The sequence below is a fragment of the Abramis brama genome (genome assembly GCF_963993115.1).
Source record: "Abramis brama genome assembly, chromosome: 7".
NCBI classification, from domain to species: domain Eukaryota; kingdom Metazoa; phylum Chordata; class Actinopteri; order Cypriniformes; family Leuciscidae; genus Abramis; species Abramis brama.
Window position 1 is genome coordinate 39139574 of NC_139969.1, and position 72089 is coordinate 39211662.

The following is a 72089-nucleotide window of genomic DNA, read 5'->3' on the forward strand; positions in this document are numbered from 1 at the left end:
TTGCGGGGCGGGTTGGGGCGGGTCATTAAAAACAAAATAAAATAAAAATCCATATATGTTGCATGCAATGTCCAGCCTATATTAAATATTTGGGAATATCAATCTAATCACATTTTATTAGGTTCTTTGATAAGGCCGTAGGAATGCAACTTGCGTGATTTCCCCAAACCTTTGGCGTCACGTGACACAGCTCGCGCAAAGCAGCTCCCGCCGCCAGCCACAACAACAAAGACGGAGAAATAAAAGTGAAGATGGAAGATGAGGTACGGGAGAAATTGAGGTCGGGATTTTACATAATTAAAAGAAAAAAAGGTGAATGATGAATTAGATGAATACAAACACTGCTTTGTAAATATTGAAAATGTTTAAATCATTATCTTATTAATATGACCTGATTTATGGTTCATATTCAGAATCGTCTGTTATTGCCAGTTTACATGGCGATGTTTCCAAGCACTTTCAGGCTGAAATAAAGGCTGTTTTCATTTACATTACAATGCCTAGTATGTCTATTTAATGGTCGCGGGTGCGGTGCGGGGCGGGTTGTAAAAATAGATACAGTGGTGCGGGGCGGGCTGGGGCAGGCTGGGGTGGGCTGGGGTGGGCTGGGGCGGGCCAAATAATTTCATAAAAGAAAATGAAATTATTCTTTTATGAAATTATTCTTTTTCCGACCCGCGGGTTGGAAAAAAAGCCGACCCGCGCATCACTACTGGGGACATCAGAGACTTATTTTACATCTTGTGAAAAGGGGCATAATACGGGACCTTTAACTACTGTACGTGCGTGGACCTTGGTGTAAGGAAGATTTCTGCCACCTTTGGGAATCTGTCAACAATCGTTAACATATATTTACAATTTCCTACTGTAGGCATATGCGTGAAGTCAATTTGCAAATGTTGGAATTGGGCCTCAGGAAATAGAAGTGCGGGAGTTGCCTATTTCCCATAGCCATTTCATCATCCCCAGTCATGTGACCTTTGACTTTCACTATGGCCACTATGGCAGGCTGTTGTACCACTTCAATAAGGTCTGCTATTAACACTGAGTGGGATATTGATCCCCCCCCCCCCCTTCCACAAAAAAAAAAGTTTTAAAAATGTCTTTGTACACATGTTTTGGCAAAGTGGTGTACTACAGAGTGTATGCTTCTATGATAGTGCCATCGAGTTTTACGATTGAATACCCACAGAGGAAAACACCATCAGAAGGTTTTGAGCAAGACCCATCTACATACATACTCTCCCCCCACATTCCAGGGGCGTATCCTACAGATCGTCCCTGGAGGAGCAGGATTGTTGGATTTCTTCCAAACAGTCATGTGTTTCCTGTGTCATGTCATCCAGTAAGTCATTCAGTCCCTGCATATCCAATAATGCTGAGTTCGCTACTGACTTCAGTTGTATTGTCAAGTTAGCCGTCGCGCACAAAGTTGCTTCATACCCTAACATTGCAGCTTTCTTTATAACCTTAAAGTGCTGCGTGGTTTCTTCTGTCCACTGATTAATTGGTGTGTTATAGGGTGAGTGTGTTGGCACTACTACACCCTGTGCTACAAAACTGTCCAACAGTGTGTGGATACCCTTTTCTTTTTCAAGTGACAATGGGTACTGTTTGACATACACAGGAGTTTTTAGCTTGGCTCTGTATGGTTCAAAATTCACAAAGCCTATGTCATCTTTAAATTTAGAGCAAAGAATTGGGTTTACTACCTCAACTGAGGGCCACTTCTGTGGTTGCGCCTCTGTGGTGTCTGTTTCCTGTTGCAGCTGCAATTCAACAGCATCACATAAATTTGGCAATGGTTCAATAGAGAGCTGCAGGCTTGACATAAATGACAGACAGACTATATTCTCATCAAACGTAATTTCCATTCCCAGTTTGTGCATAATATCTCTACATATCAAACTCAACGGTGTGTCAGGAATAATTGTGAATTTATGAAAAAGGGTTGTCCCTCTGTAACATCCTCTAGAACCCTGAGCAGAATCGCCCAATAGTCTGGTCCTGAAAGCTGAGCATATCGAGTATGTGTTTTTAACACCTCTAACACCTCTTTTAAGCCCTGTACATGTACTTTGCAATTCTGCCATTTTTAACAGTCCTGGGTCCATTAGGTTACCTCTTTTTACCCACATCATGCCACACTAAGGTTCCACCTGTAAACGACCCATCTTGTGGGTAATTATCTATCTGTGACATCGAGTCGGACAAACCAGAAAGATTTGACACAAAAGGTTTTTGTCAGAAACCTTTACTGTTTCTATACATAAAATCCACTGGTCTTTCCCTAGGGAGTGGTCTCGAAAAATCTGACCCCATTGCCTCACTCCAGCAATTCATTCACAAATCAAATGACAATCAACAGATAAAACAATTACAGATCTGTTAATATTGTTGTCACACTCTGTAGTTCTTTGTTATATTGAAAGTCGCGTGGCTATGATTCCTCTTGGCCGTGTCCCAAATGGCACCCTAAGCACTCGCACACTTTTTTCTTTTGGGTTTTATGCCAAACAGACTTCAGTGTGGGTACTTCTCTTTAGTGGTCTACTTTTTTCCAAAGTGTCCTGGAATAAAGTCCAGCATTTTTTTCTTCTGGGTTTTACGCCAAAAAGACTTCAGTGAGAGTATTTCTCTTCACTGGTCCACCTTTTAACACTTACTAATAGTAATATTAAACATATAGGCTTAATATTTTTTTTTTTTTTCAAATTGCTTACATACAATTTCTGAAACTATGACTCCATTTCTTGAAACTCTTCACAGAAAACACTCACAACATGCAAAACATCAGACATCTCTTGCAAAAGCAAACACTTCAAAACTATTTTAACTCTTACAAAAATCATCAAAAACATCAAATGATTAGCCACATACACACCAAGCTACGCAAGGATGTGAAAAATGTAAAACACTAGTATCTTGTGTCTTTTGCTTGTTCAGTGTGCAGTGGAGTGTACAGGAGTTTGTCCCACGTACATGTGTGTGCACAAATACACTATACAGTATGTATGCACAGCAGATTAATTTTACACAGTTATGGAAATAAACTGAATCAATACTGATTTGACTGGAGCTGAATAATGACACCATTGCTTTGTTAGAACTGGTTTACAGCAGAATTTGAATTTGTTACAGTTTAATAAAAAATGGTTCTGTCTGTTAGTCCCTTGTTCACTTTAAGGGGTGGGGTTTTAGTGGGTTCAGGGGGCTAGAGAGAGTTGAGAGCTAGAAGTGTGAGTTACAAGTGAGTTCAAGAGCAAGAGCAGCGAGCTATATTTCTTCCTTCCTGCTATGTACGGCATGGGTTACGAGGTGGTAAACCAGCAGCTCTTAAATAAAGTCTCAGAAGAAGAAAGAACCTGCCTGGCTACTTAGCGAAACGCTATATATATATATATATATATATATATATAAAAGTGCTGCTGCTCATTGAGAGCGATTGAGAGATGGTAGCTGATCAATTCAAGTAAAACATTGTAGTTAAACGAATTCATAATCACAATACTGAAATTACAGTACAAATTTAAGTGAATTATTCACGGAATTGAGATGACTGACAGTGATACCCGGCCATAGCAATGAAAGAAAATTTTCAAAATAGATCCATACATTGAACAAATCAGAAAAAGACTGGTTTTGTTGACTTGGCTATAAAAAAAAAAACAGACTAACTAAATAGTATTGCTTTCAATATAAAAAAACAATGAAAATGTAAAGGAACACAAAAATTTTAATTCCACAAATAACAGGTCTCCTTATGAGTTTATACCTAACAGCCAACGACAAAATGTGGCCACAGCCCTGTCATCACTGGACTGGGATACAATCCTGTCTGGTGACAATCCTGAATTTTGTAGCAGTAAATGTATTAAATCTCTGAAGGATGTTATCTCAACCCATTCGAGCAGAGGGAGATATAAACGTAAAAAAAGGTGCCACTTGCCATGGCTGAATAAAGAATGTAAAAATCTGATGTAAGCTAGAGACCTGCTATTAAAGCAATTTTTGAAATCAGGTCTAACAATAGATCGTCAGAAGTTTACTCACATGCGAAACAAGGTAACACAGAGTTTGAGACGGGCCAAAGCTATTTTTTTCATTAAAGTAATAGAGAATGCAAACGGCAATGGAAAATTAGTATGGCAAAACCTAAATAAACTGCTTGGCCGACAATTAAACAAAAATAAGGAAATGGAGCTTCAAATTAATGATTCGATTATTAAAGATCCACTTTCCATAGCCACCAATCTCAACAGTTTCTTTATAAATTCTGTGAAAGAGATTACGCAGCATTTTGCTTCATCTCTGTGTTCTGACAATGTTACTGACCCACATCAGTCTGTATTCAAAATCACTGAAATTTCAGACTATGAAGTAACAAAAATTATTACTGGCATGAAAAATTCAAAAGCCCTTGATGCATTTGGCCTTAATACACATTTCTTGAAAGAGTACAAGGACCCTCTTGTACATCCAATCACCCATCTTCTTAATATGTCCTTTAACCATTCTATAGATTGGAAAGTGGCTGCAGTGACACCAATATTCAAATCAGGCGCTACAACAGACATGTCCAATTATAGACCTATCAGCATACTTCCCGTTATATCAAAGATAGCGGAGAAGTGGGTAGTCAGATTGTTGACGGCCCATCTGGAAAATGTCCAACCTTCATTACATCCACTACAATTCGGTTTTCGGACCCATCACTCCACCGATAGTGCCCTGTGTGTGTTAACAGAAAACATAAAAGGTTTGCTTGACAAGAGTCCTTGTGTCGGGGCTTTCTGAAAGCCTTTGACTCTGTAAACCATCAGATTTTAATATCCAGGATGACTCAGTTTAACATCTCTGATCAAGCACTTTTATGGTTTAAATCCTATCTGTCCCACAGGAAACAGTACGTGGTAGTAGATGGTGTCAAATCTCCTTGTTTAGATTCTGGAGTTGGTGTCCCACAGGGGTCTATCCTTGGACCGGTTCTGTTCTCTCTTTTTATTAATAACCTTCCAAATTCATGTCCAAACGTCTTCGCGCAGATATATGCGGATGACGCAGTAATTTACACTCAAGCAAAAACCATCCAACAAGCAGCTGCTGATCTCACAGCTGCTCTATTCTATGTGCAGGACTGGCTCAAGAATTCATGCCTCATGTTGAACACCAGAAAAACTGTGTGCATGTACTTCTCAAAACGTCATGTCGAAGTAACCAGATCAAATGTCTTTCTGAATGGAGTGGAACTTGACCTGGTCTCAGAATTTAAATACCTTGGGGTAGTCCTTGATCCAACACTTTGTTTCAAAAGTCATGTAAAAAAAAGTAGTACAGGTAGTCAAATTTAATCTTCAAAATTTCAGGCATATTCGAAATAATTTAACCATGGGTGCTGCTAAAACATATTATTCTTATTCAATGATTATTTCTCATTTTGACTATTGCTTGACTACCTGGTCACTAGCTTGCCCCACAACACTTGAAACCATAGAAAGTCTATATAAAAAGGCATTAAAAACATTTGATAAAAAAACGCTATCCCACCACTACTGTCATGTTCTAAAAAAACATAGACTATTGGATTTTCAAAATATGATGGTCATAAAACAGCTTTTCAAGATAGTATTTGGCAAGTACTTCACTCACGCAAGTTGCATTCATCAGTGTATGACTGCTGTGTGTATTGAAAAGAATCATCAGGTCATCTACTTTACACGTTATCTTGTTTTGCAGAGTTGTTACAGAGAAATGGGTTTCACAACCCAAGTAAACCAGTGTGTTGGGACAGATTGTCGTTGTATGAATTTACTTTAAAAAAGAGATGCTGACTCTAAAATGTTAAGTTTTCTGTGCATCTATTTTTTCCTCAGGCACAATGAATGATATTAAGGGCAGGTGGGCCACATTGGGGGAAGATGAAAAGCAGAAATACTTTAAAGAGGCAGCAGCACTGAGGGCCCATGGGCAGGCACAGGACCTTAGCCCCTGAGATGAGGGATGTCCGAATTAAAAGGCACCTTAAGAAGCTGAAGTTAGGTTTGGAAAGAGGCTTCATTTGCTAGGCATTAGTGGTATTATTATAGTATTAGATGGAAGGATTATCAACAGCAATTGTGATGTGAGCAGAACATTGTGACAGACAACTGGATTGTTTATCTGTAGATTTTCAGCATTTCAAATGAATTCATCCAAAATAAATATTCCAGCTGATTTTTGTTTACAAGGCTATCAATGTCAAATATTCTCACACTGAAGAAATTGTCAAAGGCTCATACCACCCTCTCAAACTAAATTCCTACTGGTTGGGCTAGTCTATTCAGATCAAGGTGGTCAATTGAAGCATTAGTAGTCACTAACGGCTATGAGTCAAATTATTAGTTGCATTTGGACTCTATGTAAACACAGCTAATGTATAGAGTTAATGTAACCCTGGTGGTCCCTGACCACTTATTTTCCACGTGTGACAACACTGTTTTCATATATTGTTTCTTCAGTGTGTGTTGGATTTTTAAAAGTAGGTTTTGTCTATTTTGTGTATAATTAATTATTTTCTATTTTTGTGCTTGTCTTCTTTATCTAAATATTGTAAAGGTGTCCAAGCTTGAGCATTTGGGTGTGGAAACATCCATTTTATCATTTGACCGCCAAAAGTCCACATTAGAGGTGTTTGAACTGAGCAGCAAAGGAGCCACTGATTTCCTTGATTCAACGGAGACAGTGAACAACTTTGCACTGCATTTCAAAGGTATTGGTTATATGAAAATCCACAGAAATGAACTCAGGCCTGTAATAGTGCAAATACTGTATACATAATACAGTTTTATGAAATGAATTGTTGTCTGTTGTTACATCTGTAGCCAACTCCTCAGCCGTAACACCCAGAGATCATTCAGTGCAGTGCAAGATCTATTCAACCAAAAATATAGTAAGCATACGTTCAAATACTTTTAAGACTGATGTAAAGAAACTGCTTATCTTGATAACCTAATATACCTTCATGAATCCATGGCATTATTATCAACTGAATAAATTGTCTAATGTGCCAATCAATCATTAGACTATGACTATATCAATTATAACGTGCATCAGAGCATTTGAACGGAGTGGAGCAGGAGCGAACGGATCTTGGACAGAGCGCAGAGCGGCATTTTTAAAAGGATGGAGCGTCGCCCTATTTCCCGCTCCAATTTCGCTCCGCTCACACCACGATTCTGAAGCATGCTCAGTCAAGCCTGACTCAGTCTACTGTTGATGACTGTGCAAGATGTATTCTATTTTCAGTCAAAACTCGGCTCAATAATGAAGTTCAAAAAGTAGGCTACTTCAAAAAGGAAAATAAGAAGTCATACAGGTGTACTATAATATAAAAAAACGAATGTGGAGACATCATTTCAGTCAGTAAAGATTCATTTTGGAATCTAAAAATACACATCTCTCGAAAACATGCAGTGTGCTACGTGAACCCGCTGGGAAGAAAGCAAAAGGTTAGCAAATTGAATACGGTAACTTGTAACAAAGTGTAAATTAAATATAGCGTAATATTCAAACAATTGATACAAGCCAATTTTAATTTTAATCCTGCGCGCTGCGCAAAAGTTCAGTTATAAGAATTTTGGCCTAATAGTTAATTTAGCCTACTTTTAAAACGTTTATGTATATTTTTGTTTATATAAATTTTATTTATATTATTAGGCCCATTTATTTATTGGTTTAATTTTACAGCAGTTTGTGTGTACAATGGATTTAAGCCAATTTAAATTTTAATCGTGTGCGTTGTACAAAAGTTCACTTATCAAAATTCTGGCCTAATAGTAAATTTACTTTTAAAACTTTTATGTATATTTTTGTTTATATAATTTTTATTTAGATTATTAGGCCCATTTATTCGTTTAATTTTACAGGACTTTTTGTGTAGGCTATATTCCTTCTTACATAGGCCTAATTTGTAATTTGAAATAAAACATTTCTATTTGAAAAATGTTGTTGTTGCTCATTAGTTCTTTAGGGGGTAAGGCTGTGGTCTAAGCTAAAAGTGATATACATGTAGATTTTTTTCCTTTTTTGGAGCGATTTGAGTGGAGCGTGAAGCAAACTGCGTTGAGCGCTGAGCGATAATGAGCGGAGCGGCCTGATGTAGCTTTGAGCGGGGGAGCAGAGGGGTGAACAGTTCCGTGAGCGATGAGCTGAGATTCTCACCGCTCATATGCTCTGATGTGCATGCGTGTGCCTGTGTCTTTCACAGGAGGCCGGAGGTACTGGAAGGCTCCCCTACCAGTCCCTGGTGAATCAGGGCATGACCATTAAAGTTGCGGGACTGCCCAACAGCCTGACCTTCAAGAAGCCTTCCTTTTATGGAAGAAACCAATTGGTAGACATTTTGAAAGCTGCAGAGTAGATTTCATTTGAAATAAATAAATGACATTACCAGTGGTTGTATTTCTCCTCTTGTGTTTTGGCAGACCATTTGGCTCTATGCAAAAATGGGGAAAATAAGTTAACTAAAGAATAATACAGGCCCACATGTAAGTCTTTGTATAGTGCTGGCCCATCACATCTCTCTCTGTCCCTTCATATAATCTTTATATTATATATTTTATATGGTATATTGTTGAAGTATAGCATTGATTAGCTACTGTGGAGGAGGGATTAAAATAATTCAGCAGAAGCAGGGATGTTTAGACCAGCAGGAAATCCCCGTCCCCAGGAGCATATCATTCACAAAAAGGTAACATAGTAGCCTATAGTGAATAGGGCACATCAATTAGAGAGCACGTAGCTCTAACAAAACAACAAAAAACAACAACACCATAACACTCTAGTCAGTGAACATTTAAAGGAATGTCATGTTAACTGAACGAAATTTCAGGCCCTGAACAAGAGGATGAGGTCAACGCCCACGTACATAACATAACGTTTAGCTTCATTAAAAAAGTAAAATTGCATACCAGTAGTCTATAGTGCACATTAAGCCTACTCCACAAGCTTGGGAGAAGTCACAATTTAACCCCCTGGAGTCGTCGGTCGCACCGGCGATACCAGCTCGTTTTTTTTCTTATTAGTGCAAAAGAGACTCAAAATACTCTGTTGATTTTGATCTTACATATAAGTGTCATACATCATTAAAAACTGTTAAATGTCTTTATATTTGTGTACACTCATAATAAAACAAAATTTTGTGTTTTTCGTAAAATAAAGAAAATAAACATGATGCGCGTTCTGCCGTAAACGCGACAGAAAATGACCTGTTAACTCAGCGAATGTTTGAGACGCATGTCTTTAAAAAGCTTGTCAAGCTTTGACAAGTCTCTGTTTTTAAATTATGTAAATTATATCAAAAATGTAAATTCTCTGTTTAAACATGCTTTTTAAATGGCACATGAGTTTCGGTAACAGGACTGAGAAAACATGCGTCTATCTTCTGCTTAGAAACCTTGTAAAAAATGTAACAAAATTGCCTGAGATTGACCAATACACATTTTGAATAGTTAAATATGGTTAGTATTAGATTCAGTGTTGAAAAAATTTTGCAAATTAATTTTGAAGAGTTACAACAAGCAAATATATATATATATAAAGGTAGGCTATCTTTCCTACAGCGTTTTTCTACTTTACCACAGTAAAGAATGCAAATATAATAGGCCAACTTAAAAGCGAACCAAAGGAAGACACGTTTATAGTCCCCTGCGAAAATGGGTGAGAGACGTGAGTGAAGATTTGGGAAAAGATTCCATGTCCAGTGTAATAATAACTAATGGAATATGTAGTGTTCATTGATTAAACACTCTGAACAAATTAATGTTTGAACTGGCTTGTAGCCTCTTTATTCTTAGAGCACTCAACTTCAACACGAGCTTAGCTCTTTCTGTCACTTCCTTGTGCCCGCTTTACACTCCTTGGGTATCTGCTAACTGTATGTTTGGTACTACTGCCATCTAGAGGACAATCATAAGAAACACCTAATCACCACATTCCTTTTCCTTTAGGAAGAAAATATTTAAACTGAAATGCATAAAACAATGGAAATAATATAACACAATTATCCATTTGACACTAAACATATTTCAACACAACACATTTGTTTAGCACATTTCAAATGTAACTGGGCAGAGTTATTTACAAATTAAGTCGATCAGGTGTCTTTATAATGCGTGATGATCTTATTATAGGAGAGTCATTTGTTTCTTGTCCAGGGAATGGAAGAAGATGAAGACGACTGCCTGCTTGGTTGAGTTACATCTTCAGGTGAGACCAGAACTTCTTCTCCTTTAATGTCAGTCAGTGTCTTGCATCTTAAGAAGACTTCTGCGATTTCTCCTAAGCACCTGCCCATTCTCTGTTGTGACAACATGATCTTAGATTCACTTCTTCCAAAACGACAGCTTTCTTGTCCCCGCAGTTGGGGACACTCTCACAATGTCATTTTTTGATAACACTTTCAGCATTTTAGTTTGTTTGTCATAGGTTGTTTTTTGTCTATTTTGAAGAGCCTTCTGTTTCTGCCTTATTGCTGCACTGCTCATCAAGTCTCGTTTTGTGTCAATCCAGCAGGGAAGTGTCGTTCTTATCTTGCGATTCATTAAGAGCTCTGCAGGAGATGCACCATGTTCCAGAGGCGTTGCTCGATAGCTCAGAAGAGCTAGATATGGATCTGACTTTCCTTCAGATGCTTTCTCATCATTAGACGCTGAATGCGTGGAGACATCTGATTCAGATTTTTTTCTGATGATCACAATTAAAGGCTTGTGGTCTGTCTCTGCTGTGAACGATGATAAGCCATAGACATAGTCATGAAATTTCTCAAATCCAAAGACGAGTCCGAGACATTCTTTTTCGATCTGAGCATATCAGCACTCAGATTGTGTCATTGTCCTAGAGCAGTGGTTCTCAACCTTGTTTGGGCCAGCGCCCCCTATCCAATATCCAATATCCCCCTATCCAATTATGTTAAAATTGTAGGCCTAAAATACCTTGGTATCAGCTTGTTTTTTTGTTTTGTTTTTTTTTCTTGAAAATATCAAGATTTACAAGCAAACATGGCTGCATAAAATCCGTTTCTTCAGAATAGGATACAGAGAAGATATATCAGCTTGTTTTCATCAATGGTATAATTAATACAATTACAACCCATTTAAGCCCACCGGCAACTATAGTTGCCGCAGTGCATAGTTGTCATTTTCCTTTTGTAAGTATTTTTCTAGAGGTTGTCCATGTTTTATTTCTCAATGACATGCAAGCAAACAACCAAATAAAGGATTTCAAGAAAAAAAAAAAGGTCTTCACTTCCTCCCTGTCACATGAGGCTGTCAACTTCCTACCCCTACTTCCAGGAAGCATAGCGAAGGCAAACCCTCCCAAAGAAAGGTCATTTTCATGTTACTAATAAGTATTTTTTGTTGACATATATATATCTACATAATCATGAAGGTCTCTAGAATCATCCAAACAAAACAAATCTTACAAGAGATATATAGTTTTTTGTATACTTAGTCAAAAGTCCAAGCGGCAACTATAGTTGCCGGTGGGCAAATGCCTTGTAAGCACATATATCATGGGGAAATGGGGTATACTGTGTTAATAGGTTAATAAATCAAGTTCATTGGTCATGTTTAGTGCATAAACATAACTTAACCCTTTAAATGACTTCTCTATATAGATATATTTCTTTCTTCATTCTATTTATTTGTATTTATTTATTTTCATTTAGCTTTTTGATACACAATGCCCTGTTATGGGCTATTTCAGGCTATTTGGGGTCTGAGAGACCCCAGGCAACAAAATGTAATTTTGTAACAATATATATATTTTAAACAAATGTAATTTTACTCAGTTTATTAATGGTTTTACTCTACATTTGGACATTTTTACTCCACAAAATGTTTAAAAAAAGAATAGAAAAATTCTCCAAAAAAAAAAAAAAAAAAAAAAAAAAAAATGCGCCTTATAAAATACCCACATTTCTAACTTTCATTCATGGGGATAACATGGATAATTTGACATGGTTTAGTGTAAGATTTTTGCCCAAATTTTGGAAAAAATTTAATAAATTCACTTTAACCAGTAGATGGCTGCAGAGCTCTAAACGTACTAAAAGTTTCAAACTAAAAGACATCTTTTCACAAGTTTTTCCAGTTAGATTCATATCTACATATAATGAAATCACAATTATAACAATAAAAGTTACTTTTTGTCAAAGTTTAGCAGTTTTTGTACTGAAAAAAAAAAAAATCAGTTTTTCAATAATGTTACATTATGATTAGAATCAAACCTCAGGATGTTACAAAGAGAAAAGTTGGGAGTTTTTAGAGTTTATCATTTATTTCAAACATCTGTTTTTCATATAATTCTACAAATTTAAAGTGTGCCACTTTATTTCTGTCTATGTGTGTTCTGTGTTGTTTCTGATTTTGAGGATGAATTTTGTCCATTGATCAAATTCATTTGATTCTAATCATAATATAACATTACTGAAAAACAGATTTTTTTTTTTCAGTACAAAAAGTGCCTAAACTTTGACAAAAAGTAACTTTTATTATTATAATTGTGATTTCATAATATGTAGTTCCCTTTCGTGGTCACTCCGAGTTACGTCGGATGACGACGATTGGGGTTTCGCTTAGAAAGCCTATCACCTTCGAGTATATAAAACGAGCCAATGGCAATGAAATGCCATGGGTCTGCGGAATTTGCATAGCGTATCTCCGCCCACCACAGGGGGTATAAAGGAAGTACGCTGGCAACATGCAGATATGTTTTCGCTTCGGAGCCAAGAGTTTTCTTCACTCCTACAAGCCATTCTGTATCATCTTCACTCTACGAGACGAGCGGCTCTTCAGTGTGTTTGTGTGATGGCGTGTTCCAGCGAGATCGCATTGCCTGCTGCTGATCTGTGCAGTGATCTGCCGACAGTGAGTGTGTTTCTCCCTGGGCGCTTCAGCACACTGCTGAGCTTTTCCTCTCTCTAAAAGAGCTGCACGCGGCACGTCTTTTTCAAGACGGTTCGCCCGTGTATTACTGGATGTGGGCGCGTGACTCATCTGTTTAACGGTCGACGAGCAGTACCCTAATGTGGTTAAAGACAGAATTGAACTCCCCAATCCTGAGCCGACAGAGTCCGAGGGCCGCAGTGCGATAATTAATAATACAATAATAATTTAATTGTTCATATGTGTTTATTCTTGTTATGTGTTATGTTCATATGTGTTTATTCATTCTGATGTGATGGCAGAATAAATACATTACCAAAATGTGATTACAGAATATATTCAAATGATCCATCAAATTGTCATTTTCTCCTTACAGTCTTGCGAGTTAACAATAATGCCTGACCAGTAAATTACTTGGTGAACAAAGAAAACATTTTGGCATTAGGGATTGGAATTAGTTAATGCCTAAAAATGTCAAAGTTTTGTCTTTTAAATAGATAATTAATTTTAAAATTCGTCACCGGAGTGAATGGGAACAAGATTTCTTGAAAATATTTGAAAAAATATAAGTGTTTCTTAAGTCAATACTTTTGATGGCTTGTCAACTTTCCAACTTTTTTTTTTTTTTTTTTTTTTAATTTTCAAAAAGTGTTGAAAATTAACCCCCCCCCCGAACGCCCCCCGTTGAGAACCACTAGTTTAGAATATATTTCAGAATGCACAGAAACAGTTAAGGGTGTATGAAAGTCTTCTGAAATATTTAAGAGGTATAGATTTGATTAGAAGGATTAGTCTTTTTTTTATTTTTTTTATTTAATGATTCCTTTCGTTCATCGAGGAAGATTCACACTCCATCCCAGTAGGTGGCGGAAATGCACCTCAAGCTGGGTTGCCAACCGCCAAAAAAACAAAAAACTAAATTATTCTCTGTTTATTAAGATATATACTGATGCATCAAAAACAGATGATAATAGAGTAGAAGCTGCGTTCATTATACCAGAAGTAAATATTATGTTAAATAAAAGAGTTAATGATAAATTGTCAGTGTTTACAGGAGAAATGTTGGCCATTCTTTTAGCCCTTGAGTGGGTAGAAAAAAGAAAGCCAAACAAAGTGTTTGTTTAATATTTGATGGAAAATTAACATGGAATAGACATATTAAGAAAATTGAGAATAAGTGCAAAGGAGTAATAAATTGCATGACTTCAATAGCCAAATATGACTACTACATGTATATCAAGCCTTAATACGGTCAAGTTTAGATTATGAGTGTGCAGTGTATGGTGCTGCAGCAAAATCAGAGCTAAAGAAGTTGGACAACGTACAGGCTAGGGCACTTAGAATCTGCTGTGGAGCAATAAGATCAATCCCTCTAGATGCCATTACACTGTAAACCCTAATGTTGTCATTAATAAAGAAATCAAGTTAACATAACTTCACATTACTTATAACACCCAGTTTTACCATCAAAACTTAAACAGGTGTGTTTAACTTACTCATTGGCAGTAAAAATCGTTTGAAGTAAGATTTTAAGTGTGATAAACTCAGAATTTCAATTTATTTAAATTATTTGCTACGTCTCTGTTTAAAACGTTAATAATAACTAATAAGAAATAATAACGTTTAAAGTTAAATAGGCAAGTAAAGATTTAAACGCAACGCATATACACAAATTTTTTTGATTTCCTTGTACGTTTTATTGTAATGTTATTTGCATGGTGAAAACACTTTACCGTTTTACTCTAGCAGCGGGCCAGCGGCACAAGCAGCCAGACAGGCGGGAAGAGAGTCGTCGTGAAAGACTCAGAGTACGCTGGTAGGTAGAATAATGGTAAAATATATATTTAAATTGTGCTTAGTTGCCTTCGAGTATTTTCGAGTTATAAACACGTTTGAGTTACTAACTCTCTGTTAGAACATCTGAATTTCTCGTTTTCCTCCCGCAGGGACAGTAGCAGGCAGGCGGTTATGAAGCAGACGAGGAGGGGGGAAGAGTCGTAAGGCCACAGGAGTACGCTGGTAAGTTAATCTATAATGCGCCTGTAAATTTTGCTTTATTGTCTGTTAAATGTTTTATTTTTTATACGGATGGACAAGGTATAAATGCGTTTAAGTTAAAATCACCCAACTTCCAAACCTAGCCAATGTTTTACAGACTAGCGCTGTTAGTTTACAATAGGCCTAAGCATGATATTGCGGCTCAAACTTCGAGAAAAATCTATTTCCAGGCACACTGAAATGTATCTGTGTGTAATTTGTGAAATGACGTTTCTTTTTGTTGGTGTAAAATTGGGCTGCCACGTGAATACTGACTTAGGCCTAATCGTTTTAAGAATTTCTTTGGCCGGTCATGTTCACTAAAAACCGCAGACCTTTTCCCGCCTGCGACACATTTACAGAGATATATTATTAATTAATAGTTATGTGGCTGTAACGTGTCCCTGGTGCATAATCTTTTTTTTTTTTTTTTTTTTACAATAGATTTTAAATGCATCTGTGGATTTTTTTTATTATTCTTTAACAAGTTACCATTAGCAGAGCTGTGTCTATTTGCCATGTCCCCATGAGTGATTTGTAGACTTTATTTATAATTTTCACTGTCGGGTAACAGATTGTCATTTTAAATATGTAAAAAAAAAAAAAAGTATAAAAGAGTTCATTCGAGAGTAAATACCCCAGTGACAAGCTGTGTTACCACTAAAAGTAAACTTTTTGTGAATTTTTTTTGTTTTTTTGAGAGTTTTACTGTGGAGAGGTTCTGCGGATTTTGCATGGCTTCGAGAAACGAGACTCAGCACACTGAAGTTGGCACCAGAAACTTTGAACCTCGGACTAAGGATATGCACAACAGGCACATTGAGGAGGTAAAGCAAGATCCCTCTTTAAATAAGGTATATGGGGTGAAAGGAAGTTGTCCACTAACTGATGCTTTGCAGCATTTTCATGCAGTAACTGGCTACCCACCTGACATTTTGCATGACCTTTTAGAAGGTGTTGTGCCTGTTGAAATCGGTCTCTGCCTTTCAGTCATGATAGAGAAGAAATACTTCTCTCTTGATTCAGTTAACCATGCCATCAAGACCTTTGCTTACACCTTTTCCAGGGTTCCCGCGGGGTCTTAAAAAGCCTTAAAAGCATTGAATTTATTAATTTGGAAATAATACCTTAAAAAGACTTTAAAAAGTCTTGAATTTTGATGTCTGGGTCTTAAAAATTGTGCTGTATGTAACTTCTCCTATTGTATTTTTCCTCAAAAGTTTCATTTGTCAACCACGATTATTTTGATTAAATAACGTAGTATAAATAAAGAGTGGCAGAACCAATAATTGAGAACGCAACGCAGCCCCGGGTCACAGTACAAAATACTACGAACACGTGATGCCTTCAGTAAATGAAGATCACGCGCTACAGCACCACAACACAACACAGACCTCAAGCAGCAAGCAAAGGAGAAGCGCGAACAATCAAAGAAAATCTCAGCATTCCACAGGAAAGGTTGACTGACGCCGTTATATTTTTAACGTTTGTTTTACGTTAGATAGCTACCAATTTCATTCTGAGGTTATGGGGAAATGTACATTTAATGAAGCATGGCTGGATAAAAACTCTTTTCGTCATTGGTTAAAACCAGTGGACAACAACATTTTTGAGGCTTTTTGCACCACATGCAAAAAAAGGATTCAGCTAGGTACAATGGGAATGAAGGCATTAGAGTCTCATGCCAAGTCGTCCAAGCACATGAACGTTCTCAATGGACAAAAACAAACTCCTTCCATCGCCTGCGTGTTTCAACCAACTAATGTTAGTCAGCTAGCTGCTAATGAGCTATGACCACAACTAGAGTGGATCTGCGCACAGCTTTTGGGTCCACACCAACAATGAAAGCTGAGGTGTTGTGGACTCTTAACACAATCGCTAAACACCTGTCCTACAATGGAAATGAGGGTATCTCAGAGCTTTTCAAGTGCATGTTCCCTGACTCCGACATCGCTAAAACGTTTACTTGCGGTCCCGACAAAACAGCTTACATAGCCAAGTTTGGTTTAGCTATTCACATCAAAGAAGAACTGGTGTCCAAAGTCAACAAATCACCGTTCGTTCTGATGTTTGATGAGAGTCTCAACAAGACTACGAAAACCAAACAGCTGGATGTGCACGTCCGCTTCTGGAACAAGGGACAGGTTCAGTCCAGATATCTGGGCTCTCAGTTTATGGGACATTCCACTGCACAAGACCTGCTGTCGCATCTCAAAGTAAGGATAATAATTTTTTTACTTTAAAAGCTCATTAATTTATATTGATAGACTCAACTTGTGTGCATATACTCTTCTGTAACTGCTATATTACATGACCAATTAGTTATTTCCCTTAACAATATGTGCTCATCCAGTCCTCTTATCTTGAGTAATCAAATGCAACCCTTTTTTTCAGGAATGTACGGACAGACTGAACTTCAGGGACTTGGTGTCCATCTCAATGGATGGGCCCCGTGTGAATTGGAAACTCTTCGACCTTTTCCAGAAAGATCACGCTGAGCAGTATGGAGGTGAGCAGTTTAGAATGCTATTACTGTTTGTGGGTGAGTGTGAAAGTTATCTATTAAGAATTATAATAATGTATTTTATTTGTAGTGCACTTTACATTGAACAAACAATCTCATAGTGCTACAGAGCAAAAATGTATGCATGGGTGCAACATATGCAGTACAAAACAATCTCCATGTGATACAAAATATGAATTTGGTTTCTAATATTAAGTTTTGCAACAAAATCTTCAGGTGCTCAGCTCATTTGTGTGGGGAGCTGTGGCCTATACATGCTACACAACACATTCAAGTGTGGATTCACTGCATGGCAGCTGGACAAGTTGCTGAAAGCAATGCACACATTGTTCCTCAATGTGCCCGCCAGGAGAGAGGATTACATCACAGTAACCAAGTCTAGTGTGTTCCCCCTTTCTTTCTGTGCCCATCGTTGGGTGGAAAACCTTCCGTTTGTGGGGAGAGCCCTGGAAGTCTGGCCATTACTGCTCTTGTACATGGAAGCAGTGAAATCAAAGAAACTCTCGAACCCTGGAACGGGTATGCCGTTCTTAAATGCAGTGAATAGGTCTGTGACTGTGTCCTAATTTTTGTAATATATGGCTAAGTTGAAATGTCCTGCCTCTCTGTCTGCCTCTCTCTGTCAGCATCGTATGACACAGTTGCAGCAGCCATGAAGGATCCACTCATCTTGGCCAAATTGCAGTTCTACATGGCACTCGCCAGGACCTTCACTCCCTTCCTGAAAAAATATCAGACAGATGAGCCTGTGCTTCCATTCCTTAGCAAGTTGGAATAGCAAGGAAGTAGTGAGGCCCTCACTCCCCCCGCGTGTCCCTCGGTCCGCTAAGCAACGCCTCCTTTTGCCGCATTTTTCAAACCGGAAATGTAGGTGCAAGTAAGACTCTGGTAGGGGGGGGTGAGTTGCTCTCTAACATTATAATCACCACTGATTGGGCTCAATTGATATGTTTTGACAATGTGGAGTTTGTGGTTAGTATGTGTAAAAAATAGTGGATACATTGTGCATCAAAATCAGACAATTTGATCTGTGATTAATGTGCCGCACCGGACATTTTTGTGTTTGTCTTTTGACAGAGTCTACTCAGACGCTTAATAAAGAGAGAAGTCCTCCATGATATCACTGCCCTGCAGCTGACCAAATTGGATGTCACAGACAAGACCATCTGGCTCAGCCCACAAGACATCAGCATTGGTCTAGGTGCAGAGTCAGTCCTTAAGGTAGTGTGATGGTTTAAAAAGGTAATTTTACAAATGGTTAGGCTGAACCAGGTCATTGAAGACATGTTCTATATTCATAGCTACCTCTCTCTAGAGCATCAAAGGTGCAGAGCTCAGGGTGCTAGAGTTCAGGAGAGAGTGCATGCAGGGACTGTGTAGCATCATTAGGAAAGTGCAGGACAACAGCCCCCTCAAGTATCTGACTGTTAGGCAGATGGTGTGCCTGGATCCATCAGTATTGTACAGAGACCCATAAAGTTGCAGGAAGCACATGAAAGGGCTGGTTCAGAGGTTTCTTCAGGACAAACAGCTAACTGATACTTCTGCGGGTAGGAATAAGAAAGGCAAATCATAAGCTACACATGAATTTATCCTAAACCTGATTGGCTCGTAATGCCCTATAGCCTAATTATTTATTTTTTTCCTGCATATTTTCTCATCTGTTTTGTCATAGGGGATGTCATTCTGCAGCACTTCGACAGTATCCTATCCTTGGAGAGCCGGAGTGAGGACTTCCTCTCCTTTCCTCCCATGCAGAAGAGGCTGGACATCTTCCTGAGGAGTGCCATGGAACCTTATCCAGCGCTGTGGGGCTTCTGCAAGAAGCTGCTCATCCTTTTCCACGGCCAAGCTACAGTTGAACGTGGATTCTCTATCAACAAAGAGGTGGAGTCAGACAATATTCAGGAGGACACTGTGGTCACACGGAGGCTGGTGTGTGATTATATCACACAACACGGAGGTGTTACCCAGGTAAGAATGACCCCTGCCTGGACTAGTAAAATGCTGTTGACTTAAAAGTTGACAGAATCAACATAGTTGGCTTCTTGAGTTTGTCACTGACTCTGGTTCTCTTTTCCCAATCCTATACGTAGGTTCCACTCAGTAAAGCGCTACTCGAGAGTGTAGCAAGAGCTAGGACCAGATATCGCGCCCATCTTGAGACAAAATCCCAGACTCTTAAGAGTAAAGAGTCAGAGGACTGTCTTCAGGAGCTAAAGGTGAAGAGGAGATGCATACAAGAGGTGTGTGAGGGTCTGGCTAGGGATGCAGAAAGGCTGGCTGAGGAGGCTGAAAGGAAGGCAGGAAGCAAGATGGCTGACCTGATCTCCAGGTCCAACCTCCTGCGGAGAGGCCATAAGGAGAAGTTGATGGAACTGGCTGTCCTTGATAAATAGATTGCTACCCTGAGTGAAGAGCTAAGGAGTTGACTGTGTTTCTTAATTTAATTGTGACCCGTCACGGAAACCAGGCACACAAGTCGGCAGCACAACTTTCGAGCAAAATGAGAAAGAAGCGGGTTTTTTTCAAAATTGGTGATTTTCGTTTTTTTGCAGAATCTGTTAGTTGAGATCACGAAGAAGCCTCTCCATGTTTGAGATAGCAGTATTGGTATATTTAAAAGCGTACATTTTGATGTTGAAATCGGCTTGTTTTTCGGAGATTCTAGCACGCAGTAGGGGCGTGTCATTGTCGGTGTGTATTTCCATACTGAATAAGCCGGCGTGGCTACTTATTATGAAGCGCTCTGGCCGGCTCTATCTGATTTCAAAATTCAATGAAGATGGACGCCAATAACATTACGATATCCAGCAATCGATTTAAATAGTAGGTTACATGGGGTTTAATTTGTCGTGTAATGAGATGTAGCCTAATACATGTTGTCAGTGCCAATACATCGATCCGTATATTACGAACCTATGTAATTAATGTATATGAATGGTACAGTGGTAGAGCTTTCGCCAGCCGTATTAGAGGTTATGAGTTCGAATCCGCCCTTGTATAGGTTTTTTTTTTTTCTCGTATAGTTTTCAAAACGATTATGTTCATCAGTGGTTGTATATCAAGCAGGGACACGCAAACGTTTGAATTATTTTGTGATTTCAACAGAACGAATAGAGAGTATCCGCAACGCAGCAGATTGAAGCGCACGTCGAGTGAAGACAGTGCGGTGTGTGCGCGAGCCACACGAGAAAACACCGTATCTGCGCCACTGATCGCAGCGGCAACGAGCACTTTGATCACTTGATTTAAAAAAACACATTTCAGCACTAGTATCTTGTTTAAAAAATGAACGAAATGAATGCTCTCCCAGCTAGCAGGGAACGTTCTCAGAACTTTTGCTAACATTCCCTACAAGTTTGGTTAATGTTCTAAAGAAAACATTTGAATGTAATGTTTACCGAACATTTTAAGGATGTTTTCTCATTTTAAAAAATGTTCCTATAACGTTATATGAAAACTAAGATATAACATTTTAACTGCAACATTCAAAAGATGTTTTGGGAATGTTTCTGAAGTAACAAGTTGTACTATGATCTCAAAATATCATTGTCCCTATGTTTCATTATAACAAAAGAAGAACATTCTCTCTGTCACGTTAGGAAAATGTTTTGAGGATATCATTGAGAGATGAGATGTTTAATGTTCTTTATAAAACGTTCTTTTAATGTGACAAGTTAACTAAATTAAAACATTTTACTTGCAACATTTTGAGCATATTTTGGGAATGTTGTTAAAGTTAAAGTTTATACAATGATCTCAAAATAACATTGTCCCAATGTTTCATTATAACAAATGAAGAATGTTCTCTCTGTCACATTAGGAAAATGTTTTGAGGATATCATTGAGAGATGAGATGTTTATTGTTCTTTATAAAACGTTCTTTTAATGTGACGAGTTAACAAAATTATAACTTTTTATTTGCAACATTTTGAGAATATTTTGGGAATGTTGTTAAAGTTAATGTTTGTACAATGATCTCAAAATAACATTGTCCCAATGTTTCATGATAACAAAAGAAGAACATTCTACTTGCAACATTTTGAGCATATTTTGGGAATGTTGCTAAAGTTAAAGTTTGTACAATGATCTCAATATAACATTGTCCCAATGTTTCATAAAAACAAAAGAAGAACATTCTTCTTGCAACATTTTGAGCATATTTTGGGAATGTTGCTAAAGTTAAAGTTTGTACAATGATCTCAAAATAACATTGTCCCAATGTTTCGTGAAAACAAAAGAAGAACATTCTACTTGCAACATTTTGAGCATATTTTGGGAATGTTGCTAAAGTTAGAGTTTGTACAATGATCTCAAAATAACATTGTCCCAATGTTTCATAAAAACAAAAGAAGAACATTCTACTTGCAACATTTTGAGCATATTTTGGGAATGTTGCTAAAGTTAAAGTTTGTACAATGATCTCAAAATAACATTGTCCCAATGTTTCATAAAAACAAAAGAAGAACATTCTTCTTGCAACATTTTGAGCATATTTTGGGAATGTTGCTAAAGTTAAAGTTTGTACAATGATCTCAATATAACATTGTCCCAATGTTTCATAAAAACAAAAGAAGAACATTCTTCTTGCAACATTTTGAGCATATTTTGGGAATGTTGCTAAAGTTAAAGTTTGTACAATGATCTCAATATAACATTGTCCCAATGTTTCATAAAAACAAAAGAAGAACATTCTTCTTGCAACATTTTGAGCATATTTTGGGAATGTTGCTAAAGTTAAAGTTTGTACAATGATCTCAATATAACATTGTCCCAATGTTTCGTGAAAACAAAAGAAGAACATTCTACTTGCAACATTTTGAGCATATTTTGGGAATGTTGCTAAAGTTAGAGTTTGTACAATGATCTCAAAATAACATTGTCCCAATGTTTCATAAAAACAAAAGAAGAACATTCTACTTGCAACATTTTGAGCATATTTTGGGAATGTTGCTAAAGTTAAAGTTTGTACAATGATCTCAAAATAACATTGTCCCAATGTTTCATAAAAACAAAAGAAGAACATTCTTCTTGCAACATTTTGAGCATATTTTGGGAATGTTGCTAAAGTTAAAGTTTGTACAATGATCTCAAAATAACATTGTCCCAATGTTTCGTGAAAACAAAAGAAGAACATTCTACTTGCAACATTTTGAGCATATTTTGGGAATGTTGCTAAAGTTAAAGTTTGTACAATGATCTCAATATAACATTGTCCCAATGTTTCATGATAACAAAAGAAGAACATTCTTCTTGCAACATTTTGAGCATATTTTGGGAATGTTGCTAAAGTTAAAGTTTGTACAATGATCTCAATATAACATTGTCCCAATGTTTCATAAAAACAAAAGAAGAACATTCTTCTTGCAACATTTTGAGCATATTTTGGGAATGTTGCTAAAGTTAAAGTTTGTACAATGATCTCAAAATAACATTGTCCCAATGTTTCATGATAACAAAAGAAGAACATTCTTCTTGCAACATTTTGAGCATATTTTGGGAATGTTGCTAAAGTTAAAGTTTGTACAATGATCTCAATATAACATTGTCCCAATGTTTCATGATAACAAAAGAAGAACATTCTTCTTGCAACATTTTGAGCATATTTTGGGAATGTTGCTAAAGTTAAAGTTTGTACAATGATCTCAATATAACATTGTCCCAATGTTTCGTAAAAACAAAAGAAGAACATTCTACTTGCAACATTTTGAGCATATTTTGGGAATGTTGCTAAAGTTAAAGTTTGTACAATGATCTCAATATAACATTGTCCCAATGTTTCGTGAAAACAAAAGAAGAACATTCTACTTGCAACATTTTGAGCATATTTGGGGAATGTTGCTAAAGTTAAAGTTGTACAATGATCTCAATATAACATTGTCCCAATGTTTCATTGAAACAAAAGAAGAACATTCTCTCTGTCACATTAGGAAAATGTTTTGAGGATATCATTGAGAGATGAGATGTTGAATGTTCTTTATAAAACGTTCTTGTAATGTTATGTGTTAACACAATTAGAACATTTTACTTGCAACATTTTGAGGATGTTTTGAGGATGTTGTTGAGATAACAGATTATATAATGTTCTCAGTAAAACATTGGCACAATGTTCCATAATAACAGGAGGAACATTATCAAAACAATGTTCGTAAAATGTTTTGAGGATATCACTGAGACCTGAGATGATGAGTGTTTTTAAAAAAACGTTCTTGTAATGTGACATGTTAACAAAACTAGAACATTTTAAATGTAACATTTAGCAATCAAACTACACAATTATTGTTAAATTGAGCTTGCTGGTCTGACAGCAGGCCAACAGGGTTCACGATGGAACATATGGTGCGTTTAAGTCCTCCTGGGAAGTTTGTATTCATGAGGTTTTACAATTTTTTTAACGTTTTAAATTAATGAAGCCACTGTAAACTTTATCATCACATATTATACTGTTATATATTAATGCTATCATATTTTGTGCAGGCATTAGCTTATTTCATTGTCACTGCTGAATACCTAAGTATAGTGGTATCCCACAATGTTTCCCACTGACACGCCCCTAACTCTTCAAGATCGGGGTTAAAGAAAATCCTGAGCTTCCTACTCATATTCTCATCATTGTGTTGGCGTTCAACTTGTAAATACGATCTTTATGACATGACTTGAATGCACCAATAGCTCTATCTTAATTAGGGACAATCCATACAAACACTCTTTGCTAAAATACATTACAGACTGTCACAGTGAGAAGTTATTCATCCTGTATCAACGCTAAAGGCCTAACCACTGCAGTCAACACCTTGGAGTCTATCCATGCTGTTAAATAAAAGTCTGTAGACAAGGGTTAGGGTTAGAGTTATGGTTAACCTTAACCCTTAATTTCTAACCCAGACCCGGTTTCACAGAGTTTAGATTAAGCCAGGATTAGGCCTTAGTGCATTTAATTAGCTTTTAAAAATGTGCCTTAGAAAAAAGAAAAAAGAAACATTACTGGTGTGCATCTTGAGACAAAACAATGGCACTGACATATTTTAAGATTTGTCAGTGCAAGTTGCTTTCAGGTAAAACAGCTCAAACGTGCATTTTAGTCTGGGACTACAGGCTTAAACCTTGCCTGTGAAACCCGGGGTATATGTTGCAACTTGTATAGAATTATGCCAATGTTAGCAAAGTGTTGTGTTGGACAGAGGATTAACCCTAAACCAACAGGTTGTGTAACAGTGCCACACAGGGTGAAAAGCAAGTTGACATTATTAGGCATAAGAGTGTTTCTAAAGGAAAGGTCAATATTTTGTTAAAGTGCAAAAGGATCATTATGGGTCACATGAATGTAACTCTAATGTCACCATGACACCAATCCATTATTTTTTCATGTAGGTAAGGTATACAGAATTGTATATGAATAGCCTACATATGCAATGTTTGCTCTGTTTAATATATAATATAATATGTTTGCTCTTTTAAACTGCTGTTGGCAGAGCAGTGGTAAATATAATTTTGTTATATATGGTATATATTATTTATATGTTATTGTAAGTTTTTTTTTTTTTATCATGCACTGCAATGAAGACACCATTTAACCAATTGATTAAATATAACAGCCAGCTTACAAATACAACTAAATAAATAGCACGTGCACATTTTTTTCATATTCTTTCTTTTAAAACATGTCATCTTTTCCTGTAATTGCAATGTTACCACATTATTGGCTGTCTCTTCGAGTTGTTTTGAGCATGATTGGTTATTCAGACTGTCATCCAGGAATCTGGCCAATGGCAGCTATGCGCGCCTTTTACTGATCAAGTTTGAATATTCGTCTGTTAGAGTGTGTGTGTGTGTGTGTGTGTGTGTGTGTGTGTGTGTGCGCGCGCGCTGCTGCTGCTCGGGATCTTCAGTACTAGCCTCCTTCGGTTCTGTGGCTTTTACATTGTTTAAAACATGGATTATTTTGCATCGTACTGTTACATTTTTATTTTGAGCGAGTTGCGGGATGTAAATGGACAACGAATTTTAACAACGTACGTGTAACGGACATATTGCAATCTGCGGAAGGTAAATAACTTTATTTTATATAAAAATACATTCTGCTACATCAAAATATAGTGTGTTAAATTGAGAAGCCAATTTTAAATGCGATTAGAGCAATATCGACATTATGTCAATGTTTCAGGCTAAGCATGTGTAATTGTCAGCTAACTTAGTTTTTGATAAAAAAAAATAAAAAAAGGAGCTTTACAATGAGTGAACTGAGAACATTGTGTCTTTATAGAGAGGAACTCGAACCACACTATGAAAACTAGGCTTTTGAATATTGTTGATCGCGGGATATCGGCCTACCGTCAAAATGATGAGTCATCATCATAATATGTTTTTGAGCTGGTGAGTAAAATTTTGCAAGCTTTTGCAAATGTCTCTTTTAGTAAGTAAATACAAATAGCTAATAATATTGCTGTATGTGTGTGTTTCCCATTATCTAGGAATTTTGGGAATAAATATTATCCAGCCACACGATCTTGCGGTGAGTATTGTCATAGTAAAATACACGTGAAATAGAGGCAGAACATGTAAACTCTGCTCAAAGGCACACTGGTCCAAACCCTCCAGACAATATTTTACCTGTCTTCTTGATATGAGTTTACGGGCCTAGCTGACCCAAACATAAATGTCCTTCCAAAATGAAATTATTTTCAAACCTGTATGACTTACTTCTGTGAAACACAAGAATGTTGGGAATAAAACAACATTGGAACCCATTTTATGGAAAAAAACAAAACAGTGAAGTCATTTCTCAAGATATCTTAATTAAGGTTATACAAAATAAATTCATACAGTTTTGGAACAACATGGACTACCGGTAAATAACGAGAGAACTCTATTTTTTGGATGAGCTGTTCTTTTTAGGACATGTTCCCAGGGTCCTTTGCTAAATTAACCATGGTTTTTATTATAGTAAAGTGTAGAAACAATGTTTTTATGGTGGATTGATTACAATAATTTATTACCATTTAGTTAGTGTAGCAAAACCATGGTTAATGTTAGTAAGGGTTCTCCAGATTTATATAGCCTAACACTTAAGGAAAACATAAAAAATGGTCCTATGTCACCCAGATCAATAGTCTGTTAACACACATTAACATTGTCCCAATGTTTCATGATAACAAAAGAAGAACATTCTACTTGCAACATTTTGAGCATATTTTGGGAATGTTGCTAAAGTTAAAGTTGTACAATGATCTCAATATAACATTGTCCCAATGTTTCATAAAAACAAAAGAAGAACATTCTCTCTGTCACATTAGGAAAATGTTTTGAGGATATCATTGAGAGATGAGATGTTGAATGTTCTTTATAAAACGTTTTTCTAATGTGACGAGTTAACACAATTAGAACATTTTACTTGCAACATTTTGAAAAAAATTAAATAAACCTCAGCATAGGAGCTTTACAATGAGTGAACTGAGAACACTGTGTCTTTATACATAACATAAATGTCCTTTCAAAATGAAATTATTTTCAAACCTGTATGACTTCTGTGAAACACAAGAATGTTGGGAATAAAACAACATTGGAACCCATTTTATGGAAAAAAACAAAACAGTGAAGTCATTTCTCAAGATATCTTAATTAAGGTTATACAAAATAAATTCATACAGTTTTGGAACAACATGGAGTACCGGTAAATAACGAGAGAACTTTTTAGGACATGTTCCCAGGGTCCTTTGCTAAATTAACCATGGTTTTTATTATAGTAAAGTGTAGAAACAATGTTTTTATGGTGGATTGATTACAATAATTTATTACCATTTAGTTAGTGTAGCAAAACCATGGTTAATGTTAGTAAGGGTTCTCCAGATTTATATAGCCTAACACTTAAGGAAAACATAAAAAATGGTCCTATGTCACCCAGATCAATAGTCTGTTAACACACATTAACACACTTTTTAAATTTTCTTAAGATCAAGCATTGGAACAATGTTCACGGAGCAGAACAGGCACCAACAGAGAAACAAGTCCATCACTAGTAAGTATCCACTGCATTTTATAAAACCGTAGTCAATTTTAAAGGCACAATGCACTCCAAAATAAAAATGATCTCTTTTTTTCTCCCTCGTGCCTGATTTATATCTGTCCCAGATTTATATCTGACTTTCTTTCCACAGAGATTTTTAGAAAAATTATCATTAAAGAGAATCATATAAAGAGAAATGTGGGAGGAGCTTGAATTTATTACCTAGCCCTGTTTGTTTGAACCGCGAGAGCCGTCAAAGCTTATGCTACTCCTACGTCATACATCGACAAGAGGCTTTTATAGTCTACACGTCGGACGCAAGCAACTTGCAGTTTTGCCCCCACCAACAACGCATAGTATTGCATACAATGGTGCGTCGCGTATCAAAAACTGGGACGACACATTTTGCTACGCATAGATGCATAATGGCGGCCGAAGTGTAGCGATGCGTAGCCTTGCAGGCGCGTATGCGTATCGATGCGTTGACTCTATAACTCTTTGGGCGTAATTTGACTTGCATATGGCTGTCTGCTGGAAGCTAGTTATTTAAGTCGATAAAGTTATAAATATGGTAGGGCTGGGGGAATTAACACGTTAATCTTTGCGATTAATTTGAGATGCATAACGAGTTAAAAAAAAATAACGCAATTAACGCAGCACTTTTTTTGCCTCGTTTTAATGACTTCCTGTTGCGGAAAAGGCTGCAAAATATGCCGTCCCGCCCCTCCGTGTTCGGCGATCAGGTTTTATTCTCACGCAGCTTTCATGAGCGGGTCTTTTCCGCGCCGCGCTCTCCATTCCGTGTGTGTGTGTCGGCGCACTGACACACACACACAACATTGAGCAAACATTGAGCTCTTTGCTCAATGTTCTGCTCCGTGTTTGCGCTGCGTGTTCTGCTCTGTCGTTAACGGCCCAAACGCTCCAATCATGTACCGATCACGCACTGGAAAAGCAAAGTCAAATAACGTGAAATTTCTCAGTAGTAGACTTCTGTGAAATAGCCCTACTGAGCTGGTATAGTCATGCTGGCAACAATGGTAAAATTACCTGCTCTGATCACATGCTCTTGTAATAATAGCTTTGTAGGACTATGTTTTATTTTGATAATTAGTAAAAAAAAAAAATATAATAATAAATTGTTAAATTGATTATGTTGATTGATTATTGAAAAATAATAATATATTGATATATTGATGTTTAATATTATTTTAATACAGGGCTATTTTCTGTTCCTTTTTTCCTGTGTTGTTTAATTAGGTTATTCTAAGTTTAAATATTGATGATTACAAGCTTGGGGGAAATGCAATTAATTGCATTTAATTACAGCAAATTGTGTAAATAATCAGTTACTTTTTTTTAATCGATTCCCAGCCCTAAAATATGGATATGTTTCTTACACGAACGCATCACTTCGCTTCACCTTTCGCCTTTATTAACCTGCCAGAGCCGTGTGGAGTACTTTTATCATGGATGGATGCATTTTTATGGACTTGTCAAAAAAATCCCACAGGGAGCTACAGAATAAGAAATCTTTGAAGTCCACTTTTTTACTGTCTGTTTCCATCAGTAAAATTACCGTTTTTTTTTGTTGTTTGTTTTTCTCTCAGAATTGTGAGGCAGGAACACACAATTGCAAGAAAATATCAGAATTGTGAGCTGTCTTTTTTACTCCCCTCAGAATTCACCCTTCGAGGGAGTTTGATTGACAGGTATTTATTTTTTACATTTCTATTTTACAAAAATTATTTTTTTTCTACAGAAATTACACAAATTAAACGTTGAGACTTTGTTTCATATCAAAAGTAACCTGCTCTGTCTTGTCTCGGCGTTTAGACGTTTCAACGTTTTTTCTTTGATCCGCAATGTATTTTTCATTGCGTGACAACATGATGTGTGGCGTGAGAGCGCCATGGCTTGTTGGACATAGCAACAGTAACTAAAGGGGGCGGGTCTTTGCAAATTGCATTAACCATGGCTGCCTGTTAATTATCACTGGACTACTTCGCTCTCGCATCTCCCAAAAGTTTTTTTTTGTTTTGTTTTCTTGATTCCATTTTAATGGTTTAATTAAATTGCTATAACCAATTATTTAAAATGTAATGATTTAAGCAAAACTTTCTTCAAAGGTTAAACCAAACTTTTATTTGACGGATTGCCGTGTAGACCTTTGAGTCTCTCTGTGTTTTATGATGATAGTTTTTCTCAAATGAAGCTAAAATGCTGCTGAAGAGCGGCTGTATTGATGAAGTGCATTAATGTCCTCATATAGAAAAGACAGCAAAAACAAAATAAGCCAGAATTGCTTTTTTTTCTCAGGTTTTACTAATTTATCCTGTGATTCTGACTTTCAAACAGCCAATTGCGAGTTTATATATCGCACTTCTGAGAAAAAAAAGTTTGAATTGTGAGTCGCAATTACCTTTTTTAAAAATTGTATTCCATGGCGGAAATAAGCTTTCATATGCACAGACAGTAGCTCACATTTAACATGCAGATTGTGCGCACACAGAAACCTACTGGAGCACAGAAAGTTAGTGTCAACACTGTCCTGTGATTTCTCAATAAGAAACTGCGTAGAAACAGAAGTTATAGCATATTTCTTTCTGCTTTTGAAGTAACTAAAACTTACAGCTTAGCTAATAGCAAAGAGACGATACACAGGTATGATTAAATCACACTAGAAATTGTTCCATCGCCAATGCATTCAAATGCAGTTCTACTTTATCTGTATCTGATTTAAAACAAGCAGAAATCTGTAAGAAATGTAACAATCCATAGACAATATAACTGATGAAAATGAGCTGTTCGTGAGCAGAGCAGTGCAAAAGCATCGTGGGCAGTGCTGTGACATGCTGCAGCTGTGCTCAAGGTGACCTGAGTTCAAGGTTAACACTTCTCAAGCCAAGTTTGTAGTTTGTTAAAATAATTTAGCCTCTAGTTGTGTTATTAACATGTATATAATGGATTAAGTATATGTTTTAAATTACAGAAACAAAATAGATACTCATAAGGTATCATATTTATACTTTTAAATAAACTAATCTAATTAATTTCTGATTAATAATTAGGCTGGCTAATTTTGAAAGTTTTCAAAGTCAATATTGCTTGTGATCTTAATATGTAATATGTATTTGTATTATTTTTGTTTACACTGTTGCATGATCTTCTTTTATAGGCTATGAGGAAAAACTCTACCATGCACACAGAGAATGGAGCTCAATTCTGCTAACTGGGATAGCAGCTGAAAAACAAGAAGAGAAGAACAGTAGAACACCTATTAATGCAGATGACTTTATTCTTTTTCTGCAAGAACCAAGACAACCAAAGACTGATGATGAGCGCTCTGAGCAAACAGCAGTCAAGACATGTGATTTAGGGCTGCACGTTTTCAAGTTTTTCATTAACCGTTAACCGAGGCCCTTAGCGGTTAATACTCGGTTAACCATAGTGTGCGCGCCGCAACCCCGAGATAGGCGTAATTTGCGGGTGAGACATATCCCCACGACCCCACCACTATTTTCTAAGGTCGATATTGTATTGTCCCCACCACTTTTGAAACATCTCGCGGCAGGAATACCAATACAAATAAACAAAACATCTCCAGTTAACTAGCAGAGCATTCATTTCGTTCGGTTTTTTTTTTTTTTTTGGCGATCTAGCGCTGAAATGTTTTGTTTTTTAAATCAAGTGATCAAAGTGCTCGTTGCCGCTGCGATCGAGAAGGGTCTTGTAAAACGTGCGGAGGTATTATTAATTCGTGGCCACGAAACAATTCACCTGAATATTCACCCGTTCACACACACACACCAAAAAAAGGAATAAAAAGCTGTACGAGAATAGTCGGCCTTCACTGAAGAGCTATCTTCACAGGTAAGAAAAACAGTTTAATAATTATTATTAATTCGTGGCCACGAAATAATTCACCTGAATATTCACCAATTCACAAAAAAATAGGTCTTTAGCATTCACTAATTAATAGTATCAAACTGTTTTTGGCCACGTTGTAATTCGTTAAATCAAAATGAGGGAGGGAATTTGTTCAACGTGTCCACGATTTATTAAAACGAGGGAACAAATAAGTCGTCGTAACAACTAATTATTTAGATCAGTGGACAGGGAACATAAGAACAAACAGTGAGAGAGCCCCGGCCGCGCGCGCGCACTCTCACCGCCTTCAAACAACACGAGCGCTGTATTGCTCTCTCTCCCTCGCGCATATCAACACAATAGTAAAAGGTCGGAAGACCGATTGTGTTTTATAGATTAGTAGTTTGTTCAGATAAAGTGTTTGATTAGCAAGTACATGTTTAGGAAATGCATAATACAAATTGTATGGGTTAATGTAACGGTAAACGGACTCTGCGGGTAAAACTGTTGTGATGAAATTGCGCATGCTCGAGGTAAAACTGCTGGGGTAAAGCTGTGGCTCTGCGGCTCTGCAGACAGATATTATTGTGCTGCCATCAGTGGCGCGGATACTGATATGTTTGTTTCTGGCTCGCGCACGCTCGCGCACAGCCTTCACTCTCGGACGCGCGCTTTCTTTGCCCGCTTCATATTAGAAAACTGGTCTAGCGGTCTCTGGTGGTGCAAAAATGTATTACAACTAAATTCAGTGCACGCCATTGACGCCACTTAACCGAGCAAAATGTTTCACTCGGTTACGCAATTTTTAACGGTTAATCGGTTAATCGGTTAACCATGGACACCCCTAGTGTGATTGCACATTGGACTTTACTGAGTTCTTCATGTAATGTTGGGCATCTACTGTACGCAGAACTTCTAATAATTTATGTGGATGCCATTCATAATCCTGTTAGATTTTTGTTTTATTTTAGAGATTAATAAAATTGTATGTTTTAACAATGTTATAGCTAAGCATTTTTTATGTTTAAGAGAACATTTTGGGAACAAAAATAAAAACACCCCCTGAAAACTTTCTAAGAACGTTAGAGAATAATGTTGTAAGAATGTTACACCTAAACATTTGAATAATGTTTTTAAATAATGTTATCCGAACATTTAAAAGAACATTCTGGGAACAAAAATAAAACTATCCGCTTACAACATTATAAGAACGTTAGAGAATAATGTTATAAGAATGTTATTACTAAACATTTTAATAATGTTTTTAAAAAAATGTTCTCTAAACATTTAAAAAAAACATTCTGGGAACAAAAATAAAACTACCCGCTGAAAACATTATAAGAACGTTAGAGAATAATGTTATAAAAATGTTACTACTAAACATTTTAATAATGTTTTTAGAAAATGTTCTCCAAACATTTAAAGAAAAAATTCTGGGAACAAAAATAAAACTACCCGCTGAAAACGTTCTAAGAACGTTAGAGAATAATGTTAAAAGAATGTTACTACTAAACATTTTAATAATGTTTTTAAAGAATGTTCTCCAAACTTTTAAAAGAACATTCTGGGAACAAAAATAAAACTACCCGCTGAAAACTTTCTAAGAACGTTAGAGAATAATGTTATAAGAATGTTATCGCTAAACATTTTAAAAATGTTTTTAAAGAATGTTCTCCAAACTTTTAAAAGAACATTCTAAGAACAAAAATAAAACTAGCCGCTGAAAACTTTCTAAGAACGTTAGAGAATAATGTTAAAAGAATGTTACTACTAAACATTTTAATGTTTTTAAAGAATGTTCTCCAAACTTTTAAAAGAACATTCTAAGAACAAAAATAAAACTAGCCGCTGAAAACTTTCTAATAACGTTAGAGAATAATGTTAAAAGAATGTTACTACTAAACATTTTAATAATGTTTTTAAAGAATGTTCTCCAAACTTTTAAAAGAACATTCTGGGAACAAAAATAAAACTAGCCGCTGAAAACATTTATAGAACAATACATGCTAATGTTCTTAGAACATTTTTAGAACAAAAAATTTCTAGCTGGGCTGCCAGTTAACTGGAGATGTTTTATTTATTTGTAGAATTGGTACATTCGTGTCGCGAGATGTTTTAAAAAGTGGTGGGTCCCATCCGTCCTACCCGCAAATTACGCCTATGCCTATTTCCATAGTTTATTGCTTATTATCTATCATTAGCAAAAGTTTGTTTCATGTTGCACGAGTAGGCTACACCGAAGAAAATTCCTAGTCTGTGAAACCTTTCTTTGACAATGGCAATAAAATCTATTCTGATTCTGATTCATAGCCTACTCATACTATATATATATATATATTTCTCTCACATAGCACATCCTGTTTTTGATTTGAACATTGTCTAGAGTTTATGGTAACACTTTATATTACGACCCGCAAACAACTGCGTAAGTAAACCGAAACTACGGTGTACGTTTCTGTAATTATAGTGTACTTCCGTGTAGGTATAAGGGAACAATATGTTAAGTTTTGGGTAATAAAGGGGTAACAAGCAGATATACAACCTGCAAAGAACTTCGTAAGTAAACCGAAATTACGGTGTATGTTTCTGTAATTATAGTGTACCTCCGTGTAGGTATAAGGGAACAATATGTTAAGTTTTGGGTAATAAAGGTGTACAACCAGATATACAAGCAAATTATTTATAATGTAATTATTTTAAAACTAACAGGTACCTATTCTGTTAATATATTCCAGGCAAAAATTGTACGTCTGTTGTATAAACGTTTTTATCACATTTCTGGAAAAATATGTTCTTGTGCAATGTAGTTACAGGGTAATTTTGACATCTGTGGGTTGTAAATTAAATATATATATATATATATATATATATATATATATATATATATATATATATATGGCTGTATGTAAGCACAGTATGATAAAAAATTTATCTGAAACAATTTTATAAACAGCTGATTTCGAAAAACATTGGCAATGCTATTTATTGGCTTTTCTTACTAAACTACTTAACGTTAAGCCAAAAAAAATAGTTTATGCTATGATTTTAATTTAGAACGTACCATGTAGTACTTAGTACTTACCTTATCACATTGTATTGCAATGACACTTAAATGTCAGGGCAAATATACTGTGTAATTAAAAGGTTTTTTTAAAAAAATTTATAAGAGTAGCCTACCTTTCTCTGTAATTACTGTGCAAATAGTGTTGTTTCGTATTGTTACATAGTAAGTAGTGTTTGTTACCCGTTTCAACTGTGAATTTACAGGCTAAGTGTAACTCCTGCGGGCTGTAAATTAAAGTGGTGCTTGTTACCCCCTTGTTCTGTGTATTTACAGGGTAAGTGTAACTCCTGCGGGCTGTAAATTAAAGTGGAGCTTGTTACCCCCTTGTTCTGTGTAGTTACAGGGTAAGTGTAACTCCTGCGGGCTGTAAATTAAAGTGGCGCTTGTTACCCCCTTGTTCTGTGTAGTTACAGGGTAAGTGTAACTCCTGCGGGCTGTAAATTAAAGTGGAGCTTGTTATCCCCTTGTTCTGTGTAGTTACAGGGTAAGTGTAACTCCTGCGGGCTGTAAATTAAAGTGGTGCTTGTTACCCCCTTGTTCTGTGTATTTACAGGGTAAGTGTAACTCCTGCGGGCTGTAAATTAAAGTGGAGCTTGTTACCCCCTTGTTCTGTGTAGTTACAGGGTAAGTGTAACTCCTGCGGGCTGTAAATTAAAGTGGCGCTTGTTACCCCCTTGTTCTGTGTAGTTACAGGGTAAGTGTAACTCCTGCGGGCTGTAAATTAAAGTGGAGCTTGTTATCCCCTTGTTCTGTGTAGTTACAGGGTAAGTGTAACTCCTGCGGGCTGTAAATTAAAGTGGCGCTTGTTACCCCCTTGTTCTGTGTAGTTACAGGGTAAGTGTAACTCCTGCGGGCTGTAAATTAAAGTGGCGCTTGTTACCCCCTTGTTCTGTGTAGTTACAGGGTAAGTGTAACTCCTGCGGGCTGTAAATTAAAGTGGAGCTTGTTACCCCCTTGTTCTGTGTAGTTACAGGGTAAGTGTAACTCCTGCGGGCTGTAAATTAAAGTGGCGCTTGTTACCCCCTTGTTCTGTGTAGTTACAGGGTAAGTGCAGTAAATATACAATAAAGGATCCGATTTAATTTCTGACTTTTATTTTACAAAAACATTTCAAAACACTTTTTCATCTTAATAAAACATTGTCTTTTCTACAGTATACTCAAACAACAAAGTAACACATTATACCCCCCCCCCCCCTTTATTTGCTTCTCTTGCTTTTCTTCTTCTTTCTTTTCTTGCTCTTCTTTTTCTTAACTTCCACTGGGGACTCTGAAGTTGAGGAGTTGATGGAGTCCCATTGGTCTTGCTGCACTGCAAAAATATGAATATACAGTATACATGCTCTTAGCAAGCTACACCTTCAATTTTAAGTTGTCGAACAATCCTCCACTCTAAAACATTTTGTGCCACCTGATATTACTGTAGTAACTGTAATTTTGAAGAAAACACATTTTGGTGAAGTTTGAGGCAGATCATGGGGGGGTTGTGATATTTTATAGTGATAATGACTGTAGTGCAGCAGAAAATGTTTTTAAAAAAGGCATAGTTGTTCTGACAGCAACAAAAAAAACAAAAAAGCATGAAACATAAACATGAGGGCTGTGGCACTATAGTAACAGTATATCTCTGTGCCATTGCAGATGGGACAGCAGACTTCATCTTTTCAGTTTCCTTTTTCAAAAAATCACACTCATCTTTGAGCAAGGTGATCTCTGCTTTAAGAGTGATAATCTTATCTTTGAAAGAAAGAAAGAAAGAAAGAAAGAAAGAAAGAAAGAAAGAAAGAAAGGTTTGACGTTTAAATTTTACTCCTGCCCTACTCCAGGGCTTATACTTGTGACCACTTTCCTATTTTTTAAAACATCAAATTGAAGAACTAAACATCACTGGTACTGTACATTATAAATGCACTTGTTAAAGGATTAGTTCACCCCAAAATGAAAATTTACAACGGACTTCATTGGTCACCATCGTTAAGTCCAAATCAATGCAGTTTCAAAAGTCTTTTAAGTGTTTAAACGGGCTGTACGCGATCACATCTGAAGAATAGGTTGTTATCTAGCGAAACGATAGGTCATTTAAAAAAAAGAAATATATAATTTATAGACTTTTTACCTTCAATAGTTCGGATTGAGCTGATCAACAAACGGACAGGGAACTACGTCATCACGTTGAAAGGTCACGCCTGCGCCGGCAATACTATTTGAACTACTATTCATATTCATCAGAATGTTATTCATATACTATTCATATTCATATTCACTGAATACTATTTCTATATATAATCGCAAACAATACTATTTGAATTATCCTCCTACGTACGGTCGCATTGTAAACAGTGGGGCGGTACTTCGGCCGGCGCAGGCGTGACCTTTCAACGTGATGACGTAGTTCCCTGTCCGTTTGTTGATCAGCTCAATCCGAACTATTGAACTATTGCCACAGCCCTCAGGTTTGTGTTTCATGCTTTTTTTGTTTGTTTTTTGTTGCTGTCAGAACAACTATGCCTTTTTAAAAAACATTTTCTACTGCACTACAGTCATTATCACTATAAAATATCACAACCCCCCCATGATCTGACTCAAACTTCACCAAAATGTGTTTTCTTCAAAATTACAGTTACTACAGTAATATCAGGTGGCACAAAATGTTTAGAGTGGAGGATTGTTCGACAACTTAAAATTGAAGGTGTAGCTTGCTAAGAGCATGTATACTGTATATTCATATTTTTGCAGTGCAGCAAGACCAATGGGACTCCATCAACTCCTCAACTTTAGAGTCCCCAGTGGAAGTTAAGAAAAAGAAGAGCAAGAAGGGGGGGGGGGGGGGGGGGGGGGGTATAATGTGTTACTTTGTTGTTTGAGTATACTGTAGAAAAGATAATGTTTTATTAAGATGAAAAAGTGTTTTGACATTTTTTTGTAAAATAAAAGTCAGAAATTAAATTGGATCCTTTATTGTATATTTACTGCACTTACCCTGTAACTACACAGAACAAGGGGGTAACAAGCTCCACTTTAATTTACAGCCCGCAGGAGTTACACTTACTTTGTTGTTTGAGTATACTGTAGAAAAGATAATGTTTTATTAAGATGAAAAAGTGTTTTGACATTTTTTTGTAAAATAAAAGTCAGAAATTAAATTGGATCCTTTATTGTATATTTACTGCACTTACCCTGTAACTACACAGAACAAGGGGGTAACAAGCTCCACTTTAATTTACAGCCCGCAGGAGTTACACTTACCCTGTAACTACACAGAACAAGGGGGTAACAAGCGCCACTTTAATTTACAGCCCGCAGGAGTTACACTTACCCTGTAACTACACAGAACAAGGGGGTAACAAGCTCCACTTTAATTTACAGCCCGCAGGAGTTACACTTACCCTGTAACTACACAGAACAAGGGGGTAACAAGCGCCACTTTAATTTACAGCCCGCAGGAGTTACACTTACCCTGTAACTACACAGAACAAGGGGGTAACAAGCTCCACTTTAATTTACAGCCCGCAGGAGTTACACTTACCCTGTAACTACACAGAACAAGGGGGGTAACAAGCGCCACTTTAATTTACAGCCCGCAGGAGTTACACTTACCCTGTAACTACACAGAACAAGGGGGTAACAAGCTCCACTTTAATTTACAGCCCGCAGGAGTTACACTTACCCTGTAACTACACAGTTGAAATGGGTAACAAACACTACTTACTATGTAACAATACGAAACAACACTATTTGCACAGTAATTACAGAGAAAGGTACTCTTATTAAAAAAACAAAACAAATTTTTTTTTAATTACACAGTATATTTGCCCTGACATTTAAGTGTCATTGCAATACAATGTGATAAGGTAAGTAGTAGTACTAAGTACTACATGGTACGTTTTAAATTAAAAACATAGCAAAAACTATTTATTTTTTTGGCTTAACGTTAAGTAGTTTAGTAAGAAAAGCCAATAAATAGCATTGCCAAAAAGTTTAATTTACAACCCACAGATGTCAAAATTACCCTGTAACTACATTGCACAAGAACATATTTTTCCAGAAATGTGATAAAAACGTTTATACAACAGACGTACAATTTTTGCCTGGAATATATTAACAGAATAGGAACCTGTTAGTTTTAAAATAATTACATTATAAATAATTTGCTTGTATATCTGGTTGTACACCTTTATTACCCAAAACTTAACATATTGTTCCCTTATACCTACATGGAGGTACACTATAATTACAGAAACATACACCGTAATTTCGGTTTACTTACGAAGTTCTTTGCAGGTTGTATATCTGCTTGTTACCCCTTTATTACCCAAAACTTAACATATTGTTCCCTTATACCTACACGGAAGTACACTATAATTACAGAAACGTACACCGTAGTTTCGGTTTACTTACGCAGTTGTTTGCGGGTCGTAATATAAAGTGTTACCGAGTTTATCTTATTTTTTATTCAGTGTACACAAGAGTTGCCTATGCAGTTTTATCAGTAGATGCTAAGAGACATTTATTTATATATTACCTGTTTGCAAACTTTTTTTTTTTTTTTTTGATGGCACATTTTCCTGACCTTTCTGCTCCCCCCTGTGCTTTACAGCTTTACAGGGGGAGCTTTACAGGGGGTATGGCTTATCTAAATGATATGTAAATGAGCCCTATTGTCACTCCCAGCAGCAGAGAGAGGTGAGAACTTCACAATCTTCAGAGGCTGTTTTCTCCCCTTTGAGCTTTTTTGAGTGCCTACCTTCAAATGGCCATAACTTCTCCAAATATTATCAGATTTCCATGTGTTACACATCGTTGGAAAGCTTGGAGACTACACTTTCAGAATCTGTGAATAACTTAAAATGCCCCAGAACCGACTTGTGTCCCTACTTTCCGTGATCGGTCACAATTTATTGTTGAGTTCTGATTTTCGATGTTTATTGTTCAGGGGTCTCTCAGTTCCCCATATTCCCAGCATGGAATAAGTAGCTAGCTAATGTTAAAAAACAACTTAACATTGTTCGCCAAACTTTCTTGTGGCCTACTGAAATGTTTTTATTTTTCACACCTGCTTGGCTTATCATCTTTTACCCATTCCACATTCCACCAAACTAACCAACCACATCCTATTCCAAAGGGTTTTGCAAGTAAAGGAACAATTGGTGGCAATGGCCACGAAAATTGGACATTACTTAGGTCCTACCACTTATCATTGGTGATTCTGTCCCAGAGGGAGACAGCTCATGGGAAATCCTGATGCTGCTTAAGGACATAGTTGAACTGGCTGTTGCTTCGAAACATACAGGTGAGTCCATTCATGACTTGGGTTGCAAAATAACAGAACACAGAGAATTGTTGCAGTCGACATTTCCTAATTTCAGACTGAAACCAAAGCACCATTTCATAGAGCATTACCCCCAACTGATTAAAGCCTTTGGCCCACTCTCTGATGTTTGGACAATGCACTTTGAAGGCAAGCACAAATTTTTCTAAAAGGTCATTCGTGAATCTCAAAACTTCCGAAATGTGGCACTAACATTGGCTGTCAAACATCAGAGAATGATGGCTTACTGTACCATCTTGATTCAAGCTCATTTTTCAGGCCCTCAGTTGAAATGGAGAAAGTGAAAACTGCACTCGTTACATCATTTCCTGGCCACGTTCAGCAGCAGTTTCATCAAATAGCACCTCAGCTGAATACTGTGCTTGTTGCGTCATCTGTGATGGTAGAGGGAATCAAATACAGTTCAGATATGGTGATCTCTGGTGGTTCGTGCTCTGGTCTTCCAGATTTCAAGCAAATATCACAGATTGTAGCAGTCAACTCAGAGATTCTGTTTGTCTGTAAAAAAATGTCAGCATGGTACACTGAGCATCTTCGGTCATATGAACTTTGCGGCAGCCATTCCTTAAAGGTGCTCTAAGTCATGTCACACCGTTTTTTAGGCCAAAACATTTTTTGTCACATACAGCAAACATCTCCTCACTATCCGCTAGCTGCCTGTCCCCTGAACACACTGTAAAAAAATGCGGTCTCTCTAGACACCACAGGCTCCACAAACTGCAGCAAAAACAAACTGTGAAAACCCGCACCAGGAAACATAACAAACAGTGTTCCAGCCAATAACCGACAAGAAGTGTTGGAGGGTGGGGTTTGCGCGTTTGCGGGGTTAGTGCGCGTGCACATGAGGTGGGTGTGGAGGAGAGAGAAGCATGAAGAGGGAAGTTTGAATTATGGCCGACACACGACCAAAGAGACGACGTTCCGATGAACAGAACAACTTGCAAAGAAGAGGGACAAGGATAAGGAACGCGCAAAGTCCCGAATTTACATCGGAAAAACCTTTGAAAGGTGGCGAGAACTCCGCCGGCAGAAGGGATTAGCTACTATCCGACATTCAGTTGCTCTGTTTTTGCAGAACAGGTAAATCCACTTTTCTTTCTAAACTGACGTTCATGTTCGCCAAACCAACACAAGGATGTAATTAGCTAGATTTATGCAGTCAGCGTTAACTTTGGTGAATACAACATGTATGTTTCTAGCAGCGATCAATCTCTATTGTAAATGATCAAGCAAATTCACAATAGGGCGACAATTTGTGTAAGTTAACGGTTGTTTTCACCCACGGTTTGTTATGAATTTGAATGTTCATATATAGGCTATTGACAACTTTGACTAAATTTGTTTACGACGCCGCCGTTGTTTATGCTCACTGGGAAACGCGAAGCTAACGTTATCTTGCTATCATTGCGTCCTTGTATGGGAGCTAACATATAGTTATAACCTCAGGTGGCGAAACGATTTTAAGATAATGTTTCTCTTTTTCTGTATTCTGTTCTGCAATATATAAAAGCATTTATCTAACTTGGCGACATTACACATTGAATGAAGTATCAGTAAAACTTAACTTTGTAGTGATTATTTTGACTTTCCTTTATGCCGGAAGGGAAGGGAAGGGAAGGGAAGGGAAGGGAAGGGAAGGGAGGGGAGGAGGGAGGAGACGGGATGAGGAGGAGGGAGGGTCTAGCCAGCCTCCGTTTTGTTTGAATGTCAACAAGAAGTAACGTCTCCCGACATCGCTTAGAGAACCTTTAACTCTCTGTGTGGTGAAGGTGTCAGAGCTTAATGAGGTTTTCCCTCTTTCAGGTTACATTGTTAAGGGCAGGATGATGGTGACACCTACATTTTTTATTTTTTGCTGAGTACATTTCTTTAGTGTTTGCTGAGTCCCTAGTAATACAAAATAAATTTTATGTCATGTCTTTTTTCTGACCCCTTTTCTACAGTAGTCAAATCCCTTTCAGTTCCATTGGAGTATTGCAGTTGTCTGAAGACATTGACCAAACTTCATGGTATTTATGGTAATGCCAACACATAATTTTATTCACTTTAATTATTTTAAAGGATTATTAATTAGCATGTTCACATTTGCCATCCAGATGGGTTCTCACGAGAAGATGCTCCTGGGAGTTATCCTATGTGAAGGTGACATAAGGAAGATCACCCTTGCAAAGAAACCAGGTTCAATTGATTACTTGGTTGTATCACTAAAAGAAATTTTAAATGTGGAATTCAAGTTTTCTCTTCAGTATGAAGATCAAGACTTTGACAATGCACTTTGCAATTTAACGGATATTTCAGCACTTAAAGACAGAACAACAGTGAAAATAATTCCTGTACTTGAACTTACACCAGTTGATGTGGTGGAATCTCTTAACAACTCTGCAAGCACAGAAGACTGGCCAAATGAATTTGTTGTTCCTAGCTTTTCAGTAGATGTTGAATATCGTCTGCAGCAGGACAAATTGAAATACCTCAACGGTGGCACTTTCCTCAAACCATCTAAGGACCTCAAACATCAAATCCTTGAAAAATTGGCTGAAACCATTTTTGCATTCAAAGCCTATCCAGATGATCAAGATTATGAACAAGTAGCATCTGCCCTGGTAAAACAGCATCCATGTCTGCTGGAAAGTTGTTCACGCACTGGCTGGGGGGGCTGGAAAAACAGTCTAAAATTCAAAATGGGGAATTATAGAACCAAGATGCGAAAGTTTGGTGTTCCTGATGTAACCGTAAATGCTGGAAAGCGTGGTGCAAACAATCCAGAAGGAGAGCCATCGCGGAAAAACAAAAAAGCCCAAGAAATGTGAACTAAACTATCCTGAAGGACATGATGATGCCAGCCTTGAGAGTGGGTCAAGAGTCGTCAAGAACTGGAAGAAGAAATGAAGAAGAGAACACCCAGTGCTTCTGTATTGTCACAAAAAATGGACTTGACTTTTGCATTAAGGCGCAAATAGATGGTTATGTCAGCGCCTGCAATCACTGATGTACTTGACTGCTGGCCAGCTCTGTTCCGGGAGGCAAAGGTAATATTATTTTTCTTTATTTTGTTAGTGCCATCAAATTTTTTTAAATTCCCTTTTAGTGAATAGCCTATAAATGAACATTCAAATTCATAACAAACCGTGGGTGAAAACAATCATTCATACAAATTGTCGCCCTACTGTGAATTTGCTTGATCATTTACAATAGAGATTGATCGCTAGCTGCTAGAAACATACATGTTGTATTCACCAAAGTTAACGCTGACTGCATAGTTCTAACTAATTACATCCTTGTTTTGGTTTGGGGAACATGAACGTCAGTTTAGAAAGAAAAATGGATTTACCTGTTTAGCAAAAACAGAGCAACTGAATGTCGGATTGGAAGCCCTTCTGCCGGCGGAGTTCTCACCACCTTTCAAGGGTTTTTCTGATGTAAATTCGGGACTTCACACATTCCTTATCCTTGTCCCACTTCTTTGCAATTTGTTCATCGGAATGTCGTCTCTTTTGTCATTTGTCGGCCATAATTCAAACTTCCCTCTTCGTGCTTCTCTCTCCTCCACACCCCCTTCATGTGTATGTGCACTTACCCCTCCAAACCCCACCCTCAAATACTTATTGGCTGGTTATTGGCTGGAGCACTGTTTGTTGTGTTTTGTGGTAAAGGTGAGCCCAGTTTGTTTTTGTTGCCGTTTGTGGAGCCTGTGGTGTCCAGAGAGACCGCGTTTTTTTTACAGTGTGTTCAGGGGACAGGCACCTAGCGGATAGTGAGGAGATGTTTGCTGTATGTGACAAAAAATGTTTTGGCCTAAAAAACGTGTGACATCACTTAGAGCACCTTTAAATCATTTTTAAATCATTAAAACAAGTAAAACCATATAAAACTCAAAAATTTATATTTCCCTTTGTAAGTTACCTGTACTTGAACATTTAAGTTAAAGGTGCTATAAGTGATCTCGGTTGGCGTAACCTCTTGTTGATGTTTGAATTATTATCAAACAAAACGGAGGCTAGCTAGACCCTCCCTCCTCCTCATCCACGCACTAACCCCCCAAACCCCACCCCCACATCATTCTTGTTGGTTATTGGCTGGAACAGTTTGTTATGTTTCGTGCTGCAGGTCGCTCTGTTTGTTGCTCAGTTTGTTTTTGCTGCAGTTTGTGGAGCGTGGGCTGTCTGCAGAGACTGTTTTTTTTTACAGTGTGTTCAGGGGACAGGCAGCTAGCGGATAGCGAGGAGATGTTTGCGATATGTGAAAAAAAATGTTTTGGCCTAAAAAACGTGTGAGGTCGCTTATACAGTAGCACCTTTAATTCAATGAAGAGACTAACATTAGGTCAACTCAATTGAATTGAGTTGTCAATATCATTACTCAATTTTACTTACGCAACCACTTTCCTCAAATCATTTGAGTAGTCTCAACTTATTAGGGCTGAAATGGGGGAGATGCCACTAGACTTAAGAAGGGAAAAGCTTACAATGATGTACTGGGTTAATTTGCAGGGTTGTAATAGGAGTCATCACACACAAGCAATTTTAAATGACTGTTGGGAATATAAAAAGAATAATGGGAATAGTTTTGGATGGAAGTATAAACAATGGATTAAGGAATGTGGTCTGGAAAATGTAGTTATTTGTCCCAATATGCCATTAAAAGGGGTATCGGTGTGGAATATTCCTGAACCTAATGTTGAAATGAGACTGTGGGAGGATCGGGAGAAAGCAGAAAAAATACTAATAGTTATGAAAACAAATGGTATTATGAGAGAAAATGTTTATTCTTGTATACAGATCTATACAGATGGATCTAAAGACCCAGTCGAACAAAAAGTGGGAGTAGGAGTATGTAGCAGAGCGGGCGTGGTTTGACTCAAATTGATGTAATTTCCGACTACGCCACCTGGGGAATTTCACCCCAAGAATTTAATATAACCTCTAAGCTAAGGCACGCACAGGTCCCAATCACCGTTGAGTCAGAGACATAAGTAATCGTACAAAAGTATTTTATTTAAGCAACATTCATAGTTAAAAGAGGCATGGACCAGCAATCACACTCATCTCAATTGTTTAATTCTATCGTTGGCAGCAGAGGAACCTGGGCTTACCCGCAGAGGCAGTCTCGAGATATCACCCTTATGAAAATTACTCTATACACAGTGCACACACACTAATACACACTCAACGACTCATGTCAGAGAAGACCACGACACACAGTGAGGACGTCACCACCTAAATGGTTACTCGTCTGCCCCCGGGTGCCCAGGCCCTGCCAACAAACAAAAGAAAAAAAGACATCAAACAGTGATATGCAAAAAGAACAAAATGATATAACCATAAATCACTAATACAATAATCAAACCAAAATAATATACAAATTCAAAAAGATAAATCAATTAAAGAAATAAACAGGAAAAAGCAAATCAAAAGAAACTCAAAGCATATCACTGAAAACAAAATTCACAGAAAACAGTGCACTGGAACAGTTCGCTCGAGACGGTTCACTCGAAACACTCGGGTCAGTTCACTCGAGTCGGTTCCCTCGAGACGGTTCCCTCGAGACGGTTCACTCGAAACAAAACACTCAGAACAGAACACTCAAGACAGTTCACTCGAAACAGAACACTCAAGACAGTTCACTCAGTCGAAACAGTTCACTCAAGACAGTTCACTTGAAAGTTCACTTAAAACAGAACACAAAACAGATAAAACAGAACAGCAGCCGATGAGGAGCAGAGCAAACAGCAGTTTATGATGAAGCAACGGGCAGATAATTCTCATGCAGGACGCCGCTACTGTCCTTATCTCGTGCCTAAAAACAAAACAAAGGTGTTACACCGCGATTCCCTCTCCCTTGGCTTCATGCTCGAGCAGTATACTCACAAAACATGCTGTCCCGGGATTACTATCCCGAACTATGCGGTAGATGGAGTCAAATGTCTCCGACAAACACGTTGGCAGAAAGCGCAGATAGATCCTACACTAAGTTAAACAGAGATTAGTCAGATTACCCGCTCAGCCAAAGCAAAACTTCATTTACAAGACACCGTCGCATACAAATGCCTCCCTTACCTGTCTCAAATGTCCATACTGAACTCTCCAGAAAGCACACAGACTGGCAAACAGCACTGACAGTGAATAAGCAGCTTCAGCGATCTTTTTACGAGCAACACCTGACACTGCACTCCAACAAAAAGCAGCAGGGCGCCTGGGTGACGTCACGGCCCTGGATAGTGACGCACACTAAGGAACCGGTAACCCATGCTCTTATACGCACCGGATGCCAGGTCATTGGCCAAACCATGACAAGTAGGAGGGGTCATAACCCTTCCTGCTACAAGTATATATTCCAAAATTTGAGACGAAAATAAGTTTAAGGTTTAGTGACAAAATGTCTGTATATTCAACAGAACTAACTGCTATATTAGTTGGATTGCAGTGGTTAGAGCAGACTAAGCCAAATAGGATGTTGACTGTAATTTGCTCAGATTCTGCATCAGCACTTAAAAGTATATTGTCAACAAAAACACCGGATCTAGAGCCTGAGGAGGAGGAGCAAGTAGCTCTGATCATCCTGGAGGTTGAGGAGCTCAGTGTGGAAGCTGGAGGAGCTGAACACGCAGCGTTAGCTGAAGCTTGGGCTCTGATCCTCTGGGTTGTTAAAGGTTTTTTTTTTTTTTTTTTTTTTTTTTTGCAACTCAAGATCCATTACTCATGTGTGCAAGGTATACAGTAGGTGGCAGTAATACTCCTAAGGAGTGAACAGCCATGAAACGGATAGAAGAAGAAGAAGGTTCAGGAGGGAGTTGAGGAGCCCAGGGCAGAAGCTAGAATAGAATGAGGCATTTATATAGCGCTTTAATATGTACTACTGTACACCCAAAGCGCTTTACAATCATATCAGGGGATCTCTCCTCAACCACCACCAGTGTGTAACATCCACTTGGCTGGAGGAGCTGAACATGCAGTGCCAGCAGAAGGTGGGTTAGGCATTACATCCACAAATAAAAGGAGATAAGAGGGAAGGAATGTATATAAAATAAAAGGAATACAGATGCATCACCCTTGTAGGCTATACAGTAGGTGGCGGTAATTCTCCTAAGGAGTGAGCAGCCAGTAACAAGAAGAAGAAGAAGCCAATTTTAAACATTATAATTTTGAAAGTTGCTTATATTCTTCCTTTTTTTTTTTTTTTTTTTGACTCTCATGTCAGTTTTGTTTTTATTTGTTTTGAAAAGTTTGTCACTTGTTCTGTCTTAGAAATGGATTTTGCCCTGCCTTTGGCCTTAATTGGGAAAATAAAAGTCCCATCATCTTTAAGACTGACTCTTCTTGTTTTGAATGTGCCATAAAATCAACCTCTTGACGCCTGATTACGGCCATCCTACAACAGTGATGCATTTTATGACCATGTTCTGAGTAAAAAAAGACAATCTTTAAGACCTAATAGGTTTTTAACTTTAAAATAATGGTCCAGATCACTAGTAGTTCCTGCATAGTGACTAGGAGTATACACACCAGGAAAGTCCGCTAGTTCACTTGCTTTGGTCCAGACCAAATACAATTTTTTTTTTTTTTTTTTTGGTGTGGTTCGCTTTCACACTGCCCTTTTTTTTTTAAGTAAACCAAAATTTGTAAACAAACACACATGTGCTAAGGTCATCAATTTATTAGACAGAAATTCTCAAGCAGGAAAAAGCAGGAAGTGCAAAAACAGGCTAATCATGGAGATCTTTCGTAATGCATTTTTATTATTCTTTTACTGATTTGGTGATTTTGGCTATAATGCAATATGAATAAATGTATGAGCATCATATGATACAATGTAATCTATACAATGTTGTAATTAAGATTTTGCGAAGACGAAGATGTGCTGCAAGACTGTTGTGGGGAGAGAGCATGCTCTTAACTGATGAAGTTCAAACATTATTAAAAACAAGTGAACGGTCAGTAATAAATAAAAACAAATGCACAAATTACAAGCAGAGATGAATACTAAAAAAACAAAGTTACAAAGTCTAACAGTAGTATTCAGGTACAGAAATTAATAATCCTAGATGTAAAATAACACTTTGTTCACTGTATAAATTAAATATAGTTTCATCTTTGTTAAAGCTGTATTTTGTTGTTTTATTTAACGTTAACATCACAGACAACAGTAGGAATATCTGGTGTGTGCTGTCACTTTAAAGGTGCAGTCTGTAAGAATGACAACTAGTGGTCAAAATAGGTACTGCTGTCCAATTTTAAAAATCCAAGCTCGTCATTTCTGAAAATTGGCAAATTGGAAACGTGCACTATCACTGACCAAAACAAAAATAAACATTCCAGCCTGGAAACACACATTTCAATGTAAAATAACTGACTGTACACTCCAAAAACTCCTGGGTCAACCCATTAGTGGTGGAAATTTTGATTCTTTCCAGAGACTCGTTCATTTTCAGTTCGTTCACCAAAATGATTCGTTCAGATTCGTTCACTGATTCGTTCAGTGATAATTTCTTCATATTACATATACTGCAGCAGGTGGCGAAAAAGAGTGTATTTTATGCTATGTTTAACGAACGTATTTACTTGTTACAAAAAAAAAAGTGATTTGGCTTTGTTAAAATGTGTGCCTTATTTACTAAATTAATAACATAAGTCTAAATAAGTGGTTCAGATGACAAAACCAAAGTTTTCTTGCATAATTAACATTTTAATTGTTTAGTCAGACATACGTATTCATAAATCTGGGATTATATTAAACGTTGATGTTCTGTATGTTGAATATGAATATAAACAATTATATGTGCACACCTATAACTGCGCTTTGAATGAGATTGAATCACATGCTAAATGACCGATCATTCACGAACGAAAGTACCAGTTAGTTCAATTCGTTCACGAACGAGATCTCTCTCTCTCGTTCAGACTCAAAACAGAGCGATCTCAGTCAGTGATAGGCATATTCGTTCAGTAGATCCAACCAAATAGGCTACATGCCCCTTCACACAGCCCGAACTGAAATGCTATTTGCTGATGTTACGCAAATGAGACCTAACCAATACTGTCATATTTTTTTTTGGTTTGTTTTAGTTTTTAGAGAAGTGCATATGACATGAATAAAACGTAATGAATTCATTTTTGATAATACAAAATGAACACAAGTAGTCAAGTAAATTGTTCAAAGTGCAAAATACCACAAAACTAAGACTAAAACACACAAACAAAATATAAGAAAAGCAGGTAACGAGAAGTGTAAATTTAAATCAAGTAAACAGTCAAGTGCACCCCCCTTAGCTCAAACCAAGTAAAAAATGACGATGTTAATTTGTCTTTGTTATATTTAACCATTAGCTTGCGTTATTAACCTGTTTTCATTACAATGGTAAAGTGTAAATTTCTTTCTTTGATGCAAACATGCTAACTACACAAACCTAGCTCTATCGGTTCGCCATCATTATCGTTCAAACAACTGGTTATTTTCGTTCATGAACGACATACCAGTTCGTTCAACTCGTTCACAAACGATAAGATCTCTCTCGTTCAGACTCAAAAGCAACTCGGTCACAGTCAGTGAAGGGCGTATTCGTTCACTACATCCAACAAATCACATGCTCCGTCACATCTCATTCTCGAAGGCTATTGGCTCGAGGTTCATTCTTTGACAGGTTGAAAACACCGGTTCACTGAGCTGCGCATGCGCTGCTAATAGCGCCGCGCTGCTGTGGAGGGAGGGATTTCACATTTCAGTGAACGAGAAATATGAGTCAATGGATTACGTGAACGAGAACGATTCGTTCACCTAAAGGATTCGTTCAAAAAGAACGATTCGTTCACGAACGTAACATCACTACAACCCATTTTCTGGGTTATTTGTGTTGGGTTAAAATTATGGGTTATTTTTTCAGAGAGTAACCATTTTCTGGGTTATAGGGCTAATATGTTGACCCAATTCATGGGTTGTTTGGGTTTCTGGGTTATTTTTCAAAGAGTAACCCATGTTCTGGGTTATAGGGTTGGCTTTCTCTCGCTCTCTCTCTCTCGCCCGCCCGCCCGCCCGCAGTTGTTCTGGAATTTTCTCACAACAGTCATTTGAAATAACCGTCGCTTCGCGCTCGATCCATTTTGGCCTGTGCTTCATCGGTGCAACATCATCTATATTCAAGGTAAGATAGTATTTTCAGTGTTGATGTAATGTAAACGTTTCTGTGTCTATGTCCCTGTTGCTAGTTTAGCTACATTTGCTAAACTAGAAAAAAAAAAATACGTTGCTATTCTGTGGTTGGCATGTAGCTGCGGCTATCACAACAACATCTAGGACAACTCGAGGTAACGTTATCGCACACCGGACGCGATTTTGAACACGGTCCTGAGCCGTTGCTGGGTGCCGCAGACAGACGCCGGATGGCGCCGCCGGTGTGTGTAACTTACACTCATAGAGAATAATGTATACGAATTTTAAAGACGCGGCGCTGCTCTTCTCGTCCGGTGTGCGAGCCCCTTGAGAGAGTGCACGTCCGGTGAGCGATACCTCGAGTTGTCCTAGACGCGACACGACGCGGCGCTTCTCGTCCAGTGTGCGAGCCCCATAGCCGCGGCTACAGAGCGACGAGGCAACACAATAGTTGAGTTATGTTTACCAGCTGCGCCATGCTTATCATATTATACAGTGCTCTACTGGCTGAAGTAGTGAGAGTTAAAGAAGCGGGTCAAGTCTTCAAATTGTTGCTAACCTCTATATTGCTATGTTTTCTCCAGGTCATTTTGAATGGACAGTTTTGTCGCTGATAAGCTAACTGAGTGGCTGCTGTCTGAGCTGATAGAGAATTTTAGAGGTGAGCATTTTACTCTCATTGCCCTTATATCATCTCTCTATACCTAAACATTTTTCTTTAATAAGGCTTAAATGTGTCAGTGCAAGATTTTGTGCAAGTCACAACTTCTTCGACAGTGGGGTATGCATATCTATATATCCCTAAAAGATTCTTGTGCCTTGTCTTTAAGCTGTTATGTATAAGAATGGGCCAGATATTCACCTTTGCATTAATGTCATTACACTTTTTAATAAAAGAAAAGATGGACAGTATAGACTGGCCACATTAACTAGCAATTTGAGCCACATAAAAAAAAAAGCCACAGCATTCCCTTAAAAGTGATTATTTGTTAGCTTGATAATGAAAGAGTGTCTGGTGAGTGGTTCACAATTGTCTCGGCTTAAAGGAACACTCCACCCATTTGCATTAAGCTTTGCAATGTTAGAAACCCAGTCATACTATTCAATGGTCGTGCAACATTTTCTCATTTTCCCCTGAGACGAGAGAAATCTGTATTTACCTCTTTACACTTCCTCCTACAATGACACAAAAATCGTCATTTTGCGTCATTGTAGGAGGAAGTGTAAGAGGGGAGGATTTCTGTAAAGACTACAAGCACTAGTTCCCACCCTTTCAAACCCGCCCATAGGGGGTTGGACCTAATGCGCTAACAGACCTATCACAGATCAGTGCCAGTGCGTTTGATTTCACCGGCAGAAACCTGCATGTCCGGCCGTCGAGATCGTCCAAAATGTCCGGGATTCGGCTTTGCTTTCTACGGTCGCCATTCATTGTTTACATGCACACCTTTTGTTTCAATCTAACTGAATTCATTCATGAACGTGTTTACATGAACGCTAAACAAGTGATCGGTTGATGTGCGTTTTACCATTGCTAAGAAAATACCCGCTCCTCCGTGAGAGATAGCCTAGACTGAGACCGGTACGTCTCACAGGCGCTCATCAGTAATCACGCCACCGGCTTTTGCGTTCTACAGTCGCCATTCATCATGTTTACTGTGGCGAGCAGGACGAGGCTAGGGCCGCGGGAGAAAGACGCGAGGCCGGTAGCGTGATTGGTTGATGTGCGTTTTACCATTGCTAAGAAAATACCCGCTCCTCCGTGAGAGATACGAGACCAGTGCCTCACAGGTGTTGGTCATCAGTAATCACGCCACCGGCCTCGCGTCGTTCTCCCGCAGCCCTAGTCTCGTCCTGCTCGCCACAGTAAACACAATGAATGGCGACTGTAGAACGCAAAAGCCGAATCCTGGACATTTTGTGCGATATGCGATCTCAAAAACCCGGGCAGACTCACGGAGACTAGTTAGCTTTATTGTTTACAACTGCTCTCTAACCGGTAGGCGTGTCTTGGGAGTGGCCTTGTAGAGCAGCGAAGCAAGTGCATTATGGGAGTTGTTGTCTTTCATCCACATGAGCCAAAAATACATTTTCTGGCTTTTCTCAGTCTAGAAAGCTCCAAATTCAAAATTAATTCCACATTTCTTCTACATAAATGACCCAATTTAAATACACATTCATCTTTCCAGAGGTGGAGTGTCCCTTTAACAATACTCATGTTGTCTTGTTTTCTGTCTTTCTGATGAAGACATAGATGAGGAGGCATTTCTTCTCTTTGATGTGGACACTATAAAAAATCTTGTCCCCAAAGTTGGCCCCAGGCTTAAATTCCTGAGGCTCTTCAGAGAATTGTTGTTTATTTTTCTATTTTTTTATTTCTAATATTGTTATTACAGTGTGACCTAAAATAAATAGGAAAATAAACATGTCCAAGTGTGTGTTTTTTTCATATAGATTTAATTTAATGCAATAAAAATGTAAAAGTGCTTGTAGTGTGTAATATAATGTAAAACAAAGTTTTATTTTCTGAAAAAAGGCATACTGGGATAGTAACCCAAGTTAGGTGATTTTTGACCCAACTCCTGGGTTAAAAAAGGATCAACTAATTTTTGGGTTATTTCTACCCAGATGTTGTTTTTTTTTAAACCCAACATTTGGGTCAGGTATTTAACCCAGAATTTGGGTCAAAAAGAATAACCCAATTTTCGAACTCCACCAAGGACGGTCATAAGCCCGGCTGAAAAAGGAGGAAGGTGGTCGCCCTGCCGAGGTGGCCAGAACTTGGAAACCAGGGAAACTAGGCACGAAACCGATGGAAAATCACGAATCAAATCTCACGTTGAATGCTACCGCATACGGGGCAGCCGATGCGCCAGCATTGGGGAACCCGGATGCTGGTGAGAAATATGCTACTGGCCGAAGAAATCAAAGAAAGATCGTCACGCCGAAAATGGAAATTCGAATTGCTGCATGGAATGTACGAACCATGTTGGCCAAAAAGAAATCATTGCTAAGGAGCTGCTGAGCTGCAAAATCGACATCGCAGCGCTATCGGAAGTACGGCTCACTGGATCAGGGCAGATGGTCGTTGAACCGCCATCTATCGACGACCAGATGACACTATACTACTCAGGTGGCGACAAACGAGAGGCGGGAGTTGGATTCATGGTTGCCCGCCGCATAGTCGGGAGTGTCGTCTCGTTCCAGCCGATCTCTGATCGACTCACGGTCCTTACCATCAATGGCACCACCAAAACCCACCTTGTCGCCGTCTATACACCGACAGAGACAAACCCGGAACCGACAAAAAATGATTTCTACAACCAACTGCAACTCACGTTGGACTCGATTCCGCAGACCGAACTGATCATATTGGCTGGAGATTTCAATGCCCACATTGGCACTGATCGATCTGGCTGGGAGAACACAATGGGTTGTTTTGGACACGGTGTGATCAACGACAATGGTCTGCGCCTCTTGTCCTTCGCCAGTGCCAACAGCTACATCATTGGGAATAGCCACTTTCAACATCCAAAGAAACACCAACTTACGTGGCGTAATCCAGCTGGCAACGACTCCGCGATGTTGGATTACATCCTGATCAACTCTCGTTTCCGATCATCACTCAAGGACGTCCGTTCGATGTGCGGCCCAGACTGTGGATCGGATCATTACCTGGTGCGCGCTGTGATCAAGCTTCGACTACATAGAACCAAAAGCAAATCGCGTCCATCAGCCAAGCTAGATTGGAAATGCTTGTTGGATCCCGTTCGCAAGACTGAATTCCAAATAGCACTATCCAACCGTTTCGCAGCATTGGCTCCATCCGAAGACGTCAACGTCGAAGAACAACAGCTTTCAAACGCCATCATGAAATGCGCAAAGGAATTGTGCCCTCCCGCTCGTCGCCGAACACAGCCGTGGATATCGGATGAGTGTCTCAGTATGGTAGACGAACGGAAGCGAGTGAAGCTGGTCGACTTCGAGCGATACCGCCAGCTCAATAAGGACATCCGATGCCAAATGAAAGAAGAACGAGAGGCTTACTGGAACCAAATAGCAGCTGACTTGGAGGTTGCCCCCTCAAAGCACGAGTACCACACGCTTTATCGAACCCTTCGACGACTGAGCGGAAAGGCTAAATCAACGAACGACAACATCCGGAAAGCCGAGGGCACCTTCGTACGATCATCGACGGAGCGTCTACAACGTTGGAGGGAGTTCTTCGAAACGTTGTACAATCACGACCCACCACAAGGAACTCCGGCGGAGCCGCCACAAATCGAGCCACCAGAGGCCGCGATGTCCGATGCCGAACCGACGCTCGTAGAGGTAAAGGCGGCCATCCGGACTTTGAAAAATGGCAAAGCGCCTGGTGTGGATGCGATTACCACAGAAGCGATCAAGGCTGGTGGAGACGTTCTTCTCCAGCGAATACACCTTCTCCTGCAAAACATCTGGCATACGGAGAAAATACCAACGACATGGAAAAAGGCCATCATCATCCCGATCTTTAAGAAAAGCGATAATCGGGAATGCCAAAACTACCGTGGCATTAGTCTACTCTCAATCGTCGGCAAGGTCTTCATGAAAGTTATCCAAGCACGCCTGCAGAAACACCGTGCGCAAACGAGTAGAGAGGAGCAATCTGGCTTCAGACCACAACGGGGGTGCTGTGACCAAATATTCAGTCTCCGCCAGGTGATGGAGGAGCGAATTCGATGTGGAAAGCGGACGGTCATCGTCTTTATCGACTTTAGATCCGCCTTCGACTGCGTCGATTGGCAAGCACTTTGGACGACGCTGGAGACCGAGCACATCCCATCGAAAGTCATCAAGCTCCTGCAGGAAAACTACAATGGATCGTCAAGCCAAATATGCATCCGAAACGAGCTATCTGCTGAACTTACCATCCGCACTGGTGTACGCCAGGGAGACGTCGCCTCACTGCTGCTCTTCAACATCGTTGTCGATGCAATCATGAGGAAAGTCTTCGAGGGTAGGCGAGGAGTCCAGTTTGATGAAAATGGCTCATCAGTAATGGATCTTATGTTCGCCGACGACAGTGGCGTGCTGGCCGAGGATGATGCCGAAGCCACGGACATTCTCTACGAGATCGCCGGCGTTGCCCAATCATATGGTTTAAAAATTAATGTTGACAAAACGAATGTACTGACAACAGATGGATCGCCGGCTGATGTCAACCTCGATGGCATCCAGATTGAGCAAGTTCAGAAGTTCAAATACCTGGGCTCACTGGTTGAAGAGAGGAGAGTTGCGTCTACGGCAGAGACCCACAGTCGAATTGGCCAAGCAACCGCAGCATTCGCCTCGCTAAAGTGGTGTCTGTGGAAGCGGACCAATGTTTCTATCCCGACCAAGGTTCGCCTGTTCCGGACGTTGATCCTGCCGATTCTACTCTACGGATCCGAAACGTGGACGGTGTTGAAGGCGGACCTCAACAAACTCGAAGTTTTCCAAATGCGATGCCTGCGCCAGATCTTGCGAGTATCACTTCGAGATTGCCTTCGAAATGAGGACATCCGGCGCAGATGCCAACAACAACCTCTGATCGAGGAACAAATCCAAAAATGACGACTGCGATGGTTTGGTCATGTCTGCAGAATGAGTGGGAGCCGACTACCACACCAACTCCTCTGGCATAACCGACCCTCCCAGTGGAGAATCCAGCGAACGGCACCAAAGAAAACGTGGTTCAAACAGGTTGAGGAGGACATCAGGAATCGTAGACTAAATATCCACGACGCCAGAACGATCGCCTTGGATCGTCCCGCATGGAAACGCCTCGTAAATGAGATTCGACAACCATTGGCACCCACAGCAGCGTACGGACTTAGGAGCCAATCCAGACCAAGCGCCAGCTAGGGATCAAAGAAGAAGAAGAACCCAATTTTCGGAGTTGAAATAACCCATAAATTAGTTGGTCCCTTTTTAACCCAGGAGTTGGGTAAAAAATAACCCATTATGGGTTATTTTTGACCCAGGAGTTTTTAGTGCGTAGTGTAAGTGTTTTTCAGAAAAACAAGTATGTGAACTTAGCATGTTTCCTCAATATACATGGGTTTCCTGTTTACAGACATTACAGGGTGCGTGCACACACCAGAGGCAGAAAGCCAGATTGGTGAGCTGGTCCGTTACCGCAACAACCTTAATACAACTTTTTCAATTAACTTTTTACTACAGTTTGTATGGGTTTTTTTTATTATGAAAATGCAACACCATATCATTGTATTCATAATTTATTTATATGCAGGCCTATCTGTTGTGTTTTATCTGCTCATTTAAATTATACATGTTGCCAGTAATTCCAAATCTAGGCGAATGGAAGAGTGGGACAGGAGGAGGAAGTTGTATGTTATATTCTTTATATTCATAATATTTGTGCCTCTAGGATGCAGATGGCTCAGTGTGTAGCCTACCTGGAACGTTTTGGAGTGTTGGTAGACAACGAGATTGGGGTAACTCGACTAGATGCCTTTTTGGATGGCTGAAGTTAATAATTTTTAGTTTCTGTGGCTCAACTTTTGACCGGGACATATCCTTCTACTGATTGGGCTTGGACGTGCAGGCAACCTCCTCCTCAGTAGCATTTTTCCGTCCTGACAGTTCAACTTGACACATGATGACAGCAGCATGACTACAACAAGAGGCGAGGGTGGAGTAATGGACAAGGTAATGCGAGTAAAAGCATTATTTTTGTGTGATTGCAGATACATTTTGATAGGTAGACATGCATTTGCAGTTAGCCGTGAGGATGTACTCAATGGCTTTGTGGACATACACCCAGGTATCATAAGTCAGGGTTCTCAAGTTTTATCAAAAGCTTGGAGTGAGATCACATGCGGTTAGGGGAGGATACCTAATGGAGCCCCGCCCCCGCAATGATTAATGGCAATGATTAATGTATGTTTTGACAGGATATAAAATATTACCCAGAGCACTCTGCTTTAACCCTCTGAAGTCGGCAAACGCGCGGACGTGTTTTGCTGGATTTTTTCCACATTGTAGCCTTGTGGACATACACCCAGGTATCATAAGTCAGGGTTCTCAAGTTTTATCAAAAGCTTGGAGTGAGATCACATGCGGTTAGGGGAGGATACCTAATGGAGCCCCGCCCCCGCAATGATTAATGGCAATGATTAATGTATGTTTTGACAGGATATAAAATATTACCCAGAGCACTCTGCTTTAACCCTCTGAGGTCGGCAAACGCGCGGGCGCGTTTTGCTGGATTTTTTCCACATTGTAGCACTATAAACTTAAATTACTCCGTCATTTATGGTCATACAGAAAAAAGAAATATAAAAAAAGAATCTGTGATATTTCTACTTTTGTATGTGTCCACTTACAATCAAATCAAAACATTGTGCTTTTGTAAAATAAAGAAAATAAACAGGGTGTGCGTTCTGCCTCTCCGTCGCGGTGAACTTTTTTTTCTTGAGCACGTCTATAAACTGAAACCAAACTCAGCGAATACTTGTCACACATTTATGAGCCATATACCTTTATAAACATTTAAGTGTGTACTTTTAAATGATCAGATTCAAACTGAAAACAAATATTCTCTGTTTAAGTAATTTGTATAAAACCAACAAGATATCCAGCTTCTCAAACGCTTCCTAATTATTTTTAATTTAGCCACGCCCAATCACGCAAAAGAGATTCACATGCAAATCTCCACATGGAATGCGATTGCGCTCATTACCTCAAAAACAAAACACCAAAACACTTCACAAGTCTCTGCTTTTAGTCGAGTTTGAAAGACGCACCTGAGCTTACATTGGATTTACCTCAGCAGAAGAAGAACACGATCTGAAGACAAGAAAGATGTAAGGTAAGAAATTCGTACATATTAGTTTGTTATTGTTGCATAAATTTCACATTGCAGTTGAACTGTTGCTAGATATATGGTGAATATTATAATATTTAGACCCGTGTTTACTGTGTTTGTGGATATCTGCTCAAATGTAGATATGTATATGGTAACCATAATGTTTTATATTTCAGCACGACCGCGTTTGAATGTATCATATTTTGGAGCGCGATCGCGTTTGAAAAGCAAAACACACCAAACGGCTTCATGTTTTTACTATTATCTCATTTCATATCATCATAACGAATGGAAACATTTGAAGTAACATGATAATCAATATATTTTTCTCTAGCTTAGTTGTTACTGAAATCTTTTGGAAGATTTATACTGCTATAGGTTATTGTTATTATTATTTTATCCAGCACTGCCCATAGCTTATGCCTACAAGGCACAACAAACCTGGTGTTCATTATATTATATATTGTTGGAAACATTTGTGTGTGTGTGTATTCTGTGGATTTTAAAAAGCAATTTTAACCAGAAAAATCTAAAATTTATTCCCAAAATCGTGCAGGCCTTTCTCTTGATATCAGTAATGTTCACTTTTTTCTTTCTTTCAGGGCCCAGATGCCACTGAGTCCTGCTGACTTCAACATTCACATGAGTCTCTCTACATGAACATGGTAAAGTGAAAATCAAACAACTTGGAAATGAAAGGTATGTACAATGTTTTTAGGAATGGCACAAAGGTCTCTGTCTTTGGATCATTGTTTTCAATAAGTGCTTTTTGGCATTTGTTGTGTATCTTTGGATTATGTTGTGTTGTAAATAAATCCAAACAATTTAAAAGCCATTCTTTTTTAAATCTCCTCATTTATTGTGCAAGGTTGCTCAGAATGATAGGGCCTGATAGCTCCTAATAGGGCTGTTAGGGGAGGGTCTTTGTCTTTCTCAGGTGTGAAAAGCTTACATATTAATGACCTCCGCATAAAGCTTTCTCACACAAAACACGTCGTAAAAATTTTAAATCAATATATTGTCTTATCTGAATCAGCAGTCAGGGTGATTTTCACATAGTTTTAGAGCAAATATTCTAGGCTACGTGATACAATTTTCAAAAGTCTTGTGGAGAAATTATCAGTATGGGTTTCATGGCCTTATTTCAGTGAGAATTTTTTTTTTTGTATTTTCACAAACCACGCATAAATGTCATTATCTCAAAACTACAAACTTTTACATACATGCTGCTGATATATTATTGTAGCAGAGTTTGTGCTGAATACAGTGTAATTAGACTTTAGCCATGAAAATGTCACAAGTAACAGAAACCACATATAACCACAAATGTCAGAGCATGTCAGAACACCTCCAGGGGCCAGAAAACAGCTCAGAATCCAGAGGGTTGTATTAAATATACTGCCTTTCTATTGAAAATATACAAATCTCTTCCTACACACAGCAATTACATCCAATGATCTTCAGGCTCTGAAAACAATATGCCCAGATGCTGCTTTGTTTACAGCCATCAACACAGACATGGACTCTGACACAGATACAGCCTCTGAAACTGAAATCGAACTCCCTGAACCTCTGATAGCCATGTATGATCCATCTGCAAGGGACCTGTCACCAGCTGACCTAAAAGTTAAGTGTGAAGTTAGCTTTGACAAAATGAGAGGAAGATGCACAATTACTAAACTGGAACATCTACAGGATGTGACTAAAGATCAGGCAAAGTGCACAACATGGAACCAACACAGAGTAGGACGTATAACTGGAAGTACTTTTAACAGGGTTGTTAGATGTAAGCAGTCTTCAGTTGAAAGTGTGGTCAAACATGTAATGCAGTATATCACCAAAAAGCTCACTGTAGCAGCTGTCATGCGGGGCAGGCAAATGGAAAATACTGCACGTCAGTGTTACGAAACAGAAATGAGAAAGACACATACAAATTTCATACAAATTTCAACCTAAAAGCAGTGGGGCTAACAGTAAAAGCAGACAAGCCATATCTGGCTGCTTCTCCTGATGGGGTATTCTCCTATGACTGCTGTGGAACAGGTTTACTAGAGATCAAATGTCCATACAAATACAGAGAGGGACTACATGGGTCTGAAGCTGATGCTACCTTCTGCCTAGATGAATATTATGAGCTGCGCCATAACCACTCATACTACTCACAGGTTCAACTGCAAATGTATGTTTGCCAATTGAATATGTGTGATTTCATGTTGTGGACAAATAACAATAGCATCACCCGCCGGATATGGAGAGATGGCCACTTCTTTGAAGAAACCCTTTCAAAATGTGAAGTGATCTTCATGGACCACCTCCTTCCCGAGCTGGTTTGCCGCCGCCAAGACCCCCAGTTGGCTGAAGAGGTCAACTGTCCTCAGTGCAAAAGACCCAGCTTTGGCAAAATGATCACATGCAAAGACTGTTGCCAACAGTTCCACTACAGATGTGTGAACATTGTCAGACAGACAAAAAGTTGGAAATGTGGATGTAAAGACATAAATATTAGCCTAGGTGGATACTGTACTGCACATGATGCCCCAAAAAAGTCACCTCAAGTCATACATCTACATACATCAAGCTTCCCAGTCGTTTTCTCTTCATGGGTTACGCTTCATTTCATTTGGAAACATTAAGCAGTTTTGCAAGCTGTTTAATGTTTGAGGATCACATTATTTTACATTTGAGTGAGCAATCTTCTATCATTTGTTTCAGCTTCTTCTCCTGTGTTTGATCCGGAGATTCTGCACTAGAAGATGTGTCATAGCGCCCCCTACCGTATAACAGTGAAAACATAGATAGCTGGAAAATTCAGTCAATGGTGGCGAAAGAGTAAAGTAGAATTAAAGTAAATTCCTATGTGCACTACCAGTGGACTAGCCTACCCAAAAATTCATACGCAGAATTAGAAACATCTGTTTTATATCAATATTTTAATCAATATTTTCAAACAATATTAGTTTCATAAGACTGTATATGAAAAACTGTGTAAAAAAAGTATATTTAATAGGCTACTCGTTCAAATGAGTTAACACAACTACAAGCCAAGTATACTTTGAAAAGTTAATTATACTTTTAAGTATATCTCGGTCAAAAGATTGAGTACAAGTACAGGCCAAATATACTTGGACTTTTCTCTCAGTATAAGTCAAGTACACTTAAAGGTAGGGTAGGCAGGAATTTTCTAAAGAAAAATATATATCAATACATAATTAAAATGTAAGTACTCTGAAAAAGAGAGTATAAAAATCGAGTGTCTGTAGTCCTCTCAGGACTGCAATAAACACAGCTACTTATTCCATTCGCTCCCACCCTTTGCCAGTGCCAAGCGGAGGACCAGTGACATGTCAGAATCACATGTAATAAAATACCTAACTTTATGATTATGAATATAAACAACTAACATGGCTGTTAGTACTCACTATCAAGCTAGCATATCGATACGGGTAAAGTTTAAAATATATTGAGTTTGATTCGGTAACGAGCTAGTAACATAAGGCAAAGCTAAAAACAGGTTGCATTGATACACGTTTTACCATTACCATCAGTTACACTGTGATGAAGGTGAATTTCGTGTAAGATTCATAACATATACGGTCTACGGTGTTTTGCATGTAAGCGCTTCCACGATGAAAGCACTGTTGGCTCTGAAGAGGACAAACGTTACACTCCGGTGACAAGTAGCCTACCTTTCTACCTTACTAGTTCCTTTTTTTGCCTTGTTTGCCTTCGCTGACTTTTTATGCAGGTACTGGGAATTGTGACTGCTCTTTCTCTACCATTATTGTGATTCTTCCTTGCGATCCATGCCTCTCTCCGTGCCTCTTCCCCTCTTCAAGTCAAACGGGTGCGCGCGCATGCAGGGGTGGTTGCCATGGTAGCGAGGGAGAGTGACAGTCGACCCGGCCAATCATTTCATTCGTTCCGAATGGAAATAAGTAGCTGTGTTTATTGCAGATTAAAAGGTCTAGAGTCACTCGATTTGTATACTCTCTTTTTCAGAGTACTTACATTTTAATTATGTATTGATATATAAAGAAAGTTGAAACAAATTTTGAAAAAAGTTTTTTATACAATTCCTACCTACCCTGCCTTTAAGTGTAATTAAATATATTTCTGAGAAGTACATAAAGTATATTTTTGAGAAGTATATAAAATGTAGACTGAAAGTATGCTTTCTTATTTTTAGTTGAAAAGAAGAATACTAATAGAACACTTGAATAAACTTGTTTTTCGTAAGGGAATTATTATCGCTGTGTACAAGATCAGGTTCAGTTCCATGCTTATTTTATTTACTCTAGCTATTCCACCAGAAAGCTTGTTACTATATAAACTTGAACATGTTAGTTTATAAGACAGTGTGTAATATTATGTTTTTAAAAAAAGTATTTAATAAGCTACTCGATCAAAATAGTTAAACACAAGTACAAGCCAAAAATAATTAAAATACTTAATTATACCTTTAAGTATATCACGATCAACAAGTATAGGCCAAATATACTTAGACTTATAAGTCAAGTATAATTAAGTGGAATTTGAAGTATATCTCTGAGAAGTACATAAAGTATATTTCTGAGAAGTACATAAAAAGTAGACTGAAAGTATATTTCCTTATTTTTAGTTAAAAAGAAGTATACTAATAGCACACTTGAATAAATTTCTTTTTCGTAAGGGTATGCACCAACCTCACAGACAGAAAGAATGTTGTTTCTAGATAAATTGAATACAGTGATAGAAAAGTGTGATAATGAGGAATTTTTGGTTGTGGGAGGAGATTTTAATTGTGTTGAAATAAACATAGATAGAAATCATGTAGAGCCACAAACTGATACAAATGATAGAAGCGAATGAGCTTTGGGATGCATGGATACATTTTAATCATGATGTTAAACAATACACATGGACACATGCTTGTGACAATTTGTTGTCAATGGCACGATTAGATAGATTTTATGTTTCCAAACACCATCTTAGTTTCTTTATTAATTGCTCAATTCTTCCAGTAGGTTCCAATGAGCAAGACCTCAGTCTTATCACTATTAAGACATAAAAAAATTTGGGACATCCATGTTTTTATCTCAGAAATACAATATGTTAAAAAAGGAACATCAACATTTTGACAATTAGTGTCAGAGTGTCAATAAAAGTGATAATTAAAGGGGTCATATAATGGTACATGCACTTTTACAAGTTGATTGTACTGAAATGTGTGTTGGCAGTGCCTGTACACAACCATCATAAAATGATAAAAATCCATCCAGTGGTTTTTTTTTAATCTTCTTATATGTTTTACCCCGTCTCAAATCAAGCTGTTCGATATTGTGACGTCACAATATCGACGCCCCTCCCACGATGGGTGATTGACAGCAGCGTTTCAAACACAGACCCGCCCTCGTGAGCGAGCTGTCAATCATAGCACGCGCCGACGAGCGTTCATTGTTGATAGCTGGAGTGCTGAGTAGAATGGCGTCTAACGATTGTGGTGTTCTGTTCTTGGGTGTAATAACGAACACAGCAGTCATATTGATGATGTTTCTAAATCCGTACAGCTGAAGACGCAGTGGCTGAGTTTGTTTTCGAAGGGAATATTCCCCACGATCAACGTCAATGCTGTCATGTTTGCGCGAATCATTTCACCAGACTCGAGACTGCTTTACAAACGAGGGTCAGTATAAAGCTGTTTTTGCTAAAAAGCTGCTCTAGAAAAAAGGATCAGTACCAACTATTCGTGTTCCTGCTGAACCTCCAGAAGAACAAGTGAGTGTAATGTTTTATTGACCTTTATATAAATCTTTATTAATCTTTATTTATATTAAAATAGCTTGCACGCTTCACGATGAATGTGGCTATTTTTACACTCAGGGTACATTATGGCATGTTTTCTATGTACGACGTTCTCAATATAATTCATAATCCCACGTTTATAATGAACAATGCGTTATGGTTTTTGTATTATTATTTTAAACGGTGTATGCACAGAACAGAGGGGCGGGGTGAGCAAAGCTCATTATCATTTAAAGACACATGCACTGAAACGGCGTGCTGAAAACAGAGCTGTTTTTGACCAGGTAAAATGAGTGTTTTCTTACAATACTAATGAGAATTTTTAATTAAAGTATATTACAAACTTTTAATTTAGACCCTAAAGAATCATATTAGCTTGTACAAAAATGACATTATATGACCCCTTTAAGCCCAAGTGATCTTAGAAGCAGTCCGAGTGGAAATATGTAAATGCTAAAAAGGAAGGGGCCTAAAATTTAACCTTGAGAGGAACACCCATACAGATAGAGCCGATCTCAGACCTGAAACCACTCAGAGAGGTAAGATCTAAACCAGGTTAAAACAGTCTCAGAAACACTAAAGACAGTTTCCAGATGGTTGAGTAAAAGATTGTGATTGACAGTATCAAAAGTGGCACTAAGATCAAGAAGGATAAGAATAGAAAGAGAACCAGAATCTGAGACTATTAACAGATCGTTGGTTACCTTGACCAAGGCTGTCTCAGTACTATGAAATTTTCAAAAACCAGACTGAAGGGTCTCAAAAAGAATATTTACTGTGAGATGACTGTCTAGCTGCAAAGCCACAACACGTTCTAGAATTTTTGCAAGAAACAGAAGATTTGATAAACGGCATGAGGAGAAGGGAGGGTCGAGCTAGCCTCCGTTTTGTTTGACAATACTTCGAACGTCAACAAGAAGTGACGTCAACATTGCTTAAAACACCTTTAACTTTGAGAAGTCTGTTTATAGTATGAAAGAGATGCCTAGGATTACTTTGATTGTTATCTATAATCTGAGAAAAATAAACAGATCTGGCAGACTGAATTGCAGCTCTATATTCCCCCAGGTGGTCTTTCCAAGCTTGATAAAATACATTCAGGACTGAGTCGCGCCAGTTGCGTGTCACAGTGTCTGTTTGTGTATCACTGGTGTCCACTAGAGGTCCTCGTCTCCACGGTGTCTTCCTATTCATGAACTGCATTCCCCACAATCATTGTCTGTACCAATCACTGTTCATTGCACTCAGCTGTTCCCCGTCATCATTGTACCCAGCTGTTCCCTGTTATTCTTTGTTAGTTCTTGTTATATATACCCTGCCTGTCTAGTGTTTGTCATGGATTCCTTGTATTATATCACGCCACTTCCGTTCCCTGTATTTCCTGAATGTGTTCTTGTTTTTGGATTGATTACTTGGATTTTGACCTCTGCCTGGAAGACTACGCTTTTGGATTGCCCAATAAATTACTACTGCACTTGGATCTTCATTTTCCCTTTCCTTTGTGTGTGGATCGTGACAGAAGGAATCCGTCATGAATAGATCCAGCAGTACGGGTTTTCGTATCCTTCCCCCCACCACTGAGAAGGAGAGGAGGGGAAGAATCAATAATTTAATGACCCTACGTCAACAGGGTCAGGCAGTGAGTTGTCTGTCTCAGATATTTTGGACTCTCTCGAGAGGCATGGGGTACAATGATGCGGCACTAAAGGATTTTTTTAATGACTGCCTTGATGACCCTTTGCCTCGGTGGGAGATGAAGGGGCTGGAGATCCTGGACTTTTGGGGGTTCACAAGATACCTAAAGATGGCCACCGCCGAGCCTGTGTCTCTGGACAAGATGGCCGCCGCCGAGCCTGTGTCTCCGGACAAGATGGCCGCTGCCGAGCCGGTGTCTGTGCCTGAGCCGGTGTCTGTTCCTGTGCCTGAGCCGGTGTCTGTTCCTGTGCCTGAGCCGGTGTCTGTGCCTGAGCCGTTGTCTGTGTCTGTTCCTGAGCAGGTGCCTGTTCCTGAGCGGGTGCTTGTTCCTGTTCCGTGCCATGTCCCATGGCAGCCCGAGGGGTCGTCTCCACCATGGCCACCTGAAGTGTTGTCTCCGCCCTGGCCGCCCGATGGACTGTCTGTTCCGCTCTGGCCGCCTGAGTGGAAGTCTCCGCCGTGGCCGCCCGAGGGGTCGTCTCCACCATGGCCGTCTGAAGGGTCGTCTCAGCCCTGGCCGCCCGATGGACTGTCTGCTCCGCCCTGGCCGCCTGAAGGGTCGTCTCCGCCCTGGTCGCCCGATGAGTTGTCTGTTTTGCCCTGGCCGTCGGCTAAGTCGTCAACCCTTGTCCTTGTTCCCCTTCATGGACCTGGCCCTCCATCCCTCCCCCCTGATCCTCCACCATTCCACCTCCCGCCTGGACTCTTGTTTTTTCTGTTGTCACGTCTTGGAGCGTCTGGTAGCCTCTCCGTTGAGGGGGGGTTATGTCACAGTGTCTGTTTGTGTATCACTGGTGTCCACTAGAGGTCCTCGTCTCCACGGTGTCTTCCTATTCATGAACTGCATTCCCCACAATCCATGTCTGTACCAATCACTGTTCATTGCACTCAGCTGTTCCCCGTCATCATTATACCCAGCTGTTCCCTGTTATGCTTTGTTATTTCTTGTTATATATACCCTGCCTGTCTAGTGTTTGTCACGGATTCCTTGTATTATATCACCCCACTTCCATTCCCTGTATTTCCTGATTGTGTTCTTGTTTTTGGATTGATTACTTGGATTTTGACCTCTGCCTGGAAGACTACGCTTTTGGATTGCCCAATAAATTATTACTGCACTTGGATCTTCATTTTCCCTTTCCTTTGTGTGTGGATCGTGACATTGCGCTCCAATTTACGGCAAACTAATTTCCTAAAGTGCAGGTCATCCAAGGGGCATACCAAGGGGCAGAACGAGTAAAAGAGACTCTGCGCAACTTCAAGGGAGCAAAATAATCTAAATTAGAGGAAAGAACAGTATTCAACTGTAAACAAAAATTCAGTCTGCAAAATCTGACGGATTAATTGATTTCCATTTACGGAAATTAACAGTGTGTGAGGAAGACATACAAGGAAGAGGCACTTCCAGATTAAAACAGATTGCCAAATGATCAGAGAGACCAATATCAACTGAAGACAGCTGTGATACAACTGCATAATTTGCAATCACAAGGTCTAATGTATGACCTTTATTATGTGTTGGGCCGCTAACAAACTGTTTAACCCTCTGGGGACCACAAACGCGCCCGCGCGTTTTGCTCGTTTTTTTTTTTTAGCAATGAAAATAAACACTAAATGCTCTGTTAATTTTGATATTTCATTTTCGTGTAATACATCAATCGATCCTGTTCAGTTTCTATTTTTTTTCTGTATACTCACAATAAAAATAAAGTGTTTTGCTTTTTGACAAATAAAGAAAAATTAACATGATGCGATTTCTGCCTTCTCTCTGTCAGTAAACTCCCATTTGAAACGCGTTCGAAAATGATCTATAACTCCGCGAAAATTCAGTCAAACAGGCAAACAGACCCACGGGCATAAAGCTTGAGATCGCATCTTTTAAATGAAGTCATTTATATAAAAAACAAATATTCTCAGCTTCTGTAATCTGTATAAAAAGAGAGCGACTCCTGTCGAGCTCATTAGGAGCTAATTCACAGTAATGTGACCACTCCCCGGAGAGCGCGTGCTATTCAAACGCAAATTCTGAGAACTATTTCAGAGCTGTGAAACGCCCACATCAGCTGTAAACAAAGCGCGCCGCGACTCCTCGCAAGTGAGACATTATAGCCTACCTTATGGAGAAAAGGTTCCTCAGAACAGTGCTGATGAGGAGCAATATCTCCTGAAATGAGGAGCAGATTCCGCTGAGGAGTGAGGTAGGCTGTTTTCTTTTCTCACGTGTGGAATAACGTTATGGAATAACGTTAGTGTAGGCCTATGTAAACCGCAAAAAGATGAATCGCATTTCTATAATATGACTCGCCTTTCTGTGAGATGAATGAAGGGGACATATTTGTAAAGACTGTTTAGCCTAAATATGAATCGCGCGTCTGTGTGTGAAAGAATAAACTGCTTTGATATAGCCTACTGAGATGAGTAAAAATCGACTGGAATATGTTGAAATAAAATGTATTTGTATAAGCAACGTATTAAACTGCAAAAAAAATACTATTTTTGTCAAAAATAAATTCATAGACTAAGATGTTAGATGTTCCAATGTTGGCTATATTCAAACTAATGAATACATATGATAAAATGTAGGCCTATAATCTTTTTTTTTTTTTTTTTTTACAAAGAAAGAGTACACTTGAAATATTGTTGAAATTGTAATTATTGTTGTAATTGTAACATTTTTAATAAAATAGCAAAACATATTTACAAGAGAGATGTAAGCGAAATCTTAAATGGTCAATATAAGTCTTCTTCTAAATACATCTTTTGTCCTTGCATTGTGGCTCAGTCAGTTTCACACCTGAGTGAATGGCTCATCATTATGCAGAGTGGGTGGGACATTCATAATCTAAGGTGTAAACTACTCCTCCCCCTCGCATATTGGCTTTCCAAGCAAAACCTGTTTTACACCATTTAAATCAATGTATTTTTTTTTGTGAACGATAAAGCAAGACTATTTTTACATCATTTTGAAGCTAGAACTCAAAGGGACAACATCCATTAGTCAAAAGTCTTGTGGACACATATTTAATATGTGTTTTGTGGTCTTAATTCAGCAACTTTCATTTTAATTTTTTCCAATAACCACGCATAAACATTATTCTCTTAAAAATACAAACATCTACATACACGTTGCTCGCATATTATGGTAGCCCTGTTTGTGCTATATAGAGTGAATTTACACCTTTGCCATTAACATGTTTATAAATAACTGAAAAAAGCACAAATGTCAAGGCATGTCAGAACATCTCAAGGACCCCAAAAACAGCTTGGTCCCCAGAGGGTTAAGATTAAAACTGTCCAATAAAAATAGGAAGTCTTTTGTCATCACACAGTCATTTTGGTCAATGTGTATGTTGAAGTCCCCTAGAATGAGGATTCTCTTAAATTTAAAACACAACATTGACAACAAGTCAGCAAACTCAGTCATAAAAGCTTCATTGGTCAATAGACAGTAGCGATGGTAATTGCCTTTGGAGCAGAAATATTCAAAACAAGGTATTCAAATAATGAGAACTGTGGTACACACACAGCGCTGATGTTAAACTGCAGATTATGAACCCCAATAATTCCCCCACCTCGACCAGTAAGTTGCGGGAGATCAAACAGTCCATACCCCTCAGGAGTGATCTAGTTGAAGAGGAGACCATCGTTTTGTTTATGCCATGTTTCAGTTAAAAACAATAAGTCCAGTTTTCGCTCTGCGATGATATCCAATAAAAGTAGTGCTTTATTGTTTACTGAGCGTGCATTGAACAACGCAACATTTACAGGGCTGCAGAAGGCAACTGTGAGCGAAGATAAATGACTGAAGACTGCACCAGTATGAGACGCTCTTTTAGCCTGTTGTTGACTCATAGGCACGCAGATGTTGGAAGAAACGCCATAACTGTGTCCAAAACTCAAATGTATGAGTTAATGGTAGTTGTGTTTTAAGTTCAGCAACTGGTGTGTGGTGTACCTTAAAGCCATGCTTCGTGAGTCCAGGACTCCAGAGTCCTCCAGAGAACGCAGGCAGATAAAAGCAATAATCCCGTGACATTGAAAAAGTGAGGAAACTAAAAACAGCAGGTTGAAAACCCCGCCTCAGCATAAATCAAAGAAACAAACAGTGAAAGGAGCAGCAGCCAAAACGTGCCAGCGTACCCCAACACCGCATTATTGCTGTAAATGCCTTTATATCTGTGTTGAATCCTGATGTAAGCCATGAATGCCCCTTTTGGTCACAAAGGGAGACTTTTTATGCATTGTCATAAACAAATTTTGTAAAAACTCAAATAAAGGTTTATGTCTAAGTCCTTTGATAAAGAACTTTCAAGGCAAACTTTTATTTTTGTTAAATATACAAGGAGGCAACAGAGAGAGTGTCAGCTGTTAAATTTTGTTTAGGGAAAAAATAAAATGGTAATATACATGACTAGGAAATATACAATATAACAATATCAGGAATTTAATCTTGTGTCCATGTTTGGTGCCATGGTAAAGTCAAGAATGTTGATTGATTTTAGATTTTATAAAGTTTATAAAGAATATTTTATTCTACTTCATGTGTTGCAATGTTTGAGGATGTTTGGTGTTATGTCATTGTGCTCTGTTGTAGATGACAGTCTTCATTTTACAAGTTTTTTAATGTTTTAAAACATTTAGGTGGAAATAATTTGCATTCAAATTCTAAAATTCTCTCTCTCTCTCTCTCTCTCTCTCTCTCTCTCTCTCTCTCTCTCTCTCTCTCTCTCTGCGTGCGTGAACCGTGGGGCAGCTGGTCCGTGGATCATGGATCATCTGCAATCCGTTGCACCCCTAAGTATAGGAATTTCATCACCCTAAATTACAAAGTAAAAATCTGACCCAGTCAAAATAGGTACAGTGCTTTCTGCAATTGGGTCGGGTCATGTTCAAACCTTGAATTAACCATACCAGAGTTCGTTTGGAACCGGACCGAGACCACCACTTCAGCTGGGTCTCGGTATGGTTGTTCGGTCCGCACTCGAGTGCGATTGCTGTATTCACACCTGCCCAAATGATCCGCACCAAGGGGGGAAACGAACTTGAGTTTGATTGTTTTGTTTTTGTCAGTATCGGTGTCAACCGTAGCATGCGGTTCACTCCCCCTCACTACTGAAGCGCTGTCAGAGGCACCTGGAAAATGTGCACTTACACATGACACTTGAGTGGATGCATTTTTTGACTGCTGAATAAGGGGTAATTTGATTGGATGTCACAGATCATTTGACCTATTATGGCACAACCATTTTTTTGTTTGTACACCAGAGGGGGCATGTGCTTGTAAATTTTACCTGTGAGAAACACGTTTAGTTGAATGTTATGTAAAGGGGTCCTGAACTGCATTGTTTTACTGTTTTATAATGTTACATGGGTTGCACTTATAATGTTAGTATGATTTTTACTTCATTTTTACTTCACAAATCATTATGATCTAGAAATAAAACGGATTTTTCCTGCCATGATTTAAGTCCCCTGATTTGAATGCTCTGTTTGAAGAAGTGTGACTGCTGTGAATGGCTGCTGTGAGACTTCAGTGTAAATGCCCACTGCTGTGATTGGCTGCTGTGAGACTTCAGTGTAAACGCCCACTGTGATTGGCTGCTGTGAGGCTTAAGTGTAAATGCCCACTGCTGTGATTGGCGGCTGTGAGACTTCAGTGTAAACGCCCACTGTGATTGGCTGCTGTGAGGCTTCAGTGTAAATGCCCACTGCTGTGATTGGCTGCTGTGAGACTTCAGTGTAAACGCCCACTGCTGTGATTGGCTGCTGTGAAGCTTCAGTGTAAACGCCCACTGCTGTGATTGGCTGCTGTGAGACTTCAGTGTAAACGCCCACTGTGATTGGCTGCTGTGAGACTTCAGTGTAAACACCCACTGCTATGATTGGCTGCTGTGAGACATCAGTGTAAACGCCCACTGATGTGATTGGCTGCTGTGAGACTTCAGTATAAACACCCACTGCTATGATTGGCTGCTGTGAGACTTCAGTGTAAACGCCCACTGATGTGATTGGCTGCTGTGAGACTTCAGTATAAACACCCACTGCTATGATTGGCTGCTGTGAGACTTCAGTGTAAACGCCCACTGATGTGATTGGCTGCTGTGAGACTTCAGTTTAAACGCCCACTGCTGTGATTGGCTGGTGTGAGGCATCTGTGTAAATGTTCACTGCTGTGCTATTTGCCATCTTGCTGTCCCCGATGCCATCTTTATCTCTTGCTAACTCTAGTAACCCAGCGTCAGCGTCTCTCTGTTACCAACTGCATGGTTTTCACGAATCGGTGGGCGGGCTAAACAGGCAGGGATGTAGAAGCAGGCGTTGATCTGTGTTTAGCCACACTATTAGGTAATAAAGTGGCACATTCCACGACCTGTCGTTTTGGCAGATTGGCTTCAATATAAGCTGTTTTTAGACGAACGAGAAATGTTTGATTCTAAAACTTACAGGATGTTTTTATAGAACAACAACCTTTTAAATATCAAAAGTTCAAGGGAATTTAGATTTCTCAGTTCATGACCCCTTTAAGTCTGCGATATAATTAAATTAACAGTACATTTCAGTATTTTGTTCATGTACCCCCTCCATCACTTTGCGTACCCCAGGTTGAGAACCACTGTAAACCTTTTGACTAACCCTAACCCCCAATCACAGCGAACATTCAAATCTGTGGTTGCAAACATTCAAATCTAAGAGCTGAGAATTGTCATGTATAGTTCACATGCTATAAACAGCTTCACAAACAGTCTTTTCAAACACACAGTATCATTATTTCGGTCTTACAATAATTCAAATGATCACAGAATTTCAGGGATAAAACTTTGGATATAAACACTGATGAATAATTAATTCAAACTGATTTAAAA

At 38.6% G+C, this 72089-nt stretch overlaps 1 protein-coding gene and 1 long non-coding RNA gene across 2 annotated transcripts; both read left to right on the forward strand.

Annotated features, from left to right (window-relative positions):
- The first annotated feature begins 16748 nt into the window (after window positions 1-16748).
- LOC311087209 (uncharacterized protein) lies at window positions 16749-21194 on the forward strand. Its single transcript, XM_084120472.1, has 5 exons — window positions 16749-17472; window positions 17704-18006; window positions 18114-18708; window positions 19163-19461; window positions 19584-21194. Exons 4-5 carry the CDS (start codon window positions 19240-19242, stop codon window positions 19884-19886), a joined length of 525 nt encoding a protein of 174 aa, XP_083976598.1. The 5' UTR covers window positions 16749-17472; window positions 17704-18006; window positions 18114-18708; window positions 19163-19239; the 3' UTR covers window positions 19887-21194.
- A 2204-nt stretch (window positions 21195-23398) lies between these two features.
- LOC311087199 lies at window positions 23399-32210 on the forward strand. The gene is made up of 6 exons (XR_014607188.1): window positions 23399-25536; window positions 25754-25863; window positions 25962-26002; window positions 27441-27505; window positions 29104-29205; window positions 30672-32210. It is a non-coding gene; the product is annotated as an uncharacterized lncRNA (long non-coding RNA).
- Window positions 32211-72089: the final 39879 nt, after the last annotated feature.

Bases quoted from the DNA above. Each gene is read 5' to 3' on its own strand.
- LOC311087209 (XM_084120472.1), top strand. From the start codon at position 19,240: ATGCAGAAGAGGCTGGACATCTTCCTGAGGAGTGCCATGGAACCTTAT. The intron at 19,462-19,583 runs GTAAGAATGACC...TCCTATACGTAG, and splicing joins AACACGGAGGTGTTACCCAG to GTTCCACTCAGTAAAGCGCT.